Genomic DNA, 72,089 nt, shown 5'->3' on the forward strand with positions numbered 1-72,089 from the left:
AAACGGCAACGCTTCACCACTGATCTCGAGAACTCCATCTTTGACATTCAATACAGCACCAACTTTCCTTAGTAAATCCATCCCCAACATGAACTCATCGGAGATTTCTGCAATTAATACTGTATGTTTCACTGTGGTCTGGCCAATGGATACTGACATATTAGCCTCGCCATATGTATTAATTATCTCACCAGTTGCTGTTCTAAGCTTTACTGTTGCAGGCAATAATTTAAGATGGCCTCGTACTACTTCTGGCCGTGCAATAGTTCTCGTTGCACCTGTATCTACCAAAAACGATCTACATTTATTATTGATACGACCCTCTATGTACAAGCTATGAATTCCGCCCGAGGACGTAATGTTCACAGTTACTATGGGGGCTGTATTTCTCGAGGTCGGCAGTTGCCCCTTGTTGTCGACCCGTTCTAGTTTTCCGACTGTTGTATCATTTTCTTGCAATTTACGGCGAATGTGACCTACGTCGTTACCATTCCAACATCTGGGTTCACCTCTCTTTGGCATCATGTTACGAACTACTTTTCGTACGATTTCCTCCAGACGTTTCTCGTTTTGTTCGACGCTCTCTTCAGAGGTTCGTACGAGATAGCTCCGTGAAGCTTGACTAGCTGTTTCATGTTCCAAGGCAATAGCGAGCGCTTCATCTAAAACTTTCGGTCTTGCTAGTCGTAAAGCTTTCTGTAGTTCACTGTCTCTTAACCCATTGACGAAGGCATCTACAGCAATTTCTTCCAAAATGTTGTCTGGTGCCTCTGGATAGGCCAACAGCGCTATACGAGCAATATCTGCTTCAAATTCTTGCAAACTCTCACTTGCTCGTTGGATTCTACTTCTTATTTGTACTTTGTAGACTTGTTGTAGATGGGCATCTCCGTAACGTTTATCTAGTCGGGTAAACAAGGTCTGGTAACATTTTTCTTGACCCTTCGAGGAATCGATCTTAGGATATCTGCAGCATCACCTCGTAAAGCAGCAGTCAAGGAAACAGCTTTTTCTTGTTCTGTCCAATGATTGGCTGTCGCAATAGCTTCGAATTGTCTAAGGTATATGGACCAAGAAGACTTTCCATCAAATGGTGGCAATTTGAATCTCATATTATGTGTCGTTTCGTCTCTAGGTGATTCTTCTTTCACTACCGGATCTAAGGCTATTGTGTTAACTGGTGGTAGCACTTTTGTATTAGTTATCATGCTCTCTAACTGTTTGATCTTCTCTTCTACTTTATCGAATGTTCTTGTGACTTCTTCAAATTTGTCATTGTTTTGATTACATACTTCGTCGAATCTTCTAGACATATTTTCCAATTTCTCGTCGTTTTGTCTAGCTATTTCTTTAATAGTTTGAGACGTTTCATTAAATCTTTCATCATTCTTTCGGGAAGATTCTTCAATCACTTGAGACGTTTCATCGAATCTTTTGGAAACAGTCTCGAATTTATCATCATTTTTTTTAGAAGATTCTTCTATCATTTGAGACGTTTCATCGAATCTTTTGGATATATGTTTTAAGTCGATTTCATGCATTTTTTCCGATGCGGCAATATTTGTATAAATATGCAAAATCCGGAGATATTTGCATAAAATATGCAATATATACATTTTGCATGTTTGCCTAAGTTACATTTAAAGGACAAATGATCTCCTCACAAGTAATTATAGAAAAACTTATTTATGATGCAGAAACACTTTACGTGGAAACATTTCAATGGATCGTCCAATGTAATAAATGCCTGAAATATGGTCATAGGTAACCAATGTAACGGAAAAATTATATGTCCATATTGTGTAGAGAAACCACCAAAAGGTGGTTGGTGACCAAAAAGGGGAACTGTCTTATGTGATGATCACCGAGAAAATGCTAGAAAAAACTGCAATGAATGTTTCAAAGCAAAATTTTGTTCCAGAAAATGGTTGTAACTGAAAATATTTTATACACAGGATCTAAAGAGAAATACGAACACAGCTAATCAACCAAATCCAACAATAAACGAGATACTCCATACTAAACAGCAAAGATAAGTCAATAAAACTAGGCATATTGAAAACAATAACAACAGATCAGGATACTCAGAATGACATAAAAAAAATATTAAAATTCCAATGTCATCAAGTGCAGTGTAATTTGGACAATTTAAAACATATACAGATGACAGGCTGAAGGGGCACAAAATATTTATCACTAATGACTTTACGTTACACACGCCCAAAAATATTTTACAGAAATACTTTCAAATCTCACCAGATTAAAATTTATTAGAATCACTTAAAATAGATGTAAACCATAATCTAATATCGCAATTTTCGTAGTTGTACCGTATAAATACTAAATCTATATATATATATAATTCATAATAGGAAAAGCATAAAAAAAATTCTTATAGACAAAAATATTTGTTTAGATGGTTTATTTAGATTTTATATTAGAAAATTGGTTCTAAAAAGAATATTATTAGTAATTTTAATATTTTTAGATGTAATAGAGAGGATGGATGTGCTGGTGATGCCATATTACTAAAAAAATTATCTATGCTTTCAGTAAAAGTAAACCTTTTTAGGATATTTAGGTGTGGCTATTAAAATAATATTAGAAAACATACTAGAATTGATATAATTATATTCTATATAAACCAAATTTGAAAATAGATAAAAGGGAATGGATATTTTGGAGAGAATAAATTTTTTGAAAGTCTAGGAAAACCTTTTATTGCGGCAGGTGATTTAAATTGTCATCATGATGTGTGGGGTTGCGGAAGGAATGACGTTGCTGGTAATAATTTACTTGCGTCCATAGAAAATACCAATTATTAACAGTGAATATTATAATAATTATTATTAACAGTGGAAAGCCACACCACAAGCAAGTTTATAAATCAGCAGTATATATAACACTCATCGATAATGGAATTGCTACACTTTGTAATTGGACAGTCAACAAAGTTTTTTTAGAATCTAACCATTTACCTATTATAACGGATATACCTTTTGTTGTCTATAACGTATAAACTACTTGAAAGACTAATTTTTAACACAATAAACTCAATCATCCTCAAAGCTATCCTAATTGAAACAAGCAGGTTTCATACCAAATCCAGGTTGCACCGACCAGGTCTTGTGTCTCTTTACTTATATAGAAGCCGGCTTTCGAAGAAAACTAAATATGCTGTGGAAAGAAAAGTATCTACTCACAATCCTTTAAATTTATATTTTATATAAACATACCTATCAAGACTAATACAAAATATCTACACATCAAATATACAAATATTTTTCACATTTCATATTGCAGGTACTAATAGAAAGAAAACAGGATGAGAAAAAATAGATCATATTTTAAGCTATGAGGATACAAAGCTTATACGATACAAAGATCCTTGGAAGATATTCTTAAAAAAAGTAAAAAAAAAAACTAATAAAAAAACAGAGGTGGCAAAAAGAAGATAACGGTTGCAAACAATTACTGCATTGGAACGGAAAAGAATATAGGAAAACGATTAAGAACTGTTAGGAAGTGATATACATATATTTAGAAATGAAAAAGTACAACATCGACGTGGTGGCTGTGCAAGGGACTGAATAAGGGGTAATGAGAAATGGAATATGTGAAATGCACTATGTAATATTTTTCCAAATTTAAGGAAATGATAGAAAATTATAAGCAAGAAAAATAAAAGCATTATAAAATACACATGCTTCGACCGAAGGTAATGATGCTGAGGGCAAAGACGTATTCTACGAATTATTAGCAAACGAGTTTAGTAAAATACCAAAACATGACATAAAGATAGGTTCGGAGGATTGTAATGCGAAAAAAAAAAACAAAAGAACCTATATATAAGTCAGTTGTAGGAACAAACCTTGTGTATAAAAAAGATAATGAAGATGAGCAAAAGTTACTTGATGTGTGGTGGGGGAGATTTCTCTTGATAGTAAAATGGTATCTAAAAATCAAAAGCATCAAAAGTTGCAAACAACAAAAGTCAGGAACATGAGAGGGGTAGACTATGACCACTTCTTCTTAATTTTCACGTGCCATATCTGAATTATCTGACTTTGGTAATGTGAACTGAGTTTATTAGTCTAATTTATTAAGTAACTTTATTTATTATAAAAATATTCTAACACCTAGTTTATTAAAGTCTTTATTTAATTTATATATACAATATTCTTACACTTATCACAAATACTTTAATTTATATTATTTATTTACAAAATTTATTTCCGCGTTACAATTCGAAACTCGACTCGATTATATTTTCAGACTGCCTCACACAATGAAAGTTCCGCTATATATATCAAACAGCTGTTGTTCGGGAATCCCTTCGAAGCCCACGGATGTTCACCTGTGTTGACCCTTGAATTGTCTCGAACACCATGGAAGAAGACCGGTTTTATACCTCATTTTGTTTATCTTGAAGCTTCTTTGATCTTCGGTCGCCAACGAATTTATTTGACCCTTCTCTGGAGAGTTCCAATCGCAGGTATAAGAGGGGACCCGTTTGGGTATTACCTGCTAAAAAATACTTGTTAGAAAAAGATGTTTACAGTTTAGATGAGTCATTATTTATCGTAACAGATGACCACTGCAAAGGCTTCTCGATCTTTTGTCACATGGAATAATTGTCCTGCATTTGATATCTAAGTCCATTCACGAATGTTTCTTAATAAAGAAACTTGTTTCCTTCTTACACCTATACGTCCTTCTATTTTGCCTTTAAGGATCAGTTGTAATATTCTATATCAATTTCCCAAGAAACAAGAAACCGGCATATCTATGTTTCGAGAACATTAAGACGGCATTTAACAGGGTCAAATAAAAGGACTTCATCCACTTCATACACAATAAAAGGACTACAACACAATAAAAGTAAAAGTAGAAGAAAAACTAACTGACCAAATTGCCGACGCAATATTACTCTCTCAAAGTGAAAACAATTTACAACGTATGCTGCTTTACAATTTAATATAATCGCCAGAAAATTTAACGTATTAGAGCAAACAGAGCCGCAAGTTGCCTGATTGAAACTCTACGGAAAATAAAAATATCGGGAAAGAAATGAAAGGCAGTATTTACAAAACATGCATCACACCAATAATGGCATACGCGGCAGAAACACGACCTGGCACAGAAAGGACAAAGGAATGTTAGAAAGAGCAAAGATGAAAACTCTTAGAAAAATTGATGGTAATACACTATGGGACAGAGCTAGAAGTACAGATATACGACGTAGATGCAAGGTGTAGAACATCAAGGACTAAATAAGAAATAGAAGAGTAGAATGGAACGATTATATAAGTCAAATGACAACAAATGGAGTAGTAAAGACTGCTAGAGACGGTTAATCGTACTGATTGCCTTCCTATTCGTGATCCGACATAAACGATGGAACGACAGCTTACTGGAGGCACATTAAAAAACAGGCAGAGTCATGTCTACATAAAAAGAAGAAGAAGAAGAATTTGTGTAGACCTAACAGTAACAGTCTACACAACCTGTGGATCAAAGCTTTCTGGCATAAACAATTTCAATTTTGCAATAACTGGTAAGTGAAATTTTTATTTCAAGACAGTATTGTCAATTTACCTGAAATAAAAAGGAAGGCAAACTTTACTTTTTTACTGTAGCATTTTTTATGTAGGTAGGTATTATATATTTTTGTCAACAGACGAAGATAATTTTGAAACGAATTTATCATTCAAACCCCTCCAAATACTAACTTCATTCTACGCTTATGTGTTCCCTAATTATGCAGGTATCAAATGACGACTCGCAAAAGTCTCAATACCTGTGTAAAGATAAAAATGCTTTGATTACTTCGTCGTCACACTATTTTGGATATTTTTTGTTTTTAAATATCTATTTTGTACAATGCTTTTTTTGTTTTGTAAAAGGTTATAATTACGCTCAATTATGTGTATCTATTGTTAACTATTATTTTATTATAATGAATAAAGAGCTACTATTGTTTGATGAGGTACAGATTATTTCCAGGAATTGCCGATAAATCCATTGGGCGACGTTGCCACATTCTATTACCATTAATGCCGAAATATTAAATGTTAGTATGAAATTTTCAACAATATTTTCAAGTTTGACTTTTATTATTTTTGTAACCTTTTTCATTGCCTACAACACAAGTACACAAAAGTAAAATTGTTGGTCTGTATTTGTCAAAAACAGAAAATGTGGAGCATGCGTTGGAAATTTTTAAAAAATCATTAAAATATCTGGAAGAACAGCTGACTCAAAATATCTCAGAATTTATTAAAACGATATGGAAAAAAGAACCACTCGAAAAGTGGAAGATGTGCACTGTCATCCCAAAATCAAAACTAGAATAAATTATACATTATGCAAAAACTAATTATTATTTTCTTCGTGAATATAGTCCTTATTTTATTATTCCTGTCAATACTTAGTATGTTACATCTACTAACTATAACATACAAAGTACTGACAGAAACAGTAAGTGAAAGACTGACAATATACACAGAGAAAATAATTACTATTTAAATGGGAATAAGCCACAATTAAAGGTTAAAGTAAGTTTATTGGCGTTTCAATTTCCACTTCGGAAATCGTTCTCAAAATACAAACATTAGTAAATTTAACATGCCACAAGAAAATAGCTTCAGAATAAGACAGAGAAAATAATAAGAACAACAAGGATTTAAAAATGAAAGATCTACAATACATTTAATTCACACGTTAAGGTAAATAATGTTTGTCTCGCTAATAGGTCTTTACCAAAGCCATCTAATTAAAAATAGGTAAATAATGGAAGCCATATAAATTACGAACAGAAGTACACTTACTATGTCTAGGCTTGAACAAATTTTTGATAAGTTTAGCAGAAAATTAATGATTGAAGACTTATGAAATATGAACATTAACGAAACAAACAAATTGGTAAGAATCGATAATATAAATGACCATAAGATATTCATAAGCAATAATTGATACAGAAAATTTATAAATTGAAGAAAAAAAAACAGAAAATGGGGATGCAATATCAACGGGATTATTTATTATAATACTTATTAAGAGTTTCAAAAAGATATCGAAAATAGGTCAGAGTAAAATAAACAAGAGAAATAAAATCATTTCAAGAGTTGGAATCCAAAGCCTAATTGGATTGTCAATTATTGAAGTAAAAACAAAATATATGTATGTCAGTAGGTACACAAAAAGAAAATCCGACTGTCAGCATTTATAATTAATAGATACCCAGTGATCAATAGATTTTGAAGAAGTAGAAATATAAATAATTTATTATTTCTGATGAATAGGATAGATGTTATAATAGATAGCTATGCGAAAATAAGAATTCCAGAGGGAAACAGTACCTTTTTATATACCTAAACAAAAAAATATTTAGAGACAAACAGATAAAAAGCGAAAAGCATAAATTAAGGTAAATATACAAAACAGAGGTATGACCTACTGTAATATACACTTCAGAAACAAGAACATTCATTGCAAGGGAGGAAAAATTACTAAATATGTTTAAACACAAAGTGAAGTAAAAAAATGTAAAAAGTAAATGTTTGTAACTTGAAAAAACTAATAAACAAAACAATTTTAATAGCATATATTAATAAATATTTCTCTGATCTATAAGTATTAATTGTCATGCCTTTCGTATTCCAATACATTTTTTGTCATATTTTTACTTGAATACACATTCCTTCTCCACTTTTAATATTCATCTTTTAATCTTTTATGTTCCGAAATGTTAATCTACATGATTATATATCTTATAGTTCTTATATTAACACATAAATATCTCTTATTATCGTCAACTACAAATTTTCTGTATCAAATACCTAGATATTTTACCGACATTATCCTATCACTCTTTCTTACAAGCTCTACAACTTTCTCTTTAATTTCTCTATTTGCAATTATATGAAATCCATTTCTAGTTTACTCTTTCTTTCCTACATACCTATTGCAATTTGTTTCGCCCACATATTTATTTCTCCGATTACCATTTCCACTTCGTATCCCACAGAAAGCGTTCTCCCTACTTCATACTCATAACAGTTAAACTTACAAGACCCCAAGAGAACATCCTGATTTATTTATTTTTATTGCCCTTCAGTGTCATACACTGCAATACAATGCAACTATTTACAGTTCAATTATAATGTTAAGGTTTATAAAATTCTTAGACTTTCAGAAATTTTTCTCATTGCAGCAACGCCGCGAAGAGCTTAAATCCCCACAAACTAGTCCGAAATCGACGTTACCCCCGGTTGCGCTTATTATTCCCCTTTCTTATCGTCCCCTCACAACATATCCCTGTATACTTAAGTGTGTCGATGAAATGCGCCTGCGTTAACACATTGATCACCGATTCAGTAGGGTAGTTCAGCACCCCTTGCCAGGCCTTCGCGGCTTCGCGCGATTCAGTTTCAGCCATCACGAACCACAATCGCCTTACTTACGTACGTTACAAAAAAAAATTTGAAAAAATATTAGTGCAGTGGCGGTGACAGGCTGGAACAGTAGTTGTAAGGTGACATTGGCATGAAAATAGCAGTTACGGGTAAGTTTTGAAACTTCAAAAGTGTGGTTAAACTTGTTTTAAAACTTATTGTTAAATTTTGTCCTAACATGTGATCATTTTTGTGTATTTTGCCAGCCTAAGTTGTTTTGTTAAAACGTATCATAACAGAAAAGCTTCTAAATTGATTTAAATTTAGTAAGTTAGTTACGCGGTTGAGTATATAAGTACTTAGATATTAAATAAAATCAAATAATCAATACGGTAGGGTTAGTAGCGCGCGCACTTTGCCAATTGCAGTTCCCTTTTTGGTTGTCTCGTGCAAGGGATGGGGGGTGTTTTAATACAAACCGGAGCCGTCAGGGATTTAATAGGTGTAAACATTTTGTGTCAGTTTTATTATTGTTTAAACATTAATTCAAAATAAAGTAATAATATATTACCTATGTACAGTTGATTTATTGTCTTACAACCATGTGTTTCAAACATATTCTGGTAAGTTGTTTTTTATAATCGGTCATAGCAGCTGTTTTTGACAATAATACAGGGTCATTCATTGTGTTTTTTTATCTCTGAGTTGCCGAAAGTAGACGATATGTCAATTTTTTAGTTAATTTCAAGATATTCTTCTGTATAGTAATAATCTTTATTAAAACTTCAAGATGGTATATCTATATACGTTGGAATATGTGTATATTTCTTCCTTGAATTTGTCTTTAGACAATCAGCAGTAGTTCTTTATATTTAATCTTAATTCTCATATGTGGTAAAAGTCAAAACTTTTTCCTTGTATTTCCAATATAATATATCCGCAGCCAATATTTTCACACAAATGATTACTTAAAATAAAATTTATCCGATATTGACCAACACCATAGTAAAGGCAAAGAATATAAGCGTCTATATTCTTTGGTAGGGGTATTACGAACTTCTGATTACAATCAAAGAAATTTAATTTTTGTTTACAAACTTTGTATATTCTTGATAAACTATTTGTTTTTATTCTCATTCATCTTTCCATTGATTTTTTTAAGCTCATCCGATAATCAAAATATTATTTCCCATTACTTAATTTTTCGATTTGTTGATTATCTTACGAGTATTAATAATAATACATTATAAAAATGTTTGCATGTACTTTGTAGAGTTTAATACGAGCACTAACAACTACTATATGTTGGAACAAGTGGTTCTTATATTTTTTTTAATTGTAAATATGAAATTAACAACATTTTTTTACAATTATTACTGTATTTACTCCATGTATTGAGCCATATGCTAAATAAAATAAATAAACAAGATTTTTTATGATGTATGGAATTATTTTTACAGTTTAATGTTGATTTGTTGTTTTATGTTGATTACTATTTAATTAATTGCTTGATAATCAAAACATGCTGACAACTAAATATTGGGACAAGGAGTTTTTAACAAATTAAAGCTTAGCTTGAATAACAGCCTGAACTCTATGAGGCATTGTATCAACTAGGCCTTCACAGAATTCAGAGGTGAAACTATCCCATATTTCTTGCAATTTAGCACCTAGTTGTGGCAAAGTACGCTGAGGGTTATTTCTTAGACATTGTTTCATTTTGTGCCAAAGTGTCTCTCTCTATTGGAATAAAATCCGGGCTGCTAGAAGAACGTGACAAAACTTGAATGTCATCTTCTCCCATCCAATTTTTGGTAGATTTAGCTATATGACATGAGGCTCCGTCCTGCTGAAAGATAAAATATCCGGATGGAAATAACTTTGCCGCAATTAGTAGAACAGAAAGTTTAAGAATATCTTGATATTTGGCTGCGTTTACTATGTCTTCAATAAAATGTAAAGTTTCCAACCATTTGGCTGACATACAACACCATACCATGATGCCCTGTTTTTGGGACAATCCTTATGGAATGCTTCTGTTTTTTCAAATTTGCTTTCGTTACTATAGATAATTTTGTTCCAGTTATGTGTGGTCCACGAAAGTTTTGATTTAGCCCAAATGTAACAATTCCTTTTTCGAGTTTCCGCCAACAATGGTTTTTCTTTGGCCTACTGGAAAAAAATATAAAATTTATATTGTCAAGAAGAACCTATCAAACATACCTTATAAAAACTAAGACCGCTTTTGTGGATATATTTGCGACAGCATTCTCTGGAAACATTCATCCCAGTTTCTCTATTCCACCTAGCAGTTACTTCTTGTAGTGTATTTCTTCTTCCCGACTTACATATTCTAATTAAATACTTTACACTCCTTTGAGAAACAGCTTTTGGATTACCTGAGCTTCTGCCGCGAACATCAATACTGGCAGTTTTACAATATTTCTTAATTATATTAAACACAGTAGTTATTGCTACAGTCAATTCACTGGAAATTTCACGCAGTGTTTTTCCTTGATGCTACTGATGAATAATAATTTCTCGAAGTTTTTAATCAGGTTTTATTAATATTTAATAATAATTATTGTTGACAATGTACTACCTAGTCGTATGTTTGATTTCAAAGCCTTCTTTGCGTCAGGTTGATAAAATTTAAGAAACGTGAGGAAAGGCAAAAAATGTTCCAATATTTATGTTCCAGAAATGAACATATTCAAGTAGTGATTTATTAGTTCATTCTCACACATCGCCCTTGAGGCATCGAATTTTTAAACACTCTCAATTCACGTATTAAATATTTCTCTCCGCCGAAATCGGGCATTTTCTCATACGTTGTGTTCTCTTACGTGTTATAAAGAGAGAATTTTTTGATATTGTATAGTAAGCAACGGCCGTGTTGGGCCTCTCTACTCTAAAAAGATTTAATTATAAATCGATAAACTCAAAGGTGCTTTTATTTCTCTGGAGCTATATTTGCTCATATTAAGAATCCTTATCCTTCAACGGTCACTGAAGAACCAAACCTATGGAGATACATCCATTCACAAGTCCTTTGAAGTAAGGCTTGGAATCAAAAGATTTCCAACCCTCTGATGTAGGTAGCCAGTTACAAGGCTCCCTCAATTTAGTTGTCAGCAGTTTTCGATTATCAAGCAATTAATTAAATAGTAATCAATATAAAATATATAATTAAGCCGCAAAATAATTCCATACATCATAAAAAATGTTAATTTCATATTTACAATTAAAAAAAAAAATGAAATAAAAGAATTTCGGTAAATTGACATTATATTCGTAAAATAACTGCTTGTTCCAACATATAGTTGTTAGGGCTCGTATATGTATCTCAAATATAAAAAATACGATGCATTAGATAGATATATGTACCTTCATCTTTTTCAATCTATATTTTGCATTTCCATTATTTTGTTTGATCTATATTCTGTCTCGCAGTGAAATAACAAGAATCACTCCCTCCACAGTTATGTGGTGTAATGTATCTGTCTCGCAGTAAAATGAAATTCCGATTTTCTAATTCTTCTCGCATATTCTGCGTATTTATTCGTTGACATTGTCTATTGTTTATTTGTATTAGTTGATCTATCAATCTTAATGTAATGTAGTAGATAGATGTATTTTAAGATCATTCACACCTCTACTGAATTGAAATTGTAAGTCCACAAATGTCTGAATAGGCACGTTATACCTATTCAGTATATTTTTTATTAAAATTGGTACCATGAAAATGGTATATTTTTTGTTGTTCAATAATGTTGTGCATAGGAGAGAAAGAAATGTACATATAATTTTTAAATGGTTTCCTTGCTCACTACAACTACATTCTAGTGGATTTTCATTTTTATTACGTTTAGTCACCATGATATATGTAATTTTAACCTTAGCATTGTCATTCTGTAGTTATTTTCGATATTTTTTTATGATTTTTACTGTTTTTTTTTTGGTCGACAAACAGATCATAATCTCTTTCTGCCTGTTGATTTCTTTGAAACGTGTATATTTTAAAGTTGTTCTTGTTCTCATTCCTTTTATCTGCGGTTCATCTTGTTCTGTCTGTTGACTCTCGTCTCGAAAGAGTACAGTGACATCATGTCTCGATCGCCCGGAACGTGGTTCTCCATTCTTGTCTGTCGTAAGCTGCTAGAGAAGCAGTGTAGACAATGGCCAATAATTCCTCTCCACGCAGCGTGTAGGAGACTTTGCTCGCGGTCGTTTGCAATTAACTTTATTTTATCCTCGACTATCAGTTTTTCTAGGCCTTCTGTACTTCTCACTGTGTGCCTAAAGTATATCAGAAAGAACTGATTTATTTTTAAATCATGAATGTGTTGCTTGTGTGAGTCCATTTCAAAAGGTAAAAGAAATAATAAATTAGACTTACTCACAATCAATTTAATTTAACTATCCAGACGACCGGTTTCGCTTTCTACAATATGCAAAGCATCTTCAGGTCTCGATACAAAGTTAAATAAATGCTGAAATAATAAACCCATATTAGGGTGTTGTCTAATAAAGATAAACAAAGATAGATGATATAAATTATATAAATTACAGTAATTATGCCAATATTACATGTCTGTGGTTTATCAAAATGAATAAAATGTTTAAGCAGACAAGGTAAGACCCACAAATTGGTAAAATAGTCTATTAAACTGTAATGAATTAATAAATGAACAAATAAATAAAACATTACTTACATGCCGGTACTCTATTAATTGATGGTTGAAAGAACATGGTTCAAACTATCCTGTATTGTTGTTTGGAGAACTCAAGTCTGCTATTGTAATTGTTTGACAGTAAACGGGGAAGTTCTTGAGGAGACAGATTTTATCCAATGAAGTAGAGATAGGTGTAATGTAATTGTTTGTTTGATGAAAGTAATGTTCTATACCATTGAGTTATTTAAAAGTTATTTATATTTATTCTAGAGATATATTTATGAAATATGTGTTATTTATTGAGATTTTTTTTTACCTTCAAAAATAAAATCTCAATAAATAACACATATTTCATAAATATATCTCTAGAATAAATATAAATAACTTAATGGTATATTACTTTCATCAAACAAACAATTACATTACACCTATCTCTACTTCATTGGATAAAATCTGTCTCCTCAAGAACTTCCCCGTTTACTGTCAAACAATTACAATAGCAGACTTGAGTTCTCCAAACAACAATACAGGATAGTTTGAACCATGTTCTTTCAACCATCAATTAATAGAGTACCGGCATGTAAGTAATGTTTTATTTATTTGTTCATTTATTAATTCATTACAGTTTAATAGACTATTTTACCAATTTGTGGGTCTTACCTTGTCTGCTTAAACATTTTATTCATTTTGATAAACCACAGACATGTAATATTGGCATAATTACTGTAATTTATATAATTTATATCATCTATCTTTGTTTATCTTTATTAGACAACACCCTAATATGGGTTTATTATTTCAGCATTTATTTAACTTTGTATCGAGACCTGAAGATGCTTTGCATATTGTAGAAAGCGAAACCGGTCGTCTGGATAGTTAAATTAAATTGATTGTGAGTAAGTCTAATTTATTATTTCTTTTACCTTTTGATTTATTTTTGTTTACAGCCTTGTGTTCACATTTAATTTCTTTATAATTGAAATGGTGCAATATTCTCTGTATGATATTAGCAAAATTTTTCTATACGCCTGATTCTCGAAGGCATTTATTTTTTTCGGTTGTCAGCCTTTAACGTCCTTATCTCGGATGTATATGTCGCAATATGAAAGATTAATTTGTTTAATAGCATTAGTTTATTTTATCTTTCCATGTACGAGTTTGTTTTATAGTTGCGTTACGCGTTATTGCCAACCTGTGTTGATTTCTTCGCCACAGTCTTCTTTTTTTTTTATGAAAGATCTGAGGTAGTTAAACCTATCGATCACTTCGAAATTAGCAGTATTTCTGATGTGGATGGATTATCATAAGACCATGTAGCTTTGCTCATAGTGTCCAGCTTGCTTATTATTTAGTCTAGTTCCTTATATTCTTCTTCTTCTTCGTATGTTAGGGCCTTCTTCCTTCTGTTGTTTCCGGTCTGCTTTAGTAGTATTTGCGATGTTGACTGCCAGCTATCTCTGCATCTCTTAGGGGGTCTACCTTGTGGTCTTTTACCTTCTTTTTTTCCATCTCTTACTATTCGGGCAAGTCTCTCTCTTCCCATTCTGTTAATGTGTTCCATTCTTGTCATATTTAGCGTCCCCATCTGACGAATCTTAGGGATTCTGTCTCTTAAAGTTTTACCTGCTATCTCCTGCCCTCAGTGTTTTCATCGCTGTTGTTCTTAAGATTTTATTTGTAATTGTTATTACAATTTTGCATCTCACTGGCTCCCTAGCAATAACGAGGGACTTTGTTTTTAGTGCTGATATTTTCAGGTTAAACTTTCCTGCGTTAGATTCCAAAGCGTGGACCATTCGTTGTAGGTCATCTTCATTATTTGATATTATTACTGAGTCATCTGCGTAGCATAGAATCAATATTGCTCTGTTGCATATTTTGTATCCAATTCCTGACTTTTTTACTTCTGTTAGTTTGTTCATTATCAAGTTAAATAATAACGGGCTCAAGCTATCACCCTGTCTTATACCTGATTGAAGGTTGACTTCCTCCGTTAGTTGGGTTCCTATTTTTATTCTTGTTTTGTGATCAGTGTTCTTCTTCTTCTTGGTGTCACTCCATCTTTTGCGCGGATTCGTCCTATACTTCCTTTGCCGGTTGGTGACTTATCTCTTGCTATTTTGACGACACGGGTCTCCTCCATTCTGCTTATGTGGTTATTCTATTCTTTTTTTCTATTTTGTGTCCATTTATTTATACACTGTACGTTACATTTCCTTCTAATGTCTTCACTTCTCTTTCGATCTCTCAGCGTAATTCTTCTCAGTACTTTCATCTCTGCCGTTTCCAATAGCCTTTGCGTTGTGGCTGTGTCGGGTCTTGTTTCTGAGGCATATGTCATTATTGGTCTTACACTGGCTTTATAAATTCTTTACTTCATCTCAGTGTTAATGTGTTTGTTTCGCCATATAGTGTTATTAAGGCATCCTGCGAATCTATTTGCTTTTTATACTTGATCACTAACTTTTTTGTCCAGGTCTCCATAGCTGGACAGTGTAATTCCCAGGTATTTTATTTCCATTACTTGTTCAATACTGATGACATCAACTTCTTTTTTACATCTGGTTGGTTCTTTGCTAAATACTATTGTTTTATTTTTCTGAGACGAGATTGTCATATTAAATTCTTTTGCCCTTATGTTAAATCTGTGGACCAGTTTTTGCAGACTATCTTCATCTTGTGCTATCAATATCAATATTGCGTCGTCTGTGTTATCTGAGTATTTTTATTTCTTTGTTTCCCATTCTGTATTATCTTCCTTTGTTAACGATTTTGATGATTTCATCCATGATTAAATTGAAGAGCATGGGGCTCAATGAATCCCCTTGTCTTATTCCGCTGCCTATATCTATAGGTTCTGTAAGTTGTCCATCTATTCTGACTTCCACTTTGTTGTTTTGGTAGATGTTTACGATAGTTTTTATAATATTTAGGGGAACTTCTCTATTATACAGAACATGGACATACATCTTTGAGTCTTACTGTCAAACGCTTTCTTTAGGTCAATCAGACATAGAAATGCTGGTCTATTATACTCTAGTGATTTCTCAGTAATTTACTTTATAACGACTATTGCGTTTGTACACGATCTTCCACTACGAAAACCCTGTTGTTCATCTTCTAAACTTTTCCTTTGATTTATTAGTACTTGTAAAATTTTAGTTGTAAATTTTAGGGTAGTATTTAACAAACTTCTGTAGTTTTCTGACTGTTTTGTATCTACTTTTTTTAATAGTAGTATTTTATTGTGTTTTATAATTTTATTAATTCTTCTTCTTCAGCCTGTATTCATCCACTGCTGGAAACAGGCCTCTTCCATTTGCTTCTATTGATTTCTACTCTTAGCAATTCTCATCCACTGCTTGCCCGCGACTTGTTTGATATTATCTGCCCACCTCTTCTGTGGTCTGCCTACTCCTCGCATGCTCTCTCTTGGTCTCCAGTTTGTTAATCTCTGTGTCCATTTTTCGGGATTATCTCGGGCAACATGTCCGACCCATTGCCACTTGAGCCTTGCTGTACGTTCTGCGACATCGGTAATCTTTGTTCTTTCACGAATGTCGATATTTCGAATCCTGTCTCTCAAACTAATCCCTAGCATGGCCCTCTCCATCGCTCATTGGGTTGTACTGAGCTGCTCTAAGGTTTTCTTTGTAAAGGCTATGGTCTCCAGTGCATATGTAGTTACAGGCAAGGTACATTTGTCATAAACTCTATGTTTTAGACACATTGGTATTTTTTTAATTGTTCTGTCATTACTGCTTTTCTGTTCTTCAGCTTTTCAAGTATTTTACGAACTTAGTTTAAATTTATATTAAGTTCTTTATTTGTGCTAATTTCTGGTGTTTCCAGTTCTAGCCTCGTTTGTTCTTCCTCTGCATAGAGCTTTTTTAGATAATTAATCCACGTATGCTTTTCTGTGTTTTGGTTCTATTAGTTCCTTTACTTCCGTTCTTTGAGTCCTTCGCCTTGGGAACGATTTATTTTTATTTATAGTTCTTTCACCAAGAACTTCCTTGGCCGAGACTTAGTTTTTGCCCAGTTTTATTCGACTCCATCACTTTCTGTGATGGAGTTAGTATCAGATGGAGGTGATCAGAGTGTCTTATTACTTTGATAGTAGATATACGCTTTTCTTTTTCATATGCAAAAGTTTTAATTTCGTTGGTGAACCATGGTTTGATCTTCCTTTCATCATTTACATTAACCTTCCATGTTCCCATGCTTTCTTTAGCAGCGGTTATTATGTTCTTTTTTATGGTTTCCCATCTTTAATCTAAGTACTTCATTTTCTTCTAATATGCCGTTTTCTTAAAATTTTTCTTTCAATCGTCTTTGATATAGCCATCGAGTAGTTTCGTCTTCTAAGGTCTAGATATTTATTTTTCCATATATTTTGGGAGTAATTTTTTCTTTAGTGGTATTTTTATTAAGATTTTCCTTAAAACCATAATGTGGTCTGATCCTACGTTAGGTGGTGTTCTTGTTCTGATATCTAATACCTGTTTAGGGTGTATTTGCTTGCTCGTTGTTATATAATCTATAGTTGATTTATGTTTATGTTGATTTATTAATGTTGACGACCGAGGACACCTTGCATTCTTATGGTTGTCCTCTCTTGCCGGATTTTGGTCTCCGATACCATAATCAATAGTGTCTCTGACGCGAATATTAATGCAGTCATTTCTCCTTGCCTTCTATCACTTTCTTGGTTCTTCCTCCTTCGAGACCAATTTCTCAGTCTCAGAACAACAAAATGCCCTTCCACATACCAGCTTCTTCGTAGCCGTTGGCCATTAAATGGTGGATTGCTTATCCCGGCAAACACTCGAATGTAAGAGCCTCGTTAGTTATCTAGCAGGATGTACCAGATGATCATGATCTGGATCATCATATGAGCAGGTGAGGTTGGCATTTGAATAAGAGTGGCTGTATGTTGCGCATCACTATATATATATATATATATATATATATATATATATATATATATATATATTTTCAAAATATTTTATTTCTTCTGTGTAATGCATTTTCGTTCGCTTTTTTGTTTCTTATATGTAACGCTATTAAAAACATTTCTTACCATAAAAATCATTTCGTTATTTTCGTTTTCGTTGGCAATAAGAAACTGTAATTTGCAAAAAGAAAATTATAAAGAGTATGCACATCTATGTGTATATTTGTGCAACAGCATATTCTAAAATATTCTCTGGGGATTTTCTGTGTGTTTTTAATAGATCTTGATGACTGGCTACATTTTTACTTTAAATTTTTCTTTAGTCTAATAATCTCTGTGTTTTAATACACTATATAGTTAAAATCTCGTTGGGTTTTGAATTGGGTATAAATCAATCAAATAAAAAAAAACAGCGAACACAAAAAATCTTATACAGTGAAATCATTGGTTCTTTCTCAGACCAAATGGATCCGGGCCCTTTGCGCGTCTTACAAAAGAAACGAACCACTAATTTCCGTGAAGACGAAACCAAACTGTTAATACAACTATGGGGCAGTCCGCAAATACAAAACAAACTCTACCTCACACATCGAAAAGCCCCCGTTATGAGGCTTTTGGCTGCCAATATGCAACATCGTGGATTTTACAGAACCCCCGATGAGATCAAAACGAGACTGAGGAACCTGAAATGCTTGTACCACCGAATTAAGAGGTCTGTGCAGACTGGAGTAGGCAGAGGAACAGTCGATCCTGATTGGCCACATTACAAAGCCATGGACGAGATTCTCAGTAAAAAGAAACACAGCAGACCCCAGGACATCTACAAGGATGGCAACATCTTCGAAGGTCCAAGATGTGAGGACATCAAGCAGGAGATCATCGATGAGGAGCTCGATATCAACGATGATATGGATTCATACACCACCAACAGCCTTGGGGGGTAAGTTTGTCTTTATTTTTATTTATTTGCCTCGTTAATTGCTATTACAGATTTCCTTTGATAATTACTTGGCCTAACAACTAAAAAATGTAAGATTTTTTCGACAAAAATTTTGGATTTTTCTATATGCACATATAAGCCTGCACTTAGGCCTCCTGCCCCTGTTCAATATCCAGCGTCTCCTTCTTAGAAAACACACTCTCTATGTCTTTCTTTGAAAATAGACAGAGAAATATTCCTTGTCTATTTTTATTACCTTTTTTTTCAGTCTAGGTTCTTAAATGTTTTATACAGTCTGTATTGAACAGTTTAGGTCGGAATCCCCTTCTTATTGTTATGTTCTAGTGGTTTGTTTGTGTCGATAAAGTTAGCATATCCATTTTATAAGGCCGAATTCAGACCAACAGTATAATTTGTTGCCAATTAATTATAGAAAGAAAAATATTATTGCTATAGCCGTTTCCGAGAAACAATGGGCATGCTAACTGTGCGGTAAAGCAAACTAGCATTGCCACAGCTATATCTCGACAAGGAAAAGATCTAGATATCCCATCTTGGCGGCATATTGTATTGCTGATTAATCCTCAAACATTGTCCCGTCATCCCCTAGCGCAAAACTCACACCCGGAAAAATCAAGGTATCGTCCAAAAACTATGAAACTAGAGAAGTGAATCGCAAATCCTCAAAAACTAGCCCATCATCCCCTAGCGCATACCTCACTCCCGGAAAAATCAAGATATCGGCCAAAAATAATGAAACTAGAAAAATGAATCGCAAGGAATTAATTGCTAATTTATTGCTGAAGTTCTAGCACAAGGAACAAATTATTGCTGGAACCGTGTCCGAGAAACAATGGGTATGCTAACTTTACGGTAAAGCTAATAAAGCCATAGCTATATCTCGGCAAGGAAAAGGGCTACAGGGTCCATCTTGACGGCATATTGTATTGCTTATTAATTGTTATTTCCAATTGATATTTACCAATCCTTAAAAACTACCCCATCATCCTCTAGCGCAAAACTCACCCCCTTGAAAAATCGCGATATCGGCCAAAAACGATGAACCTAGAAAAGGGAACCACAAGGAATTAATTGCTTATTTATTGCTGAAGTTTCACACCAAGAAATAATTTCCGCAACCTCCAGAAACTACCCCATCATCACCTACCGCAAAAGTCGCCATCCATGGAAAAATCAGCCAAAAACGTAGAAACTAAATAAGTGCACAAGCTTATCAAAAATTATTCCCTAATATCAAATCCGCAAGAAACCACGGACCAGCTTGGTTAAGATTTTGTTTAAATAGTTTTTTCAAACAAATTTCAAAAATTAACTTTTTCGCCCGGAGCAAAGAGTTATTTGAGTCATTCTGAACAAACAAGGTCCGTAGTAACTTTTCTCAAAGTTGTTGGGTTATAATAGGCGCTTGAAATTTTGAATAACGCGATAAAAATCGTTATTTTGAAGTTAAAAAGTAAATAAAGTAAAGTTTAAATATGTATGTACTTACAAGATTCTGATGTGTTTTTCAAAATTATTTTATTGCAAAACCCTTTTTTTAATTTGTAACCCTTTAATGCATGACTTTTAAATTCAACAAAAAAAAGATATAGTATATGTATTTCTGTTGTCTTTATTGGTAAAAAATAACAAAAAGTTCCGTCAATATTAAAAAATTTAAAAATCTAATGTTGCAGATGTGCAACTTTATGGGTTATCACTTTTTTAGGAAACCTCAGTATGGAACTTTTATGGAACAGATATTTTTTGTATTGAAACATAAATTCAAACCACATTTTTTACAACTCGTTTGCGAATATCCAGTGCAATTTGGAAATTTGCACCGATTCGTTGTAGTCCATATTATCCAGTGGCCAATTTGGTCCAGCCGTACATCTTTATTACGGACATGCTGAGTTGGTCCCCTTGTTTTTTTAATACCAATCATTTCTTCTACCGAACTGGTAGATGGGCGTCCTCGTTTAATGTTGGTCATTTATCGAACTAGGCACAGGCATTTTGCTACTTCTGTTCCAAATTGGAAAAATGTGGTAGTTTCCATTTCTTTATTTTGCTTCGCTTTGCCAATTCTTCTATAAAATATCCAAGCATTAGCAAGTGTCGTATCAAGAAGATGGTAAAAGATACGGATGTACCATTTATTTTTGGTATTTTGTATCGAGCTATGTTGGTATCAAGTAAATCTACGCCCATATGTTTATTATGCCTACTCGGTGACAATGAACGGGCAGCTTATTTCTTTAAACACTCGTACCAGTGTGACACTTTATGGAGTTCTTAGTGGCATTCCCACACTAACTTAAGAGCTTCTTAGGACCTCACAGCCACTTGATTATATGTGCATAGCTGTGCATGTAATCGGCTCAATTTAAAAGCACTCATTTTAAGTTATCTTTCTTAATGTAAGATTGCATAAATCTCTATCTGGAATAGAGGGTTATATTCTCCCAGTAGAATAGAAATGTTTACATTTCTACCACTACTGTAAATTGTGAAACCCGACCCTTCTACAGTTTTAGATTCATCTGTGTATCAGGTCTAATATTGTAGCCTGGGTTGCGTGTTCCCTGTGCCCCCATCCCTTCCATTAGCAAATGTCCCTTTGGAAATATACTAATTATGTATCAATACCATGTGGTCAGGAGTCATCATCCATACAGTAGCCCCAATTTCATTTCTGATGTTACTGTATCCTGATCTAACCATAAATTACTATTTTCGTCTCCCCTTTTATAAAGATTAGCAAAGAAACGAGGTCCAGTAGGGCTTTCATAGCTGCTGCTATTAAAGCACCTCAGTGCCCCTCTATGGTGTGCCTCTTAGAGCCGCTTTAATTCCAAGATACGGAAGTCTTTGCACCTTGCTTAATTTGAAGATGGCATTTTTTCGTTGCACCTTTGGTCACCATTCCACTGATCCATATATTATTGGGGTTTTTACCAATATGTTATGAGTCCAGTATAACATGTCTGGTTGTAAACCTCACATTTTTCCATGAATATATTTGACTACCATTAACGTAGTCACCACTTTCTTTGTTATTCGTTCTATCTACTGATTCCAAGTAAGTCCCGTGTTTAATATTACCCCAAGTTACTTTACATCACTCATCAAATTTATATTTGTACCATTTAATTTTAGAGGACCTAATGCATATAAATTCCTCGTAGAACATTTTATGCCTTTGGATTTTTCGGGGCTTATGTTAAATCCAAATTAAAATCTGATTAATTTTGCCGGGGGCTAAGCCATCTCTTCAGGATGCACTCCGTCCACCTCCAGCTTATTTAATCTATTCCTTTCAGCTGAATCTTAATTGTGATTCCCTCATAGGAAATGTTGTCGAATGATACCGCTATATCGAAAACGCACCGAGCATCACCTCTTGGTTCTCTAGAACATACTCCACCCTCTGTACGAGACGATGCAGTGCCGTTTCCGTAGAAAATCTCTGCTCTATATGTATATTATCCCTGTATCGGATTTTCATCTAAAACACCATTCCAAATGGACCGAGAGAAATTTGTACTGAGTCTTCAATACAAATGACTGAGAGTGAGAATTTTCCTGTCCAGTTTTGCCATATTTAGGTATAAAAGCTACGGGCCTTATAAGCCTTCATGATCTTGGTGCATACCCCACTCTAAGATAGTGTCATACATAATGTAGTGTAATACATGTTTTTGTATGCAGAAGGTCATTTCCATTCTATAGAAAAATTGGATAAATCCTGTTCTGACCTGGTAAGTTATTGGCTCAAATGGGTTTATTGTCCTGATCTATATATTTGCAATGCCTTTTTCACTAGGATAGCCTGTGCTATCTGATCTTTTCGTAAAATTAAATTTTTGTCTCATATACGCATATATATATATATATATATATATATATATATATATATATATATAAATGATGTTTATGTAAAAACTTGAATTCATGAATTAATAAAATTTTTCAACCTTTAGGTCCGAAGTTGATGCGGAATTCGACGAAGAAGCTGTCCATGTGCCACCTTTATCAGCCGTACAAGCCGTACTTTCCCCCGAGAAACCGAAAGACATTGGTTTCACACCGATCAAAATCGCGCCAAAGCCAATACAAAACCAGCCCAAGCCTGCCACTCCCAATCCAACAACAAATATTCAGATACCCTTGAAAACTAATGCGTCTGGAACGCCATCTATACCTTTCCCGTTGCTGATTTTGAACGGACTACCTAATCAGAATCTGCAAGTCAACCAACTCAAGAAAGACGATAGTAGTTCAAATAAACAAGACGGTAAGTTTTAATTTTAATTTTGATGTATTCAATTGTCACATATGTTTTTTAGTCACGTAGTACAGACAATATAGATATTTTGGGGAGGAAAATAATTCCTTTAAATGAGTGTTTTCATTAAAATATAACTTATAACTGAGATGAATAATTTTATAATAAAAAGTACTTGATAATTTAGAAGGAATACGGAGGTATAAATGTGAGTGACAAATTATATAGCCTGCTGCTTATCTAGATTTTTTCTTCGTATTTCTTTTTTTATTCTTCTTTTTTTCATCTTATTTCGATGAAAAGTGAAGTTTTTTTCCATGGAAGCCGTTTATTGTAAACCGGTCGTACTGCAGCCAGTCGGTTTATTGTACATCTCATTTTATTCATGATACCCATTTCGGGATTCTAGAACGCTGTACCAGCTCGTACATTTCTAGTGGATGGGTACCATAATTTTGGACTCACTTGGTAGTCTCCAAAAAGTGTGTGCCGCCTGCTATCTAATACGTCGCAGTTATGTAAGATATGGTGGACTGTTTCAGGTTCTCTACTAGAGAGTCTGCAACTTAGGTCTCCATGAAACAAGTCCATTATATGCAGATGTCCTTTGACTAGTAAGGAAGCCTGCGATGACTCTGAGCTGATTCCTGCTTGTTTTCCGCAGCACTTCAGCCCTATTAACATATATCCGTCCAATATACATTTTTACGATGCTTTTTGGCACTTCCATGGCCCGCTCTGAGCTGAACAATTTTGTAGCTGCCGCACTTCTGGCAAGTGCATCAGCTCTTTCATTGCTATGCATTCCCAGGTGACCTGGAACCCATACCAGGGTAACACTGTTATGTTGCGCCAGTTTAACACTAGCCTAGAGTCTAGCTTGGCGCTTATCAGAACCCTATGGCTACTTGGCTATTTGTGAATTTATTGATACGCTTCAGTTCGAATGCTCTCTTCTTAATTTCTCTTGCACACTACAAGATTGCAAAAATCTCTGCCTGAAATACAGAGGTCTATTCTCCTAGTGGAATAGAAATGTTTAAATTTCCATCACTACCGAATATTTCCGCAACCGATCTTTCTGTAATGTTAGACCTGTCTGTATACCAGGTATAACCCTGCCGACAAATGTCTCATATATCTGGATGGCATATGGTCAGAAATCATTATCCATTCGGTATCTCTAATTTCATCTATAATGTACTACGTCCTGATCTGACTTTACTTAAGTTTTCTCTCAGTGTTGTTTTAGACTCAGGAAAGTGCACTCTGAAAAATTCTTTCAGGGTCTCTTCAAAATTCTGAGTGTATTCACCTGACTCCTTATAAAGCGAGGAAATACTTATCTGAGGGTCCTTTGGGAGAACTTTATGACGTCTTGATATTTCTGCAGTCAGTTCTATCTTCTCGTAACGCTTTCTCCATGATTTTCTTTTTGTCCTTTTTAGTTCCTTATTATATTCAGTCAAAGCTTTGCGATAATCGCGCCACTCACCTGATCTTTTGGCGAATTTAAATTTTCGTGTGACTTCTGTCCTTTGATTTGCAAGTGTCCTTCCACCAGGTACTTTCCTGTTGGAATTCCTCACTATTTCCGGACAGTTGTCTTCGAGTACTGACATGAGAACATCTTGAAATTGTTCGGCGGCCATATCTAGGTCAATGTATGCCTTATCATCCCTTTAATACTGCCTAAACAATATTCCAGGTCTACTTGATTTGCCTCTCAGTTTGTTTTATGAGGGTTACGATAAGTTTCCTTGATAGGCTCATAACATTTTATTTCAAAACATATGTGACGTTGATCTGAACAAGACACCTGAACTGACACATGGCATTTTTTGATAGTTTAGCCACATGAATCATGGCCAGTGTTATATCGATTATCTCATTTCATTGTGAAGTTACGAAAGTTAGTTCGTTTCCCATGTTTAGTATATCTAAATCAGCAAACGGTGCGCAGTCGCATCACAGCCGATGATTAATTGCAGTTCATTTTTGCTAAAATCTCTCACTAGCTGTTCCAACTCCCTTACAAAATCCTCCTTAAATAAATGATAATTGTGTCATTTCATCAGCTTTTTCATTTCCCACTATTCCTGGTGAATATTGAAATTTGATTGTCCATATTTTGGTTATATATTTGAACCAGTAACTGTCTGCGGCGTTGTAAAGACGGTTCGTTAGATTCAGATAATATGGCATCCACAAGTGTTGATTTCATCGCTCCTATAAAAATCTTATTGCTTACCTCCTTCAGTAGATATAAAGAGGTAGTAAGTAGGTAGAGGTAGTAGTTAGAGGTAGGTTCAGTAGATATGAAGATGGTAAGCATATTTTTTAAAGTGTGTTTCTTAGTTTTAGTGTTTCATTTGTAATTGAACATAGGAATCTTATAATTTCCAATTTGCTTTAGGTATTTGTTTAACACTAATCCGGCTCTTGTAACACAACTAATAGAACTGATAAAAGAATCTCTAAAAGTAGAAAGTAGAATCCGGATACAAAATGAATTAACGGAAACAATAGATGTGAAAAAGGGACTACGCCAGGGAGACGCTCTATCATGCATCTTGTTCAACATCGTTCTCGAGAAAATACTGAGGGACACAACAGTCAATACACGAGGAACAATCATTAATAAAAGCGTGCAAATACTAGCATTTGCAGATGATGTTGACATAATCGCAAGATCAAGAAGAGAAATGATAGAGGCATACAACCAAATAGAACGAGCTGCACAAAATAGTGGTCTTAAAATCAATCAGACCAAAACAAAATATATGCAGGTAAGAAAAAACGCAGAAATAAGGCAGCCACAAAATATAACAATAGGAGAATACAACATAGAGGAGGTAAAAAACTTTATATACTTGGGATCCCTAGTCACGTCTGATAATAACGTTACGGAGGAAGTGAAGAGGCGAATATTTATTGCAAATAAATGTTACCATGGCTTAATTAGACACCTAAGATCAGATAACGTCGCAAGAAAGACAAAATGCCAAATATATAAAACCCTAATAAGACCGGTACTCACATATGGCTCAGAAACCTGGACACTTACTAAAAGAGAGGAAACGTTGTTAGCCACCTTCGAAAGAAAAATCTTGCGACACATATACAAGGGCACAAAAGAAAACGGAATATGGCGAAGACGATACAACTCTGAACTATACAAAATATACCAGGATCCGGATATTATAACATTCATCAAAATAGGACGGCTGCGTTGGATAGGACATGTAGAAAGAATGGAAGAAGGCGAAATACCAAACAAAATATTCAAACAGATGCCAGTAGGAAAAAGAACAAGAGGAAGACCGAAACTGAGATACTTAGAACAAATAGAAAATGATATAACAACCTTAAAAATAAAAAACTGGAGAAAAAAAGCACGAAACAGATCGGAATGGAGAAGAATCCGAGAACAGGCCAAGACCCAAAAAGGGTTGTCGAGCCAGTGATGATGATGATGAATCCGGCTCTTGTATTCTGGTATTGCCAAGAGATCTATTGCATGTAAGATTTGATCCCTAATTTTAGATTTGTTTTTGTGATGTTGATAGATCAGTTTATTATATCTATCATCATAATTATTTATACTTTTATCCCTAAGCAGACTTGGTTTTCATCCTTACATTTATCCACATCTTATCTTGTATCATACTCATATTAATTCTATTCATTGAAATGTCTGATTTAACGCTCTCCCACCATGTTTTCTTTAGCCTTCCTTCCCTATTCTTTCCTAGAACCTGACGGTCACCAATTGTGCCTACTGTGCTGAACAGTGGCGTTCATTAAAATATTAAAAAATTATTAAAATTTAATATAAAATAGGTACAAATATTTATTACGTATGGTATAACGTTAAGGACATTAAAGAAAAAATTGAAAACCACTAAAGCAAACGAACGGGGAGCATTTAGAGTTCCCGAGTTTTTGAAATATTCCGATTATGTTTAGTTTTTAATAATATTTCACAACTAATTTAACAATTTTTGCATTAATAAAATGTGTCAGTTATTGGGTTGTCGACTGGGTACATCCAAGTTACTCAGTGTCAGATACTGGTGCTTCTGAACCATTATTAAATATTTTTTATAACAATTAAAAATCGAAGCAATATTTAAAAAAATACTCTAGTTTATTATATATTTTACATTCCGATTAAAGGCTTTTTTGTTCTTTGAATTCTTAAAATTTAACATGTTATCACGATTTCAAGTGTTGCTAATCATCAGACATGCGCACTAAAATCCAGAGTCGACACGATTTCCAAAAATGTGCCCTTAACTCTGACGTTAATGAACGGAAACAATGTACTAATTATTGTTTGTATTTAGTATTATGTATTGTATTTTATAGGCTTCACTATTTAATTATTCATCAATTTAATCTCTATTTTTGTATCGCTGTTAAAATTAGATACTTCGCCAGCATATCACAAATGATTAATATATTGCCTTTATTTTAATACTCCGTTTCTTTATATGTAACTTGTTAAATCATCCACATTCACCATTGTCCAATTGGACAATTTTGGGAGATATTGTGTTGCCTTGTCTACCTTCACGTGGTAAATGAAATTATATGTAAACCGTGCTAGGAAAAGGATTGTTTAAAATTTAAAATAAATTTCGTAGATATATTAATAAATATTAATAAAGATATAAATAATTTAAAAAAATATGAACATGTTATTTCAGAAAGGGACTCGAGTCATGTTAACACTTTCGAGAAATATGCAAAAAAAACTGTCTGGATATGATAATCCTTAGTTTTGCGCCATGATAATTTTTTTTAAGTCACCTACATCTATACACGTAGACTAGAACTAATAATTTCCAATTTAATAATATTGTTCATTGATAAATGTGTGTTTTTCATCTACTTTGGTACCTTTCTGCAATAAAATTACAGACTCACTCCATTAAAAAATTTATTTTTATGATCCAATCATAGTTCATTATAACACATTACAGCATATATTGCTAAAACACTAAACATTGCTACAAGTTTAATAATAAAAAGTAATAGTAAAAAAGTTTATCGGTACATTCGTACATCTTTATCTTCTAAAGTCGTTACTACCGTTACTTCAAAAAGCTGACGGGTCTTTATGTTCTTCGAATAACGAATCTTCGGAATGTTTATGGTTATTCTTTTCTCAGGTTTTTACAAATGAACCTAACGATACCATTCCTCAAATAATGTGCCCACGTTTGTCTAAAACTCTTGACAATATATCTTTCACACCGGATGAAATTAAACATCATTTAAGGAAAATACGAAATAATTCATCACCTGGATTAGACGGACTCACCTCTTTTTTCCTCAAACAATGTGCAGAATCTGTAGCCATCCCTATATCTCTTATAATGAATGCTTCTTTTAATCAAGGTTCTCTCCCCTCGTCCTGGAAATTAGCTTCGGTTACTCCTATATTCAAGAAAGGAAATAAACTTGATTGCAATAACTATCGTCCAATCAGCCTGGTTCCTATTGTCGGCAAGGTCATGGAATCGATTATTTCAGAAGCTATGTCTGAGTTTCTTCTTCAAGAAAATATCATCCCTCACCAACAGCATGGCTTTATCAAAGGTCGTTCAACGATCACAAACTTACTTCATTGTGTAAATGATTGGTCATTATCTTTAAACAATCGGAATCTTGTCGATGTAGTCTACTTAGACTTCTCCAAAGCTTTTGACAGTGTTCCAAAACGTCGATTACTAGCTAAATTGGATCACTATGGTATCCGCGGAAAGTTGAACATTTGGATTGAAGATTTTTTATCCGATAGATACTTCAGGGTTCGTGTTGGGGAAGACCACTCACTAGATAAGCCAGTCAAGAGTGGAGTCCCACAAGGATCGGTACTTGGACCGCTACTATTTTGTGTCTACACTAGTGATCTTCCGCTCATCGTATCCAGTAAGGTTTCCATTTACGCTGATGACACGAAATTATATGTGAATCCAACTATTAACCAACATGTTCTTCAACAAGATCTTGACGCAATATTCAAATGGTCCTCAGAATGGTTACTTCCGCTTAACATTGAAAAATGCGTTGTTTTACATATCGGAAAAAATAACTCATCACTACCATACTTTATTAATGGACATCCCTTAAACTAGGTAACCTCCCACAATGATCTCGGAGTGATAATTAATAGTGACTTAAATTGGTCTGATCACATAGTGTCGGTGTGTAAACGTGCAAACTCGAAACTGTTTTTGATCCGTAAATGTTTTACACGTATATCTCTAACTTCTGTTAGTAAACTTTACTCGATATACGTTAGACCTATTCTTGAGTTTGCCGGACCAGTGTGGAATCCAGATCTCATTCGCGATAAGATCCTACTTGAAAATGTTCAGCGTAAAGCTACAAGACTGGCATGCGGTCGTGTAAGACCTAACTATGAAGATAGATTATCCATGGCTCATCTTACGACATTCGAGCAGCGACGTCTTCGAGGTGATCTAATTATGTCCTTCCGTATTTTAAAACATAACTTTGGGAACCTAAGCACCATATTCACTTTGAATCAAGACGAAAGATTAAGAGGCCATCGATACAAATTAAAAAGGGAACAAACTACTGCAAGGTCCAGGGTGAACTTCTTGCCAAATAGAATCTTTAATATCTGGAACAATTTGGATCAAGACATCATATCGGCAACTAGTGTTAACATCTTTAAAAATAAACTTGATAGTGGTTTATTTTATTTATAGGATTTTTTTTCTTGGACAGCATTATTTATTTATTTATTTATCGTCTCACCATTCAACTTTTGTATGATATACTTAATTGTTTATGTTTACTTAACTTTATAATTGGTATTCGTTTTATAAGGATGTTTTTTATTTTTGATTTTTGGGCATAATAGGAGCTCGCTCCTCTGCCCTTATTTATAATATAATAATAATAATAATAATAATAATTATGAATTATGAATTTTGGACTAGACAAGTGCCGTATACTAAACATAGTCAGAGGAAAGGTTCAGCCCGGAGGTTTCGATATGCAAGATGGCCAAAACATCGAGGCAATGGGTGAAAATGATATGTACAAATATCTCGGAGTAAAACAAGCGCGGAAAATTGACCATAAACAAATGAAAACCGAACTAACTTCGGAGTTCGTGCGAAGAGTAAGACAACTAAATCGGTCATATCTTAACAGTAAAAATTTGTTTAAGGCATTAAATACGTACGCCTGTTCCGCGCTGAGCTACTCATTTGGTATTATAAAGTGGTCAAAAACGGATATAGAGGGTCTTCAGCGGAAAGTAAGAACACTTCTCACAAAGGCGCAAAAACATCATCCACGTAGTGCAGTAGAGAGAACAACATTACCGCGGTATCAAGGGGGAAGAGGACTTATGGATATAGGTGAGCAATTGGATAAACAAATTGCTAATTTAAGAACTTATTTTCAGGTACAGGCTGAGACATCTACTTTACATCGAGCAATTTGCGCAGTAGATGATACGACGCCGCTTAAACTGAGGGAACAAGAAATGCGCATAAACCACCTGACTAAGCAAGACAAAATGCGCGCCTGGATGAGTAAACCTCTGCATGGGCGACATCTTAATGAGATCAGCCAAGAATATGTCGACAATACAGCGTCGAACTATTGGTTGACATCAGGAAAGATGTTTCCCGAGACTGAGGGTTTCCTACTTGCCATTCAGGATCAGGTTATTCCAACTAAAAATTACCTGAAATATATTGTTAAAGATCCTCAAGTCCAAAATGACAAATGCCGATATGGATGCCAAGCCCAAGAAACTATCCAACATCTTACCGGTGGCTGCCAGGCATTTGTCGGTACTGATTATAAAGACCGTCATGACTCAGTAGGAAAGATTATCCACCAAGAACTAGCTGACAAACTGGGACTTCTCCAAACCGACCATCTTCCTTATTATCAATACGTCCCTGATAGAATGCTTGAAAATGACAACTACAAGTTATACTGGGACCGCACTGTGCTTACAGACCAACCAGTGGCCCATAATAGACCCGATCTCATACTAGTTAATAAAATTACTAAGCAAACAACACTTATTGATGTGGCGATACCCAACACCAATAATTTACGTGTTAAATACAACGAAAAGATCGCCAAGTACAGAGATCTAGAAATACAAATCAGGAGACAATGGAGAATGGAAAGTACCCAGACGATACCTATTATTCTTTCTACCACTGGAGTCATCCCGAAGAGCCTCCTAGAAAACATAAAAAAGCTGGGTCTAAATGAACATCTATATATGATTATGCAGAAAGCTGTGTTACTTTCGACGTCCAGATGCGTACGAAAATTTTTGGGAGATACACCGACATACCAAGTCACCTAGGACTCGATAACATGGAAAGAGTCCCACCAGAGCTCAATCCTTTTGATACCGTAGGTATCTGGGATGAGTGAATTTTCCCCTTAGAGGGAGTGTGAGCCGTATGGCTAAATCTGATAATAATAAAGTGACTATCAACACATATTCTAATGATTCTGCTCTGAAAAATCTATAATATCTACATAGAAATCTTCAAATTCATGGGAAACGCATTTTACAGCTTTCTTAAGTTCCTCGATTGTTTCTTTAGAGAAGTATAAGCTTGTGCTTTAGGAAGCTGAATGGTTTGTGGGTCAACTTTAGTGGCATTGAAATTACTATAGTAGTAAGCAGCATTATCATCAGCATTGAGTGTAAAAATAAACTCCGATGTTTAAATTTTCCCCCTGGTTATCAGAAGAATATTCAAAGTAAAGTAACTTTGACGTATTTAAATATTCTGGCTCTCTCCATGAGAGAGCAGCACTCTCAGTTGAATAGACTCTCTTCTTCTGTACGTGAGGCCACCAATTATCAAAATCAATTATACTTCTTTATCTATGAGTTTGACAGTATTTTGGGATTTGCGGTTAGCAGAGCAAATCAATTCACACAGCTGATATATATTGTTTATATTCGGCTGCAATGTTTAATAGGGCGTTTTTTAATGCTAAATTTCCTATCACACGGCAAGAATGAATGCCCTCTAAGAGGAAAAAAATATTTAATTTTTTTTTGAACAGGTCAGGATAGCAGGTTAAGAAGGCCCAAATCAAAGTATGATTTTTATTTTGTCCCAGACAATTGTCAGAAAATAAATGAAGTTCAGTTACTGAATCAGGAACATTTTCTTCAATGTAGTCTACAAACAGCAAAAGTCAGAGTAGGCAAAGAACTTTCGAAGGAAGTAGAGATAAAAAGAGGCGTAAGGCAAGGTAGCATACTCTCCCCCTTATTGTTCAATCTATATTCGGAAGAAATAATTAAAAAATCACTCGAAAATGTAACAATTGTAATAAAAGTCAACGGCAGACTCATCAACAATATCAGATATGCCGATGATACTATACTAATTGCAGAGAATATACAAGATCTACAGACACTTTTAAATAATGTAGTAAATGCTAGTGAGGAAAGCGGACTAACGCTTAATGCTAGTAAAACAAAATTTATGACAATTTCCAAAACACAACAACAAGACATTTTAAACATAAGAGGGGTTCCAATAGAAAAAGTAAAAAAATACAGATATCTTGGTACAATTATTAATGAAAATAACAAGTATACAGAAGAAATAAAAATGAGAATTATATAAGCTAGATCAACATTTAATAAGATGAGAAAAGTATTATGCAGTAGAGACCTTAGTTTCCAACTCAAAATAAGAATATGACGCTCATATGTATTTTCGGTGCTGCTGTATGGGGTGGAGGCCTGGGCCTTAAAGAAAGAGGTGAGCGATCGACTTGAAGCATTCGAGATGTGGAACTACCGAAGAATATTAAAAATAAGTTGGGTAGACCGAATAACAAATGTTGAGGTCCTCAGAAAGATGACAAAGGAAATCGAAATCATGAATACGATTAAGATAAGAAAGTTACAATATCTCGGCCACGTTATGGGAGGGGATAAATATGTGTTGCTACAAACCATAATGGGAAAACGAAGCATTGGAAGAAGATGCATCTCTTGGCTCAACAATCTGAGAAAGTGGTATAATTGCAGTTCCGTCGACTTGTTCAGAGCTGCAATCTCAAATGTGAAAATAGCTGTGATGATTACCAACCTCCTTAGAGGAGACGGTATCTAAAGAAGAAGTCTACAAGAAAATAAGCTATTTTCTCATACGATTTGCTCCTTCTTTTGCTGGGCTTTCGTTTTTAAATAAAAAACACAAAAATTGATCACAGTCAACTGTCAAAGGTAGTACATCTCTTGCACTGGAACTTTTGGTAACATTTTGCATAAAGTCAATAACCAAACCCAAAATGTTAGCATTTTGTTTTGATAATTCTTTAGAATGTGCCAATGATGAATGAAATCGTTTGGCTCAGCGTTTCTGCACCATTAGTTCTGCTGTAGAAACCTTCTTTGCAGTTTCATTAAATATAGGATCTTTTATACGATTTTTTTCCTCGCAAATGTTACATGTATCACTAGGCGGCCGGACAAATCTAAGATTAAAGTTTTCCTTAAAGTACTTATGATAAAAACTATACTTGATATGACTATCAGGATACATTTGACAGAATAGTTCATGCATTTTTTTAATTGACAACCATTCACTTAGGTACAAAACATCTTTATAATGTCCTTCTTTTATTGGAAAGGAACTAATATGATTGTGCACTTTGGCAGTTTCACTTTCACATATTTTATTATCCCTTCTGTTTTTTCCTCGTAAATCTTGTGGCGTTTTTCCAGCCGAAAGAAGTTTTCTAATGCGACGAATAAGCTTGTCAATCACGTTGTAGAGTCTAAAAAATCCTTCCTACAAACCTATACCTTCCTACCTGCCAGAAGGACATGATAATTGAATGAGTATTACTTCAATGTAGCGTCTTGTTGACGAGCTAGATGCTGCTTAACTCTTGTTAAGTCAATCATTCTCTGCAAGTGAATGTCTTGTCCATTTTTAAGATTCATACTATACACTAGACTAAAAATATTGCCTTGTTCAACATCGTCAAATTGTGTACAGCATTTTTTGGGACTCCTACAACACAAGAAGAAAATACTTAGTTGGTTTTAAGGGACTTATTTATTTATTTATCGTATGGCAATTACAACACATTTAGAACAAATACACAAACACTAGTAATATAGGTATTTGACAAACTTTAAATAGTTACAAACAAACATCAAGTGTATTTATATAATCAATTGACTCTGAAGTTGCAAACAGGAAGTCTTCAAGGCTACCATTGTAGGATCTTGAGGGACACTCTTCAATAATGTGGTCGATGGTTTGGTTCTCCCCAGAGTCACATTGAGGAGACGGGTTCTTTCCCCATTTATGTAGCATGTATGCACATCTGCCATGTCTGGTTCGGATCCTATTTAGAGTGGACCATGTTTTGCGTGGAAGATCAAAACCTGGTGGCTTGTGGGTAATGCAGGGCATGTTATTTTGCCATTCGTTCCATTTTTGGGACCATACATTCGTGATGTTGAACTCCTCATGTATCATTCTTGCCGTTTTCATTGGTGGTTTTCTAGAACGGAGACGGGTATTTCGTGCATCCTCGGTATCTTGGTGGATCGGCAGGTTTATATTGTTCATGATCTTTTTGTATTCACGTGTAAGTGCGTCGACTCGTCGTAAATGTGGAGGTGGGATGTGACTTAATACTGGAAGCCATTGGGTGGGAGTTGATTTAATTGTACCAGCTATCATCCTCATAGTGCTGTGCAGCTGATTGTCGACCTTTTTTACGTGTGGACTGTGTAGCTAGACTGGAGCACAATAGAGCGGTGAGTGGAAGCCGATGCCCCCAAGGTGGTACCGCAGAGCTTCTGTATAATGTTATTTCTTGTACTCAACTTTTGGGCAATTTTTGTTAAATGCTCTTTAAATGATAGCGTTCTGTCTAGTGTTACGCCCAGGTACTTCGGTGTTTTGTTGTGGGTAAGTGTGGTATTTTCAAACCGTATGTTGAGTTCCTCTCCAGCAAGTTTATTGTTCAGGTGAAAGCAACTAACTTCTGTTTTGGATACATTTGGTTGAAGTCGCCACTTGCGAAAATATTTGCCCAATATATATAAGTCTGCCGTCAGAACTTTTCCAGACGTTTCTAGTATTCTGCATCGTGTAGTGAGGGCCCAGTCATAGGCGTATCCGAACTTTCTTGACTGTGTTTCCGGCATATCTGCTAGGTATAAGCTAAATAGTATTGAAGAGAGCACCGACCCCTGTGGTAGGCCATTCTTAAGTTTCTTTGGTGGGCTGATATCTGTGCCCATCACTACTTGAAACATTCGGTCGTTTAAGGGAATAGATAGTAGCTTTGCTGTAGTTTAGAGGTTAGTCATCATTCTTAAATTGTACAAACAATGTCTGTAAAAAAACAACAAGCTGTCAACCTTGAATATTACATTGTAAAGAATTTTACCTGCAAGGTGATCTGGTCCTTTTCGCTTGTCTGGGTTCCCACTATAATCAATGTATTCTTGTTCACAAACACGAGCACCTTTTACAACGTTTCTTTTATATTGTTTTACATTAACAACACCTTTCTTTGTTTCTGTTTTAGGCATCATGAATGCCTATCACTGTCGCTATCACTCATTCTTGAAAAAAATTAAAGTGTTTTCTAAACTAATCTAATAACTAAATAATTAACAATAATTAACTTCCTAATAGTTATTCCACACTGCAGTATAACCTCAAACAACAATAATATCAGCTGGAGTAGACTAGATGCCGGTTTGCCTGCATCTAGTCTACTACTTGGGACTTATGTCCTTTTCTGTAGTAAACGAAAAATAAGTCATACGATTTCTATATCATAGTAGAATGAATCGGGTCCCTTTCTACAATAAACGATGTGTCTACCGTCATAGGGAATGAATCCACTCTTAACAAAAAACTTGCTCAGTTTTCTTTCTGAAATAAGCTGTTCATATGATAAATAAACATGTGTATCAAATATAATATATTTATATTTTAATTCAAAATTATTTTGCAGATGTACCTGCCCTTCTAAAAGGTCTTATCGAGATCCAAAAAGAGAACCTAGAAGTCCAAAGACAGCGACTAGAAATCGACAAAGAAAAGCTTGACTTCCAACGTCTCGTTGGGACCCAACTACTCACATTTCTGCCTCTTTTCGGAAGTCTAGTCCATAAGCTCACATTTCCAAACAAAAACGAAGATGAAGAAAGCGACGAGAAACAGGGGAAGAATGGAAAGAAGCGACCTCATCCCGACAGTGGGCTTGATATACTTAAAGACAGTAAAATACTGCGAAGTGTGTTAGAAGAAGGTATTAAAAAGTACATGATGGGGGACAATAGTGAAAAAAATGATAATGACATTAAAGTGGAGGATGAAAGTGATGATAAGTGAACTTTTATATAAAATGTGATGTTTTTTTACCGTATGTAAGGGTTTATAATATACTTGGTAACATTTTACTCGGTGATACTTGCATAGTCCCACAGTCTTATGTACAACTATAAAAAAGAGCAATTGTCTTTCTTATTCTACTTTCTTAATCTCTTTCGTTTGCTGAGAAAACGCTCCCAAAGTATTCAAATTGAGTTACCTGTTTAACAGTCTCACCATTAAGTTTGAATGAATAGACCAAACTTTCTTGCAAATATTCTTAACTACTTCGTATTCCCCATCGAATACTTAGTTTTGATACACATAATATGTTCCTTGTTGAACAACTTAATTAATCTAGCATAGCAGTAAATAAAGTAGGTGAAAATATACAATCTTGTCACACAGAGACTGCCAGGTGTCAATCGACAGTGGTGTTTTTAGTGTGTGTATTAAATATTCTTAATATTAAATTGAGAATATTATCTGGGAAGCCGTAGTGTTAGCCACTGAAAATTAAAAAAAAAACCATTGCAACAATCCCTGACTCTTAAGCTTAATTCAAGCTTATATTCAACTTGGAACAACTTGGTTAGTGGGTTTACATAATATATAAACAGACATATTTTTAAATAATGTAATAAACCATTTATCTCATTTTGGCACATCATCCTATAAAAGCTTGATCACAAGTTATTTCTTCTTTTCATTAGGATAATCTGTTCATTCCATATTCTTTTAAAGAAGAAATAATTGATTTTTCCCGCTACTTAAATATTTCTAAAATATTAAAGTAATTACTATTTTAATGGGAATAAGCCACAATTGAAGTGTGGCTGTAAGCTGTAATACAAACATTAATTTATTTTGTATTTTGAGATCGATTTCTGAAGTGGAGATTGAAACGTCAATAAACTTATTTTAACCTTCAATTGTGGCGTATTCCCATTAAAATAGTAATTACTTTAAAAGTCACAAAAAAATAGCTTCAGAACAATTCTAAAATATTGATTTCGTGGTTTCGAGTTAACTCTAAAAGTTGTCTTTTCCTCTTTACTTATTTATATCCGCTAAATTTAATGGTTCAACAGTTAATTACCATGGTATCGGACCATTGTTAAAAGGGCAAAACAAAATGTTGCCAAGTATAAACTAAATTATTTATTTCATTATTTATTTTACCATTCCTTTTTTATTATGAGGTAGGTACACACAAAGGAGATATTCATAAAGATCGATTCATGTGCCATATCCCCATTTGTATACTTGCAAGCAAGCAATTTAATTTAAGCCAGCCTGAGAGATTTGCACACCCCTTAAAATGTAAAATATAGCACTCTGATGCACGATAGGGCATCTTACTCTTATCAGCCAAATGCTGTTCGTGCGGGAGTCCTGGGTACAAGAACAACACGATGTCCTAACCGATCAATGCAGGCTAGCGTGTCACTTTTTTCGTGCTTTCTCTGTTGACTTATCCGCGAAACTGTAATTGCTTTCTCGGGTCCCAAGTCTCCGCTTCAAGCTAAGCCCATTTCGGCGACTTGGTGCTCGAGGCTTTGGCCCCTTTGTGCCCGGATTTTGGGGATTTTGTAAAATTTTTGGTGGTTTTCGTTAGTATTTTTAGGTTAGTGGGGTTTTTATTAGTATTTTTTTTTATAATTTTTTGGTGGCCGAAGCCGTTTTTTAAGTTTTTGTGTTTTTTTAAGGATGTCCTGAAATAAAAATATTAGTGGGTCTATACCGTGTTGTAAATGTCTACGTTAATAAAGCTACGAACTTATCTGCTGATTTTTGTGGACTTTGTGCTCCAGCCATACTATAAATAGTTACCACGTAATTGTTGATCGTCAAATAATGGTAGGTTGAACAAACTTAAAACAGAAAAGGCCGGCCACCTACCCATGTTTCCGATCTACGAAGTGGGAAAAAGTATGTAGACGCCATCTACCTTAAAAGAACTGTCAAGCAAATCGCTTAAAACTCCCGTTAGTGTGTACCTCTCTTTGAAATGTTTTGTGATTTTTTACTTTAGGTTATACTTATTTATTTTTAGCTTTAGAAATTCGCTTCGTGATATGATTATAACATTCCAAGTCATTCCTGTTTTATGTTCAAACGTTTTGTGATTTTTATCTTATGTTGTACTTATTTATTATTATTTATTTGTAGACTTAGGAATTCGCGTACGTTGGGTTATACAACAGTTTCGATCGCATATTTTTACTAATAAGTACGAATTTAGTTGCGAAGTGTTTGTTTTGAGAAAAAAATAAAATAAAAGTATTTTCGACTGTTATTTTTTTCAATTTCGATCAACAAAACCAAGTGGACGATGGAAGAAGAAAAATTACGAAACTTACACATAAAAGAAATACACGATAGTGTTAACCGGTTTAACAGTTTAACTTATACTCATTGACAAACTGATTTATGTTCATTTGTTTGGATTGACGATGTTTCTTACACAATTACATCTCGACTACTTGAAAGAGGATCGGTAAATATATACAGTAGACTCCCTCTATAACGAGAACTAAAATGACAGACTAATTACCTCGTTATAAGCCGATCTCGTTATATCAGACAATCATAATACTGTGCATACATATGAATCTGTAGTTTTCTAAACCATTAACTTCCTATAGTGAAGCCATTCGGAGCAATATAAGATGCTAATAAATATTGTTTGAATGGCGTTTTTGAAAATTTACTTTTATTGTCAATGAAATATATTAAAACATAAAAGAGTTGTTTACTTTTATTATCAATGATATACGTTAGAACAAAAAAGCTGTACTTAAATTTTTCTCCAACTACATAATGTATAAATCGTATTTTCAAGGATAACATAAACTATTGCTTCTGCTTTTAAGAACTCTGTTATTTTTAACTGCTTTAAATGGTCCAGTATCATTCTATCATATATTTTCTAAAGATGTGAAACAGTTGTATTTATTCATTGTAAAGAAGTTTATTGCGGGCTGCAGTTAAGTTTATTGAGGGGCTGTTTGAAAAGGTATTTATTTATAGCCACGACCGGACTAAAAACGTAAAAAACACGTTTTTGGATCTTATTTATAATATATCTCTCGTTATAACCAAATTTGCCTCGCTATAGACGGTTATAGTTCAATAGAAATTTCACGGGACATCTAATGTATCTCGTTATAAGCGAAACCTCGTAATAACCGTGTTCGTTATAGAGGGAGTATACTGTATTAACTTATGATATATCGTATTTTTTCACTGCTATTTCCAACGGAATAACTTATACTGGATGATATTACTTATTTAATTGATTATTTATTACTTGTTTACATCTTAAATTATGAATGGCCACTATGAATGAATTACGATTATTAACTGACCCGATTCCTTTCTGTTTACCTTTGTATAACATCAGGCTTCTATTCTATTTTTATGCCAATTTTTTCCTTTATTTTTCCGCGCAAATTTTGACCTGGATTTAAAATTACACTTACTTAGATTAATTATTTTCTTTTGAGATCTCAATTTGACGTTTACCATTTACAAGTTACTTTAATATTTAATATTTACAAGCTCTTCTTTACTACTTACGTTATTTCAAAGATTTAAAATTATTAACACTGTGATTCTTAAATTTATTTTAATGATTTCTTTCTAATAACTTTCTTGCTTCATGTTTAGGTATGCTCTTAATTTGACATTCATAACAATTTCAATGTACACGTTCTTACATTTGTCCATATTATTTCACCTAGATTTGCTTCTAGCTTTTCCTCATCTGTCATTATCTTAAGTACTGTACATACTTCTTCATTTTCTTTTATACTCTAGTACTTTCTTCCACAGTGTACTTCTTAAACATAATCTATATGCATATTTCAAATATCTTCATCAGCATTTCATATTCATATTGTTCACTACGTCATAACTTAGTTAATCAAACACATTTTTATGTCTACTATTCGCTTATACGTATTTCGTCATAACAAGACTCATCAGAGGGACTGGTGTAGAAGCTCCGAACGTGAAATCGAATCTTTTCCGCCATATAGCCATTGGCCAGCGGCGGCCGGCCAGGTGAAGTAGGTGAAGGTGAGGTTCACCAAAAAAATATAATTAAATTGAGACAAATAAATAAAAAATTAAAGCAACATTATTATATCTAAATTCTGAAATCAATTATTTATTCTCTTTTAATTAATCTAAAAATTAAAAAAGACAACTAGCTTTATTAGCGATACGTACTTGACGGTCAAGTCCTGACCTGTGTCACTAGCCGTGTAGGATTCAGGAATTGGTGAATATAATTTTTGAAATGCGAAATCCATCTGCACAAGCGTTCACGGTTGCCATGGCAACGTGACGTCAGCCTATCCTTAGTGATAGTTGAGAAAACTGGTGAGTGAAGTTCCGTCTAAAAATACGTTATCCGTCTTCACCCACTGTTGGATGTGTATTTGGTATTCCTATTTTTCGGAAATTTCTCTCAGCGACAATATTTTAAAATTTAGTCTATTATATAGATATTTTTTATATAGTATAGTGTATAGTATAGTATTTATTAGTTTAGTTTAGTCACAGTATTAATTTTATTTGTTTAGTGCACTTTATTAATACATTTCTCTGTAATTTGTTTCGGATTTCGGATATAAAGTGTTCTCGTGGATGTCGTTTGACAAAAATAATTTTAGACAGACATGAATCCAATTAATGACTTCTTCCTATGCCGTCTCCATTAACGGAGGTTGGCGACGACATTTCTAAAAGTTTCTCTGTCTTTTGCAACGTAGAATAATTCGTCTACAGTCATGTTTGTCCAGTCTTGCATGATGACCTGTAGAAGACTATATTAAATGGTGGCTAAATTAATGACTTGGTGTGTAATATATTAGAGACTCCGTTTAGGCATTGGAAAAATGAAGATAAAAGGGATGTTCTTTTACATGGTCGACCAACGAGTATTTTAAACATCTGCATCTGATCCAGAGTGGTCGGCTGCAATCAGCATCTGACTCAGGGTGGGCGGCTGAATTGGAACTCACCAACCCGTTTTAGCAGGCGTGGTGTTTTAATCGCCAAAAAACCCTCAATGAAATGTCAAGGTTCAGAACTAAAATACCCCAGGCAAGCAGAACGAATCGTATCTAGTATAAGTACCCTAAAAAACTGTTTTCAAGTTATTAGGGCCCTAAACTCTATACATTTTTTTAACGAATTTTTAATGAGATTTTGGCGCGAAGTAGGTACCAAAACTCCTTTTGGCTCCGGCAAGCTTTCCTCATCTTCACCACTTTTTAGGCCACGAGCCGCCGCTGAATATAACTTCATACAGACGCTACAAGCGTCTACGATGGCAAATATACGATGAATTGGATCGACATGGGGAATCTAAAATTGCATTCCACGTTATGTCGATTTATCTAACTAAGAACCTTTCGTGAATTGGTTTCTTATACTCAAAATAAACTAGTAAACAAAGATATATGAAAGACAATTAATATTTGATTTCACGTTTCGTGCCTCTACAATTTGCTTATATGTACTTATTTCGTCAGATATAACAGTTTGCAATGATTAGCTGAATGAAGCCTAATGAGCCACATTTTAAAGTTATTTCTAAAAATCAAATCAAAGGATGAGACAATGCGAAAAAAAAATCAGCCGTACACAGTTTAGTTTTCGGAACGCAGTGGGTACGAGAGAGGCTCTCTTTAGCATGCAAGAGCTATGTCAATGATGTAGAGGTATGAATTGTGATATTTATGCATGCTTCATTCATTAAAATAAAGCGTTCGATACAGTAAAACACGAAAAGCTGATGGATATATTAACAAATATTGGAATAAACAATTGTGATATAAGAATTATTAGCAATCTTTACTGAAATCAAACATCGCCTATCCGTACAGAGGGAGGAGAATCCGATGATATCAAAATCAAACGTGGGGTCCGACAGGGATGTATACTATGACCCTTGCTGTTGAACATATATTGGGATGACACGGTGGTATTCGCTGACAGTTATAAAGTCCTCTAGGAGTTAATGGTCCACTGAACATTAAGAAAACAAAATTTATGATGATCTCTAAGAAGGAACAGTAAATTGAAAGAATCAGTGTGAATGGTCAACAAATAGAAAGAGTAAAAACATACAAAACGTCAATAAAAATTGGGACCATTCCCTAAAAATCAAATGTAGGAGAGAGAAATAAAGATTTGCATTTCAAAAAATGGCTAAGCTAATCAAATGCCATAATTTATCAGTACCCATAAAAATCAGATTACCACGATGTTATATCTTTCCTATACTATTGTTACGGAGTTAAGTCGTGGACTCTCACAGACGCTACCTGCAAGAAAATTGAGGCTTTCGAAATGTGGCTTTATCGTCGAATCCTGAAGATATCCTATACCGGCCACGTTACTAACCAGGACGTTTTATTAAGAATGCAAAAAGGACAAGAGTTGTTAACCACAATAAAAACAGCCAGAATCGAATACCTCGGTCACATCATGAGGAACAGCGAAAGATATGGGTTGCTGCAATTAATTCTACAAGGAAAACGAGGACCAGGAAGGCGAAGGATTTCCTTGCTGAAAAGTCTATGTAAATGATTCAACACAACAACCACAAATCTTTTTAGAGAAGCAGTGTGCAAAATACAGATTGCCATGATGGTCGCCAACATCCGAGACGTATAGGCATTACAAAAAGAACCTGAATTACCCATCTACTGCATAGATGATCTTGTGGGGCAAGCTTACCCTTTGGCTGTAACGCAGAAGAACATTTTTTCTGGTTTTCATTCACCGAAGCAGAATTCCTAACGTTTTCTGCAACTGCTCGGACTCCTCCATCTGCACAAGCTACTGGCACTTCTTCCTCAGCAGAACAAGAATATTCTGCAATTGAGCGTACAGCCATTTCATATAATTTCTCAAAAATTCTTTCTACGTCTTTTAAAATACCAATCAACTTCTGAAGCATCTAACTTCATTTAAGAACTTACAATGCCAATGAAAATCCTAATTACACCTGAGCAAATCCGACCATTTCCTAAAAGCGGTCATTGTTTTGTCTTCTAGTCCTCATATTTCTTTTCCTCTCTAAAGCCGGGTACAGACATGCCAGTAAATTGAGAAAGTAGCTGGCAATGCCAGTAGCTCGCTTGTCTATACTGGCAAGGCGAAAAAGCAGGGTAGATTTTTACACATGCCAGTGCTAGTATAGTAAACAATCGAGTGGTTTTCATATGAAACTAAAGTACTTGTTTCGTAATTAAAAGTTTTTGAGTTTCCAACAAAAAGGGGATTCATGGAAGGTATTCGGAATGAATTCAACAAGCAAATAATGCTGCTGACCACAGATATTGTTACAAATTTAATAATGAATCCGAACCGGAACTCAAAAAAGAGAAAAATTTGGGTGAGAAATTGGATTGGTAGGCGAGAAAATCTTGGAGCAATTTTTTATTTTGGCCGTTATCTCCTTTATATTAATACCTTCACAAATTTCCTCATGAATTTTTGTGTAAGCATTGTCACGGGCTATTTTATTTTTATATAGAGATGATTTAGAATTCAAAAGACATTCCAATTCTCTAAGTATAGCAATAAATTTGATGGTTTTTTCATCACACCAACGAAACATTTTTTAAATTAACAAGTTTAAAAATAAAAGGATTAATTTTTATCACCAACACAACAAATTTGACAATTCATTGCTAGCTACTGGTATATCTGCAACAAACTTAAGTTTGGGAATATGACTCACACTTCGACGATGCGAACAGTGAATCGTGTTTACTAGTGTTACCATGGAAACGACCAGTGTACTGCTTTCCAGTGTCGTAGTTTGAGAAGTACGTATCGCAGAGAGTGTTTGACATGTTGATTTGATCGTGTTGGATATTTTATTAATTTTTTTTTAGATTAGTGCTTAGTATATTGGTAGTAGTAATTAGTGTATTAAGTCATTTAGGGTATCTATAGTGTGTTTATTTTAGTTATTAATAATGGGTACTTAACAATATGGCTCCTAAAAAGATAGGAACAAATAAAACCATCATACTTTTGAACAGATACTCTTCAAATCATCTCAAACAAACTGCAGGTGGCGAAAATCCAAAGACAATGCGAAAATCCGAAGACAATAGGAGTGTCCTAATGAAAAGTTATGATATTCGTTCAAAACGAATACAATATTTAAAGCAGCTAATTCAATTTTGATCTGATGGTAGAACCATAATTTATACCAATGAAAGACATATAGGTACAAATCAGCCATACTGCACCATATCACTGGGCAGATCAAAGTGGAAAACTTTAAAGAAACCGATTTCTAAGGGCAAAAGGCTGATTATTGTTCAGGCTGGAGAAGAAACTGGATTTGTACCTAACGCTGTGTGGGTTAATATGCGTGTAAATTTTTATCAGGTGAATGTTTATAATTAAAAAGTCAATTGTTATAACAATAACAATAATGTATAGTCGGTTCGCTATATTTACGCGGATTTCGGATTAAAAATTTTATTGTAAGTACCCAGTTTTAATTACCTGCTCTTTGGGGAAATATCAACTGGTCAAATGAAATGAAAAATAATCCCTAACTTTTTTTAATTAAATAATAATGGAAAATCTTTTATATAATTGACAGTATAATAAGGAGAATTACTTCATTAATGGAGTCTAATGTGGCTAATATAAACCTAATAATAATTTTATATTACACTTCACACAGAAAATATGGTCTATGTATATTTGTTCCATGGAGAGAATTTCTAATGAAAAATAAAAAAATTTAACTTGCCAACAAAAATGAAAATCAGTCATTATCATCACCATTAATTGTTATTATGATTGGACTTATTTCGTTTATTTTATTTTCACGAGTCCACCAATCTTCTATTAGTTTCTCGCACTTGAATATACAGTTGCACCACACTTCTGGAGTTACAATTGAAAGTGCCTTTCGCCAAGTTTCCCGAACTGCGTCGTCGCTATAACCGTTAGGCCCAATATGGTTGTCATAATATTGTTTTGCTATTCCCCATATATATTCGATGGGATTAAACTGGCAATGATACGGTGGCAGACGTAAAACTTGATGACCGTAACTTTCAATAATCTGATCCACAACAAAGGTTTTTGGTTTTGCGTGGATATTTGCCAAGCGTAATAATTCTGATTTTAAAATATGTTGTGTAAATGGTATATGTTCCTTTGTCAACCATTCTTTAATTTTATTAACAGTCCAAGAATTCGTTGGACTTTTGTTTAATACTTCAGAATGGTAAGATACACTGTCTAAAATAATTACGCTGGGCTCACTTAAACCTGGGACAAGTTTTTCATGTAACCATTTTACAAACATTTCTGTGTTCATATTATCGTGATAGTCACTTGATTTTGATTTAGATGAAAATATTAAATCAGCACCTTCTATAAAACCCGATTTCCCTCCTGCATGTAAAATTATGTGTCGCTTTCCTTCTCCATCAGTATGTTTGATAGAGTTTACGTTATCATCTTGCCATATTCTCTTGGTTGCACCCCTAGAAAATATCCATGTTTCGTCTAAATATATAAAATTTGCCCTTTCTTCTTTTAATTTAGAATATTTTCTTAGAAAAATAATTCTTTTATGCACAACAGAACTTCTTTCACAAAGGGCTTTTCTGTTATCCTCCTTCTGAAATTTGAAACCCAAATTATGTATCACTTGCCATAGACTTGTTCTGCCAATTTCGTCAAATTTTCTATCTTTTAATTCCGAGAGAATTGTATTTAAGGTCACATGTTCCTTGTTGGCTCGCATTCGATAAATGGTATCACGAATTTCAAATTTTTTTCCATCTGGAATATCTTTCGTTTTCAATGATAGGCGAGTTTTTCGGTGATCTTCTTTCGGCCGTTCATTATTGCGATTTTGTAATACTCCTCTTAGTTTGGTTTTACTAATTCCTAGAGCATCACATACGCGTTGTTGAACAGACATTACCGATTTTAAAGGACCGCCATTTTCTTTTTCATCCGTAAAATACTTATGTACACTACAAATTAGACTATCTACATCTAACACCCGTCTAGGCATTTTTAAATATTTCCACCAAACATACAATGTCAACACTGGCAAAGAATCAATTCAACTGCAATATTGTAACAAATTTATACCTACCCTAATGTTATTTTAATGTATTTTAAAATATGACCAGTAATGCAGTTTTTACCTAATTTTCTGGGAAGTCGTTTACTGCAACTGGTTATCAATGAGTCATTAGCATAATTTTGTTAATCCGAAACCCGCGTAAATATAGCGAACCGACTTTAAGCCATAATTACTTTTAAAGTTTCATAATAAATCAAATTCTATTTTTGACAAAAATTTCATAAAAAGCTTATTAACGACTGTCTACGAACTATTAACGAGTTAAAGGTCGTTCAGCAAAAACATACAATGATTATTTTTATTTTAATTCGCCGAAAAATCCTATAAAATAATTTTTACGATAATTTTATGACATTTTTTCCATCTGTATATGTATTATATTTTGAGCTTGAACATCATGGACATCAAGTTCTTCACTTGCCTCCCTATCATCCGGAGTTAAACCCTATCGAAAAAATATGAGCTTTGATAAAAGGTAGAGTGACAACTCATAATACAACATTGTTGTATGACAATGTTGAAAATATAGCAAAAACTAAATTTTCAGAAGAAGTGTTATTAGATTAGTGGATTAATATATGTAAACACGCGCAAAATTATAAAAACGTTTAAATCGAAAAAGAACATTTGTTAGACACTACGCTGGACCACTTACGCAATTTGTTCTTTTCTGAGAATGAAGATTGTGATTCAAGTTCAGGAATAGAGATCTTAGACTCATGCGAGGAATCATAACTAACTAACTAACTTCTTGTTTAAAAAAATAAATATATTACTTAATTAGTTGAAATAAACTACTTATTTTTTTGTATTATTGAAACCCTTCCTTCGGGGTAATGTTAATAAATTTGTAAGTATTGAGGAATTTGTTATTTATTAAAGTACTCCTAATATTTTACTCATTATTTTTCGAGTGCAACTGACTATAAACTTCATAATGATTAAGAACTATGAAAATAAAAATTAACAAATTCATTGTTAACTCAATTGGATATACTTGTGAAAAATTATTTTAAATCTATCTGTTTCCGCCCGCCACTGGTAGAAACAGTCCGCCCACCTGCGTTAAACACTACGTCACATTCCCAAACTTAAATTTGTTGCACAGAACCCGTAGCGGTAGCGCGCGTTCACACATGTCAGTGATACCCTAGAATAACAGAGACACACAACTGTGTTGGGTTGTTCTCTGATGCTACTAGCAAGAAAAATTAAATTCTTTGCGATTAGCGAGCATGCCAGTTAACGTACACACTTGCCAGTTTGGGGACAGTTGCTGGTGCTTGCTAGGTACTGGTATTATGCCATTGTGCTAGTAACAGGCATGTGTATCTCCGGCTTTAGAGATTTCATTTTATTCCAGAATACCTATTATATTATTTCTCCAATAATCTTGATTAGTTCTTTTCCAAATTCTTCATTATTTCTTCTTCATCATTATTATTAGCTTATTTCTTTTCTCTTGATATATTGTCTTATTAATTTTTTATTTATACACATGTTTTCCATGCCTGCTTCTTTCTTTTAAATTGTATTTAAATACCTATTCCACCATATTTTACTTTTTTAGTTTGTTGACTTATATTCCCTACATATTGAATTCTTCTAAATTCTCCAGATCTCTCTCCTAAGGTATTTCCATTCTTCTATTCTGATCTATACTTATTCTTAAATTCCAATCTCCTATGATTATTAGCTGTATAATTTTGTGTAAAGAATGTTGTAAACAAATAGCGTATTTAAATCGAACCCTGCAAATTAAAGAAAATACCGTCTCGTCTAATTACCAAACTACTATAAGACAGATCTCTTCGCCATACTGCATTATTAGGTATAATAAGAGCTCGACCATTTTGGCCCCTATGCTAACCTAGTAATCCAGTATATGAATAGCTGTGTCTCTTGTAGTTGTGGGGGATTAAACCGATATTTTATAAAAAAAAAATATATTAAAGATTAGATTTTATGCTGTCTTCGATTAAATTCATGATATTGAAACGTATTTTAATATTTATTGTGATAAGTTGATGTTACAAACAATTAAATAATACACCAATAAACTTTTGAGATATTATAACAAATTTAAAAGAATAATTTTCACTAAAAGACAAAAAGACCTTTATTTTGACATATACACAAACGCAGTTGTGCATCCTTTAATAAATAATAATAAACTTTTACTGGTAATCTTACAATTTTTTTATGTTTTCCTTACACCATTCTTACATACATTTTTGGCTTCATCCCTTATGGTTCTTCTCATGAATTCTTGTATTTTAACTTTTTTTAGTAATAAACCCATAAACTAATATTTATTTCTGCATTTAGCAATACAATTAGAAACTGAAATAAAACATTTTATTCACATTAAAATTGTATTCTTAACAAAAATTAGAAATAAAATACGAGGTAGGTATCTTCTTCTTTCTGTTATTGAGCCATGCCATCTTTCTTTCAATTTCTGTGCGGCCCTTGATTTTACCTTTCATAAGCTGAAAGATTATCGTAATCAATGAAAGCCACATAAATGTCTTTACGTTTTCGCGGCATTTTTGAAGGAGTACATTTAAGCCAAAAACTGTGCAGCGCATTCCTAAAGCCAAACTAGGTTTCATCTAGGTCTATTTCGTAATGAATAATGCGACGAAAAAACTTTTTAATGTGACAGACTAATTAATCTGTATTCGGCGCATCTGTTTGCACGCCGTTTCAATCCGACTTCAATCATTCCTCAGCTATTTTAATCAGTAGTATATAAAGCATTAAAAAGCTTAACTAGAGCACTGATGTGGTCCTCTTGTATAATTTTTAAGAGTTCAGCTGTTCTTTAGGGTGACAGTGAATAAAATTAAGGTAGCTGTAATAGTAACCAACGTTCTAAAAGGGCATAATACGTGAAGAATAAGCTGGGGTGTTGTCTGATCCAGTTGCTTTCTTGGATTTGACTGATTTTATTGCATGAAAAAATTCAGATTTTAAAATGTCAGGACCTTCTTGATCTACACTGCTCTGTATGTTTGGACTGACATCTTGGAGCAATTTGGTTATATAATTACTCCGTGTTTCAAATATTTCTTGTTCATCAATAATAACTTGTCATGCATTATCTGCTAGAGTATTAGTGGTTTTCTTATTATACAGGCCAAAAACTTCACGAACTTTTTTCTTGTGCTACAAATTGAACATATCATGCTTCTTTTGTAATTCTTCCGTTTTTGAAGCCACTTTACTTTAGCCGCTTGTATTTTTTGTTCTATTTCTCTTTGTTTTTTCTGTATTCGTCTGCCTTGTACTTGTATTGCCTTCTTTGTTCAAAAAGGTCTAGTATTTCTTCAGTCATCCATTGAATCTATTAGTTACACTATGTTCTTCTATTATCTTGGTCATATGTACACGAAATAATTTCTATGTTTTCTCAATATTTTCGATTCTTCCCATTTCTTTCATGTGATTGTTTCATCCGAAATAGTAAAATTCTTTTGTTGTTTTTTCTCTATTCGTTTTAGCCTAACTCTTGCATCGGCGACTAAAGGATTGTGACCAGATCCAATATCTGCTCCAGGGTATGTCGTAACTCTATTGATGTAGTTCCTAAATCTTTTGTTGATAAGAATGGAAGAAAGAGGTTTAGGTAATTAAAAAACAAATCAATTGGAGTTACTACTCCTCTGTCCATAGACACTCAGATAATTTCATTACTGGCATCCGGAGAGCAGACGAAGAGGTTCTGGAATTATTAAACCACTTGCATCAACTTCGACTTCGTTCAGCCAATCGGCATCCTCAGGCGATGTTTTATTGTAGCACACAACGCAGAGAATTGCCCTTTTAGCAGCAAGTCGGTGTGGGATGTGAAACAGATCCTACTGGTTGCACATATTGTGTTATTTATTGAGGTCGCATTATAGTGATAGACAAAAGAAATCGTCGGACACCTGCTTAAATGCTTTCAGTGGAAACGACAGGTCAAATGAAAACCTCACAAGAAGTGGTGAAAACATGCATAATCCTTTATCTGACTAAATACCACGAGCTTACTTGGGATTTGAAAGATTGAGCAGGCTGACTGCAAGAAACCCAGAAAGACAGATTTCAATGCACTCCTCAAGCAGCAACAGCAGCATTCGTTCGCGCAAATAATCACTTGCAAGAAATATTGTGATTTACTCTCTCTCTCTCTCTCTCAGTTCTTTATTTATTCCTTCGATCCAACTTTTTCTCGGTCTACCTCGTTTTCTCTTTCCTTCTGGTTGCCATTTTAATATTTCTTCTGGTTATCGTTGTTCATCCATTCTTTGTATGTGGCCGAACCAGATAAGTTGTTTTGTTGTTAGGTCATCTGTGATTGTTCGTTTGATTCCCACTATTTCTCTAATGCGTTCGTTGGTAATCCTTTCTCTTCTCTTCCTGCAGCTTTTCTCCAAAAATCCATTTCCGTCGCTTTCAGCGTTGCCAGTGTTCTTTCTTTCAGTGGCCATACCTCACAGCTGTACAAAGGGATACTTTTTACTATAGTCTCATATATCCTCTTTATAATAAATAATAATTTAATTAAATAAATAAATCTATTTTACAAAATTGAAATCGTAGAAGTTTTTTAGTTTAGGATTATGTTTTTAATAACGAAAAAAAAAATCTGGTCTAAAAATATCCCTTTTATTTTAAATCTACATACTCTATATTAAAGAATGATAAACATTACCAAAATTATTATTTGGTGGAAGCCCCATTATTGTAAATACAACTTTGAAATCTTCTGTTCTAGATAGCACTAATCTCCTCATGTTATATTCAATAAGCTCCTCCCATGAGGGCTCACTTGCTTCCCATAGTTCAATTCTATTCCGTGGCCTAAGGTTTCTTTCATTTAATTTCTTTGTCAACTCTGCCCACACATTATCGATGGAGTTAAGGTCTGGACTCCGGGAAGGCCACGAAAGAACTTTTTTTTAATTACCGTATTGCCAGATTCCAGTAAGAGCCTAAGAAGGTATCCATTGAATTCTGACAGGTGGGGGAAATATTTTTTGGATATCTACGTCACGGAACAAGACACCCTGGCATCTTTCGGCCGAGTAGGATACTAGGCCAGAAGACCCCCCAGAGTAGTGCCGGAATAACCGTATTCCGGCTAAGACCTTAACCACCGTTCTATAGAGGTGCTCTTGCCACTCAATGAACAACTAAAATAAAAAACTAAAAATTTATAAATAACCATACCTATTACCGTAAATCAGAAGATGTTTCAGACGTTAGGCCATAAACTAATAAATAATATTAACATTAAATTTCAGGTCCCTGGCTCAATTTCCTCCTCTGTCCTCCTGATCCTTTTTCTTCATTACCCCAGAAATCAGACAGTGTACTTCTCTCCATTCTTTCTCTCCTCTCAACATTATGTTTACAACGTTTCTTTCATCCAGCCCGAAACCCATTCGCCTCTCGAAATCTCCCCTCTTATTTGCCGATCTCTGGCAGTTAAAAATGTTGCCCGGAGCGTCCGGTACCCCACAAACAGTACAGTCTGCCGAGACAGATTTGCCTGTTCTATTTTTGAAGGTGCCAAAACTACCATGTCCGGTCAGAAACTGCGTCAGGAAGTAGTCTAGTTTCCTGAACTTACATCACGATCTCAGATCGGGAATAAGCTCCTTCGTCCACCTTGCCTTTCCGCTATCATTCGTCCATTGTCTCTGTCACTCTACTATCGTTATTTCTCTCTCATTCTTATGTATATTTACATCCATCCTCCTCGTATACACCCTCGCTCGCTCTTTGCACAACAAAACGATCGGTATCGCCGCTCCAATGACATATAGGGCCTCATTTGAAACTGTCCTATATGCGCTAGATACCCTGAGGAGAAGTCTTCATCAGTTTAGCGTATTTTGCAGTGTTTAGTACGCTACACCACGCGGGGGCAGCGTAGGTTACCACCGACTGGAAAACTCCATTTAAGACCTTTCTTTTGGTGCTACCTAGGCCTCCAATGTTTGGGATCAGCCGTATCAACGCCTCCAGATTTCGGTTCGCCTTCTCTACCGTCTTTTGGATGTGTACCCCGAACCTTAGTCCTTCCGACAACCAGACTCCCAAAAATTTAATCGATGTAACCGGTGCAACCTCCACACCTTCCACTATGAGCGAAGAGAGGATTTTTCCCGGCTCCCTTTGAAAACTAACACCACAGTTTTCTGAGGCGCTAGCTGTAGATCGTTCTCTCTGATCCACCTACTAATGCGACGGAGAGCTGTGTTAGCCCTGCGTCACATTAGTCCGTTTTCTGACTCACCTTCGCAACCAGTGCGAGATCATCGGCATAAGCTACAAGAGTGGCATCTTAGCCTCAACACCTCGTCGTACATAATTAATTAATAAGAACATTAACATAAGTTTGTTCCAACCATTCTCGAAAAATTCTACTCATATGCACCAGGCAATTGTCATGTTGGAAGATGAAGTTGTTATTGGGGAATCTCTGGAACACTGATGGCAACATTATGTTCTCAATAGTATGTTTATAATATAGTCCTGTTCTTTTTTCTGTGAGAACAACGATCGGACCTTCAGCACTTATACATCCCCATACTTTGACCGAGAATCCCCCATTATTTCTAAACTGATGAGTATACTGTTCATCAAACCTACGATTTCTCGGGCTTAAACTCTTATTCGACCATTGCTATGATTGAAACATTTTTTTCATGGGCAAATGTATCGTTATACTAAACGTTGTCTTCATGGTTTTTGAAATCATTACAAAATGATCTTGTGATCCTCAGTGAAAAAAAGTTTCCTTGCCTTTGCCAAATTTTACAATTCACTGCTTTAATCTTCCTACGTGCAGTGTGACTTCTGTCCGGGAACGCTGTCTTTTATCTAGCTTTCTCTCGAGCTGTGGCAAAAGGAGTTTCTGTCAGATAATCTACTAACTCATCTTGCTGCTCTGTGGAGATTTTCGCCCCTCTTGAACCACCCAACCATGCTATAGAGTGATCTTATCTTTGTTTGATATTCCATATGCACATATGGCTCAAGTTGAAATCTGCAGCAACTGGCCTTAGTAACCAACCTTCTTCGAGTTTGGCAATTACTCTTATTTTTTGCGCGTCATTCAAATACATTCTACGGTTTGTTTTTTAACCAGGAGTACTCAAATTTACCGCGCCGTAATGGTTGTTGTTAATTGGTCCAACCGCAGACAAGTTTACTCCATTAAATTATGACATTTTAACACTAATTACATTTATGAAATTTTAAAATTCAAAATTTATATCCACGATTTTTTGTATTTTCTGCGTTATTTCTTAAATTTTTCGTTTGAATTTATATAAAAAACAATTCTTTTCAGAACTATTTAGCGACGTATTAGTGTTATTATGATAACAATGCGGATTCAATGTCAAGTACTAGTGGTAATTATCCTTCTCCACCTAAAAGACGCCGAGTAAATTTGGGTCATTTATCATCAAATGAAAAACAATGCATTATAAACATGTACAAACAAATAAAAATTGATAATCCTGGATTGAAAATAACAGCCATGGTAGCAAAAATATGTCATCGAATGCCATAGTCTGTAGACTAGTACGCATTTCGATGCGCATCGCCCCGCCTCGAATTTTCCCATTGGCTCTTGACCTGGAAATCCCTATTTATCGCTCGAACAGCGCATATAAATATTGGCGATTTTCAGGTCAGCAGGTCAGTTCCCCACGGGCTCTCCGAGAGCTTAGTGCTCTCGGGACTCTGCTCCTGTTCTATTTTTTCCATACTCTGTGGCTGAGAGTTATTTTCAACTTTAACTTGGTGTTTTTATTTCGACAATCCTTTGTCATGTAAGAAAATATCTTGTCTTTCTCAAGACAAGCCATCGGAAGACCACAACCTAATGTACCATTTTCGACGAGGAATTTGTTGTGTAAGAAATATCTTGCCTTTTTCAAGGCAAGACACCGAAGATATAAATATTTACAAGTCCATACCCAGTAAATGGACTTAAGTAGAGGAGCTCTCGACGTTTACTTCCAAGCCCTCTACAGAGCACCCGGGGATAACAGAAGGTGGTTAGACCCTTATTTGTTCCCCCGAGGTGACAAATAAAACAGGCAACAGGTTAGTTTTGCAAAATAGTTATTGTTAAAATCAAGACTTACTAAAGTAATGTGCTAGTTTTAGGTGTCGTGAATTCAACTATTTACAGAACAATTATTAAGGAATATAAGCAGACTGGAACAGTAAGATGTCCTAAAAATATTGGCGGTCGACCTCCTATCCTTGCAACATACGATGAAAGAATTAAAACATCTGTACGACAGATAGTACACAGGTTCTTTTTTAAGAATGAAATGCCCACTTTTAATAAAATTTTAAGAGAAATTAACAACCACCTAGATCATCGAAATATGTGTCGTTCATTATTATATAAATTCCATTGGATTTTAGATATAATTTTATCACAAATATATCGCTTTCCTATACGTTCCACACAATTTTCTTCTACAATGTGATAAATAAACTCTAAAAATCCTTCAACTTCTTCATAACAATCCAACATTTTTTTATTTTAATTAGAAAAACAAAAAATATATTGGAAATTAAATTGGAAAAAATTATTCTTCAAACATAAACAAACAAAGGTTAGAATCGAAGCGTGAGGTTATCTGATAACTGATTACTGGATTACCGCAAGGCCGAGATAATCAACCAAAAAAGGAGATGAATTTGGTGACTTTTCTAGTAACTTTCTTGGGTGTGAATCTGTCTTTTTAGTTTGCTCCTCCTGATTAAAAAACAAACCATAGGCAATTTGGGCGCGCTTAATAGCTTCTTATTTTATTTTTCAATACGCTCAAAATTTTTAGCACTTTGACATTTAGCAAAATTTTACAGTATTACAATGTAAAAATTAAGGTGTCAACTATTCAGTGACCGTAGCTGTACCTCCATTATCAAGATAACATTCTCTACCTGTCGAGTCTGTCTACCTCGTAAGCGTCAGAAACCTCGGGAATTCCATCTATTATCATTTGCAACTCGGTATGCCATCCGCTATTAATTTTGTAGATCCGTTTTCGTGTTGATATAAGATGATTTTACATCAAGCAGTGTTAAAATGCGAATTTTTTATTGAACAGGTTCATTCTATCCCAAATATATATCCTATTCATAATATGGAATGAAATAAAGAAGATTTGAAATAAAATCAATATAATTTATTAAAAAGCACCTTAGATATTTGCATATTATTAATAACCTATGCTCATATAACTTTACAAATAGAGTAAAAAATTTAAACCTTCAAAAACAAAACAATGGAACATCAGTTACTTAATTTGTTTTTAGAAATACTAGAGGCATTATACACAAAAAATTAAAAACACTACTAGGTATTTTTGTAATTTACAAAACTGTGTATATTATTTATATTAAATGTTTCAGATTGAGTTGGCAGTTATTTTTGCAAACGATCAGTTAAAAACAACAGTTTTTAATCTATTACTAGTATTTGATCATCTTTCGGATGATCAGATGACATTTTTCGGAAAAATACTGTAAGACCTAAATAAGTAAAAGCATGGAAAGCAATGTCAAATTTAGATATCGAGGTAAGAATTAAAACAAATAATGTGTAAAATTATAATTTAATACATATATCAATCAATTTAATTATAGCATACACCAAACTTGCTGAATACACTCATCAGCACGTAATTAAAATTGTCAGCGTTACAGGAGATTGTGGATTTGAGCCAATTCAACTAGTTTGTCGTTTGTTATAACTAGTTTATTTTACTCGTAGCCTGAGTTTGCCTATTACCTCCGCTCTGTACACACGCGCTCCAACTACCTTCCACCACGATCGATGAGCGCTGGAGATGGAAGGCCGGCAACAGTATAAAACAACGTACGCCGGAAGAGAGAATCGAGTTCCGCCGAAGTACTGATCTTGTGAGAACTCAACACAGCCTTTGGGTATTGACCAAAGGCCAACCTGTGGTTGAGTCCTGACAGTTCTATCAGAGTATTGATCTGGGAACAACTCCACTGGACCTAGGGTATTGACCGAAGGCCCACCGCTTCTGCTATAATGTTGATCTAGTAGCAGCTCCCAAACCCAGTCTTAGAGTGTTGATATGAGATCTAACCAATCCGTGACTACGTGTTGATTAGTCACTTCCCGATGCGTGCCGGATCGAGTGTTGATCGATCCGTCCACCTCTATCCCAGATTATTCTTTCTCCTTGGTGTGTTTTTATATACTAAAGCATCGTATTTTCGTTTCATTTTTTGACATTAACTGTATTTATTTTTCGCAGTTATTAACACCGGATCATAGCGTCGTCATACCTTCGCCAGAATTAATACTTAATTTTTTTATTGTACGGAAGAAACCGTTTTTATTTTGTTATTTATTTACAATATTTTTTATTTAAATTAAACCTGTGTTTTACCGATTCTGGTGTATAACAGAGCTACCCGTTATAATAGTGATATTTAGGATGATCCAAACGAATCATAAAAAAAATATTTCATTCTATAGATGAGATATAAAGATAAATTGTATTAATTAAATATTTCCATAATGCTTACTTATAGATGATATGTTTCACAACAATGTGGTTTATTCAGATTTTAAGATACACTTTACTCTTAAGGACCTTTAAGGCATTAGTTTTTCCTTTTATCTCTTTTCTGTACATTCCTTCTTCTTATCCTTAACGTCACTCTAGGATAAGGGTTTTAGTCCGCTTTCTATTTTGATCAATTTCGTCGGCGTTTCAGCTCTCCTAACCAGTTCTTCCTTTTTCTCCCGAAGATTTTCCTCCTTTTTCTAGGTTTCTGTTTTTGGTGTAACTATTTCTTGCTGGGTCTTCATTTACGTATTTTGTCACATACAGAATTTTCTGTATTAAACTTCTCTTGAGTTATTCAAACCACATAATCATAACGATTTACTAAATTTCTATTGTATAAATTGTCGGCTTCTTATTAACTGTTGTTAATTTCTTCAGATCTTGCATTCGATGTATTATGATGTCCATTACATTCAGTTTAGTTTTTATATTTAATTGTTAAAGACATTAAAATTTCAGTGGTTATACAATCTGTTAAGAAATAATTAATTCATCATCATCTTTGGCTCTACAACCCTGTGTGGGTCTTGGCCTGTTCAAGAATTAGTCTCCATTCCCCCCTATCCTTCGCCCTGGCTTTCCAATTTCTGACTCCTACTTTCCTCAAGTCATTCTCGACTTGAGTTCTAAATCTAGATCTTGGCCTGCCTCTCTTCCTGGTTCATACTGGCTCTTGATATAATATCTGTCTTTGGAGGGTCTCCAGTGTCCATTCTTTCAAGGTGTCCTAGCCACCTTAGTCTATTAATTTTAATAGACCGGACGATGTTGCATTTTTCATAGCTTTGATACAATTCAAAATTGTAGCCCCTGCGCCATATCCCGCTTTCTTGTACTCCTCCGTATATGTGCCTAAGTATTCTTCTTTCAAAGCGGCCTAATCTTACTTCTGTTCAAAGAATCTATAAATGGGACTAAATTCAAATGTAAATCAACACAACAGTCGGTCAAAAACATGGATAAAGGAAAAAAGAATTTTTAGGTTCGGTTAATATTCAATTTGGTATTAAATACTATCATCCTCAGAAAACATTTTTTTTAACTAAGGATCAAGAGTATGTGAAGAACAAACAGTTAAATGAAGTAAACCATTAGGCAATATTAAAAGGTATGCAAAATAATTTCTTAGCTGAATATGAAGCTGTGATGGATATATTATTTCTTCTATATCACCAAATATTGAAAGAAACACTATTTAAAACAATAGGTTTTTTATATTTTGATGTTTCGTATAATGATTTTAAAAAAATATTTGTTAGCACAAAATCTTCCATATAAAAAAAACAACTGCCAACTCTATGAGCAATAAAAAATTATACCTAAATATAATTTGATATATATATTTTATACAAATTTATCTTTTTTTTTTTATAAAACCTACAACTTCGACTTTTTCTCACCAAGTCGTATAACTATTCTATATCAAAGATTCAGTTCTTTCTTCAGATAAATGATCCCTCATCATTTGTACACTGTTCTATCTAATGAAGACCTGCAACTGCAATGCGCATTGCAACAATACTTTGATTCCTGGCATGAAACTGGCGATTTGAGAGAAATCAGGACCAGATACGAGCTGCGTATGCAAATTCAAGCCTTCCGTGTAGTTTCCTGTCTGGATCATCTGCACAAGGTCGTGAAGGGAAGCTAGTGTGTTAGGCGAAAGCTGAAATTATAATACAGAGTTAATACAAGTAGAATTTCTTTATAAACTCTTTAAACTTTAGACGTTAGAAAGATGTTAGAGATTTAATTTCAATGCAGGTCTCCTGCCATCCGCTTATACGTATTTCGACTTTATTAGGTCTCTTCAGAGTGAATTATGTAGAAGCTCTACATAGCTTTGCAGAGCTTCAACAAATGAGCTAATTTTACATCTAAAAGTTTCTAGTGGCAACATACAAGGATATGCATAACAACAAATTGTTGCAATTCAGATAATTGATAATCGTTTAGCTTTATCCCCTATTCTTTAAGAAATATCTGATTCTGTATTTTCTGAAATTCTGATTCTGAACTAAATATGAAAATATTTTTACAATATTAAATTGATAATTTCGTGATACTTGAGATAAACAATTTCAATTTTGCAGTAACTTTTTAGTGAAACTGGAAATTTTTATAGATGAATATATTATGTGATATTGTCCCTATTATAGCGCAAAATTAAAGTTTTTTGTGCATTTTAGAAAATTTTCAAAAAATCTACTGTTGAAACTATTTTTGCAATAGTTAAGCAACAAATTAACAAAAATAACTTTTTACTTTTATTTTAAAGGATTTTCTATACTTTTGCAGTAAAATTGTGATACTTGTCCATATAATTTGTAGATCTTCGACTTTAATATTTAAAATCAAATAGCGATCTTACATTGTTTATACAGTGTGCCCGTAAAGTATGGAATAAATTCGATATTTCCTAAATGAAAAACCTTTTCAAAAAAATCTAACCACGTCGATTTTTAAATTTAATGTTCTACATTTTACAATAAAATAGCCGATAGACATTACAGTGATGACGTCATCGACTCTTTTTTTAAATGTAACAACCTGTATTTTAGAACATTTTTAGACCGATAAAAATAAGCTGATTTCAAAAAAGTATAATACTCGGGTCTAATGGATATAATTTGAAAGAGATATGCGCTTAGAAAATAAATTATTTATTATCAATTGCAAAAAAGTAGCCTACTTCTAGTTTTTGGTAAACTGTAATTATTTTTAGTAACGTTCAATAACAATTAAGTAGTACAATAATTGTATTAATTCGTGAATGTTCTGTATTATTGCTTAGAATTAATTTAAGTCGAAATGAATTTGAGTGTAAAGCAGAGAATTTAAATACTCATGATGATTGGGTATGGAGACAAATCGCGAACTCATATGGAAGTGTGTAATTTATTTAATAATAAATATCCAGAAATACCCATCACGCTTTTGAAGAAGATGCGCACACTTCTGTTCGTAAGGTTAGTAGTGATCTCGATGTTTGCAAAACAATGGTACACAAAGTACGTAAAAGTAAGTAAAGTAAGGAAAATGCACAGTTGTACAGGAATTAAACGAGGATGATCCAGATAAAAGAATACACTTTTGCGAAATAATGATGGATAACAGCCACCGAAACCCTCTCTTGGTTCAAAATATTTTTTCTGATGAGGCTACATTCAAATTAAATGGCGAGGTCAACCGTCAGAATTCTAGATACTGGGCAAAAGAAAACTCCAACTGGATGCGGGAACATCATACATAATACCCGCAAAAGGTAAACGTATGGGCTGGCATTGTAAGAAATAAAATCATTGGACCCTACTATTTCGAAAGTAATTTAAACGAGCCAGCATACCTTCAGTTTTTAAGTGGGTATCTCGTACCTACTTTAGTTAATTTATTCCCCAGTACAATTAATCTTGGAGGTTTTGATAAAAGTTTATGGTTTCAACAGGATGGTGCGCCTTCGCATTATGCTTTAGATGTTCGAAGGTACCTAAACGAAATTTTTCCGAACAGGTGGATTGGAAGACGTGGACATATTGAATGGCTAGTGAGGTCGCCAGACCTCAATCCTTTGGATTATTTTATGTGGGGCCATTTAAAGAATGTTGTTTATAAAACGAAATCTGCAAATATTGAAGACTTGAAAACAAGAATTCGTAAAGAAATAAACAATATTTCTCAAGAAAGCATAAACAAGGTTCTACAAGAATTTGTACAACGTTTGGGTTACTGTCAAATACAACAAGGGCTACAATTCGAACATTTAAGATTAAGTCATGTATTAACTACTGGATTACTTTCAAGTTATTTATTATAATTTATTTATAATTTATTAATATTATAAATCAATAAAAATTAATTTTCTAAGCGCATATCTTTCAAATTATATCCGTTAGACCCCCAGTATTATACTTTTTTGAAAGCAGCTTATTTTTTTCGATCTAAAAATGTCCTAAAATACATGGTGTTACATTTAAAAAAAGAGCCGATGACGTCATCACTGTAATGTGTATTACCTTGCATAATGAAATTTTATTGTAAAATGTAGAACATTAAATTTAAAAATCGACGTGTTTTAGATTTTTTTAAAAAGGATTTCATTTAGGAAATATCGAATTTATTCCATACTTTAAGGACACACTGTATATTGTTTGTAAGTAAAAAATGACGTTTAATCTGTTGCATATTTTATTTATTGCGGATACCTGTATCAAACAGTGTCACGAAAAAGGGTAATTTCTCTGTTATATATGAATAACAACCCAACAAAACGATTGTCGCTACAAGAACAATAATGTATAATTTAATCATATTTATATTATGTCGATGACTTCTCTTAATTGAAAATGAACAAGCGTTTATATTAAATAAGCTACCTTTGAAACAACAGGTATACATTACCTTTTGATCTCTAAGTGCGTCATACAATAGTTCCAATTTTCTGCCTACGTCTTCCAATTTCCTTTTGGTTTGCTAAAAATAAGTCAACCTGTTAATAAATTATTACCCTTTCATATAAATTGTTTATTTGCCATATCTAACTTTCCCCTTTCGCGTGGTTACTTCCAAATTTCAACATTTTCTCGTCCATTTCATTAGTTATTATAGCGGAGTAAAAAGACAAGGAGATTAAATATGGAACCAGTCTTTTGCTAAATAATTAATATTGGGGTTCATTCCAATCAATGAAATATTATGTAAAATACGTTTCAAATTCAATAATATTACCATTATTGATGCCTATGCTCCCAACGTGCCAGCAGAGAAACAAATTTAATCATATATACCATGGACTAATATCTAAATCTATCTATGGGTCACTTCTGTAATGACTACCTATGGTAATCTGTGACTACCTTAAGCATATGCTATACTGTTAGCATAAACTAAATAGCATAAAAGAAATAATAAGAGGAATAACGTCAAAGAAAATGTGACGATATTTTGTTCGCCTCCTTCAATCAGCCTAAGTTAAATTTTCTGCTCGCGCTGAATTTTACAAAGAAATCAAAGGAAAAACGAGTCCGTTTCAAGAAAAACAATCGGTATGGAAAATCTGAAATCTTTTAAAAAATTTGATAAGCTCTAAAGCGCAGAGAGAGAAAAGGAACCATGGGACAAATTAATGCATCACAGCAGAACAACTAGTAGAAACACAGAAAATATATATGTCATAAAGCAGCTAAAGAATAACAAAGCTCCTGGCATAGTAGGAATATTGCAAAACTAATAAAGAATGATGGAGATGCATTATGGAAGGGTATCTATGTATTAATCTGCAGCATATAGACACTTTAAGACATGCCAAAAGCACATAAAAATTAATATCAAACTCATCAGGCTTACGGGTCAAATGATGATGTCTTTTTCGGGGCTTCCTGGGTCTCCTCAGTCTCCTGAGACCCCAGGTATCTTCACTACACTGCTCAGTACTCACTGCACTACCGGTGCTGGGAACAGCTTCTTCTTCTTCTCGTGCCACTCCTAGCGGAGATTGGAAATCATCATGGCCACTGCGACTTTGTTAGCAGCGCGCCTAAAAAGTTCAATAGAACTACACCCGAACCATTCACGTAGATTACGAAGCCACGATATTTTTCTTCTTCCCACACTTCTTTTGCCCTGCATGATATACTCAGTGACATTAGAAGTGTTACACCTAGAAGGAATAATTTCTTGAACTTAATTTTTTGGCAACATGGTAGATTTACATCAAGAATGAAACGATAACGTTGTCAAGAATTTTTATTAACAAGTAATCAAAAAAAAAAAATTAATAATGTATGTGGCGACCCCGTAGCTAAATACACTCCTGTATACGTCTAGGCATGGACAAAATGAGATGTTCAATGTCTGCTTGTGGCACCTGGTTTCAAGCAACTTAAACTTCATGTATTAAGTGTGAGAGAGTCTGTGCAGGATGGTGCAAAGTGGACAATCTCCTTCCCATCACATCCCATACATGTTCGATAGGATTTAAATCCGGAACACGGGGCGGCCGTGGCAACACATTAACGCCAGCTTCTTGGAAAGAGTCCATAGTTTGATGAGCAATATGGGGACGCACGTTGTGTTGCTGAAAAAGGACGTCTCGACGACGTCGAGATAAGGCAATAAACTGGTTTGTAAGATGTCTTCAACATAACGCGCAGCTGTGATATTGGCTCGAATAAACACAAACGGTGATCGGTTACCATAGGCAATAGCCCCCCAAAACATTACTCCAACTGTCCTGTATACATGCCTCTCAACATCAAACCCGATATCTCGTCGTTCTCCACGGCGGCGTCTTACCATCCTACGACCATTATGCATTCCTAAACAGAATCGTGATTCATCACTGAATGCTACATTACGCCATTCTGCTACCCAATGCTGAAGTTCTCTGCACCAATTCAAACGTTGATGACCGTGGTCCGCAGTCTAAGGAAGCACTAGTCATGGGCGGAATGAAACCAGTCCAAAGGCTCGAATACGACGGTATAGTGTACGCATACTAACAGGTCTAACTACTACTCCAAACCAATGGTCAGCAATTTGACGCGCAGTAGCAAAACGGTCTCGCAGAGCCAGTAATTTAAAGCACCTATCTTGACGCTCTGTGGTACGCCTTGGTTGACCAGTTGGTCTTCTTCGTGTTCCTCTAACTTAGTTTGTCCACACACGACAGACACGCATAGCCGTCATTGCCGTACAATTAACACGACGGCCAATTTCGCGATACAACAAACCCATATCTTTATACGCAATAATTCTACCCCTGTCAAAATCGCTAAAATGGTGGTAATTATGATTTATTCGAACTCGAGGCATTTGCTTACACTGAATACAATTAGACTGAGGAACAATAACTAAAAATTTCTATACAAAACCGGTTTTCACAAGTCGGTCTCTCACAAAAAAATTTAGAAGATAAAACTTTATTTTTACAAAAAGTAGAAGAGATAAACCATTGGTATTGTTATCATAGCATGTTTTAAATATAGTTATTCTGTTGCAAAAAAATTAAGTTCAAGAAATTACTCCTTCTGGGTGTAACACTTCTAATGTCACTGAGTATATTTCTTAAAAGTTCGTACTTTTCACCTCTCACAATGTGCCCCAAGTATTCCATCTTTCTAGTTTTTATCTCATTTAGAATTTCGCATCTTTTGTCTAAAGTTTGGAGTACTTGCGTATTAGTGACGCGGTCCATCCATGATATTGTTACGATAAAAATCCTGGCCTAAAAATAACCGTATTATATTATGACTAATGCTGTTCTGTTTTAGAATATACGAGACCTTTCGAATAGCTGGCATAAACTCCAAGTAATAAAAAAACTGGTTCCATTCGAATCTTCCGGAATTAGGCCTGTCCATTCGAGGCGAAACCAGGTCAATTGAGGTCAAAATCCATGGGATTCTAGAGCAGCTGTTTTCGTATAAATATGGAGGAACTTTTATTTTGAAAACAGTTAATTCGGACGACGCGCTCGCGATAAAATGTTACGTTCGCTTTTTAATAAATTATGTATGTTTAGTGAAAATAAATAAATATCAGTCATTGTGCTTTTTAATGAATTAAGATAAGAACAAGACATTATAAATTAAAGACTTAACAATTAATAAATTCACAACAAATGGTGTCAGAGTGAGATCGAACCTAAATTAGACTTATAATAATAATACAAGTGAATATAAAATAAATTGTGAAAATGGCTACGATTTATGAGCTGACAGTGACTAATTTAAGAAGACATCTTGAAGACAGAGAATTATCTTCCACCGGAAAAAAGGCTGAGTTAGTCCAACGACTAAAGAACGCTTTGCTAGAAGAAGGACTAGACCCAGAGACTTATATATTTGAAGACAAACATGATGCTGTCATCTCGTCGATTTCGAAATTGGAGAACAAAGTATCCGGCGACATCGCTTCTTTAGAAAGCAAAGTTTCTAACGAGATTTCTTCTCTGGAAAGCAAAGTCTCTGCTAACATCTCTTCGGAAATCTCTAAAGTCACTTCTGAGATGTCTGCCCTGGACGATAGAATATCTTCGTTAAAAAACCAAGTTGCTGCCGATATGTTGGCCTTCGAAGAAAAGATATGGAAAGAGATGGAAAAGAAGATGGAGGAAACCGGGACAGCAGAGAGAGGAAACAATCCAATTACAGTGGAGATAAAAGAAGACGAGACGAAATGTAAGTTGGAGACACGGCCGAAATTTGAAGGAAGTGGAGGTTCTATTCATGTTAAAGTCCCAACTTTCGACGGAAAATCATCATGGAACAACTACATGAAACAGTTCGAATCAGCCGCAAGAGCAAATGGATGGTCTGAAAAAGAAAAGGCGGTAAACCTGACTATCGCTCTTCGAGGAGATGCCTTAGATGTGCTTCAGACCATAGCAGTAGAGGAGACCGATGATTTCGAACAACTGAAGAAGAGGTTAAATATGCGATATGGCCACGAACATTTGGAGCATGTATATCAGTCGCAGCTTAAAAATCGTAGACAGAAGAAAGATGAGGCTCTTCAAGAATATGAGGTAGATATTGCCAGATTAGTACGATATGCTTATCCAACAGCTCCCGAAGACATGATGGAAAAATTGGCCGTTCAAACGTTTATTGATGGTCTTCGTGATCATGAAATGCAGAGAACACTACGATTAGCTCGTCACAAGACGCTGGTTGATGTCTTATCCGCCGCCCTCGAATACGAGTCAGCTACGCAGGCCTCTGGTGGGTACAGTAAAGTTAGGACTGTAAAAGAGGAAGGAGATGAAGATAAACTTGACCAGCTCGTTAATATGATGAAAAGCATGACATATAAGAAAACGAAGACCATCAGATGCTGGAATTGTGGCGAAATAGGACACGTGCGAAGCTCCTGTAAGCACCCTAGGTACGACGCAAATCAAGAAACTCACCATCAGGAAAACTAGAACGGGTCAGCCTTAGGGGGGCAGCTTCGACCCAGAACTTTTCCAAAGACCCTCTCATACTAATAGCTTCTTTGAAATGTCGTGAAGATAGTGTATATGTAGATGGAGACATAAATGGTAAAAAGCATACGTTGTTGGTGGATACCGGAGCGACCAGAACCATTATACGCCCGACAGTTATAAACAGCCGAAAGAAACTGTTACCAACGAGGTTGCGACTTCGGACCGCTACAGGTGAAAATGCTAACATTCATGGAGAAATCCAGGTACAATTGGGAATTGGAGCAGAAAAGTTCGTCCATACTGTTATAGTTGCTGACATCGAAGAGGATGTTATATTAGGAATGGACGTAATGAATATGCATGGATTCCAATTGGATTTTAAGAATAAGGTAATCAAAGTTGGCAACGAAGAGGTATTTCTCCATCCACATAATGACAACACTGTGCAAGCAGCCATTACAGAAGATACAGTCGTGCCTGCGAGAAGCGAAACGATCATAGTAGCGCGACTACAGGGAATTGTAGACGAAGGGACACCTGTTATGATGGAGCCTTGGAACCACGACGATGAGGTTGGCCGTGGAATCATAATTGGAAAGGAATTGGTGACTTCGGCCAAAGAAATTCCTGTGAGACTTATCAATGTCAACGACTACCCAGTGACCATCAAGAAAGAGACAAAGGTAGGAACTTGTGTACCTGTGACATCCATAATCCGTCAGGCGACAACATCTGATAATTCCAACGACAAATTCGACCAAATGGTTGCAGTTGCAGGACAGTCTCTAAATCAGATGGAGAAAAGGAAATTAAGGGAATTTCTTCGGCAGTATCGTGATATTTTCGTACCGATAGGAGGAAAGACGGGAAGAACTACCGTTGTTAAGCATAAAATTGATACTGGTAATGCTAAGCCAATTCGTCAAACAGCTCGACGATTACCACAGGCGAAGAGAGAGGAAGCTGAAACGATTGTTCAGGAAATGAAGAAAGACGGGGTGATAGAACCTTCTACGAGCCCATGGGTCTCTCCGGTGGTCCTGGTTAAGAAGAAAGACGGAACGACGAGGTTCTGTGTGGATTACCGTTTGCTGAACAACGTTACCAAGAAAGATAGTTATCCTCTGCCTCGGATCGATGACACATTGGACACATTGGCTGGAAGTAAATTGTTTTCTACTTTGGATTTGAAGTCTGGATACTGGCAGGTAGAAATGGACCCAGTAGATAAAGAAAAGACAGCCTTCACCACAGGATCTGGATTGTGGCAATTCAACGTTATGCCATTTGGACTCTGTAATGCTCCTGCGACATTTGAGAGGCTTATGGAAAATGTGTTAAGAGGGTTATCTTGGAAAACATGCCTGGTTTATTTGGATGACATAATCGTCTTGGGGGAGACATTCGAAGAACATCTGAAGAATCTAGAAAACGTTTTTAATCGACTTAAAGCTGCCCAATTGATGTTAAACCCCAAGAAGTGCCAGCTATTTCAAGGTAAAGTCAATTATCTGGGTCATATAGTCAGTAAAGAAGGAGTGGCCGTGGATAAGGGAAAAATCGATTCCATTAAGGAATGGCCAAAACCAACTGACAAACATCAAGTGAGAAGTTTTCTTGGACTATGTACTTACTACCGGAGGTTTATTAAGAAGTTTGCAGATATCGCTAAGCCATTAACGCGACTTACGGAGGAAGCAAGAGATTACCGCTGGGATACAGACTGCCAAAATGCCTTTGAGACCTTGAAAAAGCATTTAATAACAGCACCAATTTTAGGGTATCCACTGCCAGAAGGAGAGTTCATCTTAGATACAGATGCAAGTAATGTGGGAATTGGAGGAGTGCTGTCTCAGATTCAAGGAGGACAGGAACGAGTCCTCGGATATTTTAGTAAAGTTCTTTCAAAACCTGAGCGGAATTATTGCGTCACGAGAAGAGAACTTCTGGCAGTAGTGAAATCAGTAGAGCACTTCTATCAATACCTCTATGGAAGAAAGTTTCTAATCCGAACCGACCATGCCGCCCTTAAGTGGTTGATGCAGTTTAAGAATCCAGAGGGTCAGATAGCCAGGTGGATCGAACGACTCCAAGAATACGATTTTAAGATTGAGCACCGGGCCGGAGTTAGCCACAGAAACGCTGATTCTCTTTCCAGAAGGCCATGCTCAGCAGAGTGTTCCCACTGCAACAAAACGGAATCCAAGGAAGCAGCAGTGCTAAGAACGACGATTGTCAACGACGACTGGACGCCTACTAAGATCAGGGAAGAACAAGAGAGAGATCCAGTTATACAGAAAATCCGAAAATGGAAAGAGGAAAACCGTCGACCACCTTGGCAGGAAATATCAAACCTATGCTCAGTAGTTAAGACGTATTGGGCCCAGTGGGACTCATTTATCATCGAAGATGGCTTGCTTAAACGAGTCCTGGAAAATGATGACGGTTCAGAGAAGAGAAGACAGTTGGTGATCCCAAAGAGCAGAATAGCCGAAGTACTTCGTCAGTTACACGACAGTCCATCGGGAGGGCATTTTGGTGTAAGGAAAACCCTTCAGCGAATTCGGGAACGGTTTTATTGGATGAACAGTTCCGACGATGTAAAAGACTGGTGTAAGAAATGTACTATTTGTGCCACGAGTAACGGGCCTTACCGAAAAAGGAGAGCTCCTATGAGACAATATAATGTTGGAAGCCCGTTTGAAAGAATAGCTTTGGACATCGCTGGGCCATTTCCAGAAAGTGAAAATGGAGGCAAGTACATGCTGGTAGTAATGGATTACTTCACTAAGTGGGTCGAGATTTACGCACTTCCAGACCAGAAGGCCGCCACCGTTGCAGATAAGTTGATCCAAGAATATATCAGCCGATTTGGAGTGCCTTTGGAGATCCATAGTGACCAAGGCAGGAACTTCGAAAGCGATCTATTCCAAGGAATATGTGATAGACTAGGCATGAAGAAAACAAGAACTACAGCATATCATCCGCAATCTGATGGTATGGTAGAACGGATGAATAGGACAGTTGGCAAATATTTGACAAAGATGGTGTCCGATCATCAGCGAGACTGGGACCAATACCTTCCGTTCTTCACAATGGCCTACAGATCTGCTGTTAACGAATCAACAGGCCAGACACCAGCGAAAGTCCTATTCGGACGCGAAATGCGACTACCTTGTGATCTAGAGTTTGGGTGTCGACCTGGAGAAGATGTAGCAGGTGAAGATTATGTGATCGAATTACGAAGAAGAATGGACGATGTACATGAGTTGGTCCGTTCCCACCTTCAGATCGCTAGCGACCGAATGAAGAAACGGTACGATACACAAGCCGAAAAGGGTTGCTTTAAGAAGAACGACAAAGTATGGCTGTATAATCCCAAGAAGCGAAAAGGTTGTTCTCCCAAATTGCAGCAGTTTTGGGAAGGTCCATACCTCATTATGGAGAAGATCAACGATGTCATCTACCGAATAAGCAAGATTCCGAAGGGAAAGCCGATGATAGTACACCATAACCGGCTGGCGTCTTTCGAAGGTGACCACGACGTAGATGAAGAAGTGGAAGTAAACCAAGTCCACGATGTGTCTGACCTCACGTTTGAGGAATTCATGGGTGCCTATGGAGGTACCGGTAAAGCGAGACATGGTGTTACCACTGAAGAAAAGCAAGATCTACTAGCGCTCCCCGATGACTACTCGCTGGCCCTCACCATCCCGGCCAGTATCAAAGACGCACCAGGGTTGGCATCCGTCTTTCGAAGGAAGTTTGGTCGAGTTGCAGAACTTCAATGCCAGGTGCCAGCTCCCGGTAAAACCTTGAAACTCCAAGATGCATCACGTTACCTTTTCTACCTGGTAACAAAAGACACTGCCCGTGACCAACCTACCTACCGAGATGTATGGGAAGCCTTACTTCAATTGAGAGAGCACGTACTAGAGTCCGACGTGCAAAAGTTAGCCATGCCAAAGTTGGAGTGCCGCCAATTAGATTGGAGGGTTATCCGAAATATGGTGGAGGAGATCTTCAAAGACACCGAAGTCCAGGTGTTAGTCTGTTGCAATCCGCATAGTTACTGGTGCGGAGAGAAAACCGTCCCTTGTCATTTTTATACAACTGGAAGTTGTAAAAGAGGGTCCAGTTGCCGATACCAGCATACAGTTCCGGTTCCAGTCCCGACAAGGTTCCAGGAGGAACCATCTTTTAAGAGGGGGGCAATGTTACGATAAAAATCCTGGCCTAAAAATAACCGTATTATATTATGACTAATGCTGTTCTGTTTTAGAATATACGAGACCTTTCGAATAGCTGGCATAAACTCCAAGTAATAAAAAAACTGGTTCCATTCGAATCTTCCGGAATTAGGCCTGTCCATTCGAGGCGAAACCAGGTCAATTGAGGTCAAAATCCATGGGATTCTAGAGCAGCTGTTTTCGTATAAATATGGAGGAACTTTTATTTTGAAAACAGTTAATTCGGACGACGCGCTCGCGATAAAATGTTACGTTCGCTTTTTAATAAATTATGTATGTTTAGTGAAAATAAATAAATATCAGTCATTGTGCTTTTTAATGAATTAAGATAAGAACAAGACATTATAAATTAAAGACTTAACAATTAATAAATTCACAACAATATTCTGAGAATGCGCCTATAGCACCACATCTCGAAAGCTTCGATGTTTTTTGTGGTCAACTGTTTTAGTGTCCAAGCCTCTACTCCATACAACAGGGTAGAAAAGACATAACACCGCAGCATTCGTATTCGTAACTTTATATTGATATCACGATTCCAAAAGAGTTTGCGCATTCTATTAAAGACTGATCTAGCGATTTCTATTCTACATCTAATCTCTTTTGTTTGATCAGTATCGTCTGTGATCCAAGCACCTAGATATTTATAACAGGACACACGCTCAATCGTTGTATTGTCTATTACAAGATTAGCTCTGATGTTCTTTGATTTCGTGATTACCATAAATTTAGTTTTTTTCAAATTAATTTTCAAGCCGTAACTGTTACAGTATATATTGAGACTTTGAACGAGATGTTGTAGTTCTACTAGCGTTCCCGTTAGGAGAACCGTATCGTCAGCATACCTTATATTGTTGATCGTCTCACCATTTATTATCAGACCAAGATCTTCTTCCTCGAGTGCTTGTTCACAAATAGCTTCACTATACAGATTAAATAAAAGTGGCGACAAGATGCATCCCTGCCGGACTCCTCGACGGATTTGAATTTCTTCTGTTAGCCTACCCTCAACCTTCACATTTGCTGTTTGATTCCAATATAGGTTGCATATAATTCGAATATCTCGGCTGTCTATATTTTTCTTTATTAGAATTTGTCTTAGTGGTTCATGTTGTACTTTGTCAAAGGCCTTTTCGAAATCAATAAAGCAGGTGTAAATTTCTTGGTTCATGTCTAAGCATCTCTGTGAGAGAACATTCATTGCAAACAGAGCCTCCCTTGTACCCAGCCCTTTTCTGAATCCCATCTGAGTGTTACTGATGTCTACGTCTAATTTCCTATAGATCCTATTATGGATTATTTTCAGGAACAGTTTTAGAGCATGACTCATCAAAGCTATCGTACGATATTCGCTGCATTCCCTTGTATTTGCCTTTTTTGGCAGTAGTATAAAGGTCGAACGGAGCCATTCCCTAGGTATTATTCCAGTTCTATATATTGTGTTAAATAGATCT

General features: G+C 35.1%; 2 protein-coding genes across 7 annotated transcripts in view; one reads left to right on the forward strand and one right to left on the reverse strand.

Moving 5' to 3' along the window:
- Window positions 1-8,270: 8,270 nt before the first annotated feature.
- LOC140450610 (uncharacterized) lies at window positions 8,271-38,958 on the forward strand. Of its 2 annotated transcripts, none has more exons than XM_072544269.1 (4): window positions 8,271-8,566; window positions 18,489-18,969; window positions 22,956-23,269; window positions 36,305-38,958. In XM_072544269.1, exons 1-4 carry the CDS (start codon window positions 8,548-8,550, stop codon window positions 36,682-36,684), a joined length of 1,194 nt encoding a protein of 397 aa, XP_072400370.1. In that variant the 5' UTR covers window positions 8,271-8,547; the 3' UTR covers window positions 36,685-38,958. The 2 variants fall into 2 exon arrangements, with proteins under 2 accessions (XP_072400370.1, XP_072400372.1); XM_072544271.1 differs by lacking the exon at window positions 8,271-8,566 and adding an exon at window positions 8,632-9,019.
- Window positions 38,959-56,015: 17,057 nt separating this feature from the next.
- Window positions 56,016-72,089, reverse strand: part of Sec31 (COPII coat complex component secretory 31) — a 357,018-nt gene continuing 340,944 nt past the window's right edge. For all 5 annotated transcript variants that reach the window (XM_072544308.1, XM_072544310.1, XM_072544303.1 and 2 more), the window contains 2 exons: window positions 61,858-61,929; window positions 56,016-59,125 (listed from right to left, as the gene is read on the reverse strand). In XM_072544308.1, the coding sequence (XP_072400409.1) occupies window positions 58,937-59,125; window positions 61,858-61,929 (261 nt within the window). In that variant the 3' untranslated portion in view covers window positions 56,016-58,936. The remainder of the gene's footprint in view (window positions 59,126-61,857; window positions 61,930-72,089) is intronic.

The sequence above is a fragment of the Diabrotica undecimpunctata genome, chromosome 1 (assembly GCF_040954645.1).
Source record: "Diabrotica undecimpunctata isolate CICGRU chromosome 1, icDiaUnde3, whole genome shotgun sequence".
Lineage (NCBI taxonomy): Eukaryota > Metazoa > Arthropoda > Insecta > Coleoptera > Chrysomelidae > Diabrotica > Diabrotica undecimpunctata.

Coding starts and splice junctions, on each gene's coding strand:
- LOC140450610 (XM_072544269.1), top strand. Junction 18,970..22,955: donor ACCACCAACAGCCTTGGGGG/GTAAGTTTGTCT, acceptor TTCAACCTTTAG/GTCCGAAGTTGATGCGGAAT. Junction 23,270..36,304: donor TAGTTCAAATAAACAAGACG/GTAAGTTTTAAT, acceptor ATTATTTTGCAG/ATGTACCTGCCCTTCTAAAA.